Raw genomic sequence first — 72,089 nt, forward strand, 5'->3', positions numbered from 1 at the left:
TGTTTGAGATACAAGGATTATCTAACATTTTAAGAACACTTTCACCATATGGCTTCTTCAGATCCACCTGAGAAATCAATATAGCAGTGTAAATGCTTAGATGTCCACCTTTTTATCAGAACTTTTTGTAGATTTCTGGACCAGTTCCTCTTGTTAAAACAAACAAAAAGAAAAAAGACTGTGATTTAGCTTTCTTAGTATTAAAACACTTCTGATAGAAATGCAGGCATTGAGTCCTGATAGTTTGCAAACATTCAATTTGAAGATCCATTGGAACTCCATCTTCCCTAGGATGGTGTTCCTGTTGCCTCAAAGAGGCCCCATCTCCAGTTTATCAAGTACATGAAAAGTGAATCTGTCATGTCTAGGGGTGTTCAGGAGATGCTTTGCCAGTAAAGTTTTGATCTTTAGGTTTTGTCTGATAAATGGTGGGCCATTCTGACCTTTAGTTTTTTAATAGTTTTGCCCGCATAGAAACTTCTGCAAGAGTCATTGCGCCCTGTATATGACAAACCATGTGTTACAATCACACCTCTTGTGACTCCAGTAAGTCTTGCTGGAGATGGGGCAATAGAAATGATCAGAGATACTCAGGTATTCGGAAAAGGTGTAGTAGGGTGGTCCACATTTGAAAGTCAAACTATTTCCTCCATGGTTTTGCCTTTGCTCTCGACTCAGTCTCTCGCATTCTTTCTCTTCTAACCACAAAGGTTGAAGTATTTTTCCAGCTGTTTGTTCTCGGACATGATGATCCAGTTGTCTATGATTATGGATTTCTTTGTAGTAAGTGGTGAATGTTAAAGTCATGCTCCTTTTTCTCTTTTCATCATTTTTGTTAGTGCAGCATCTGTTGAAATTCCCTAGTAGTCCTACCTGTGGTCTCATTTAGTTTTGAGTCATTCTGTTGCTTCAGAGTTCTAATTGGCTCCAGGATGTTGTAAAGCATTTTTTCCTGCAGCCCCAGCAAGAATGACCCTTTGTCAGTTTATTAGATTGGTGGAAAAATCTTTTAACTCTTTTTTGAAACTCTCACAATCCTCATTCCCCGGGATTTCACATTTTGTTTTGTGATTTGAGGGTGCATGCTGCTGTTGTGTAGCAGCATGTTTACTCGAGTGGATTTCCTAAAGAGATTGTTAGAGGACCCTTCTCCAAAGCTTTGGTTATGGTAAGGTCCAGAAAGTTAACTACTGTTTTGCTGTAGTCACACATGAATTTTAGGAAGTTAGTGGATTGATTAATAAAATAAAAAAAAAATCTTTCAAGGTGGATTCGTCTGCTTCCCATATGATAGAAATGTCATCTATAAAGCATATATAACATCTGACTGAGTCAATGCACTTACTTTGGAACACTGTCTCCTCCTCCTATTTCCCAAGGGCTGCATTAGCCAAGCAGGGTGATATGGTGGCACCCATGGATATTCTGGTGTTTTCTTTGTAGAACTCTCCATGGAAAAGGAAACAGTTGTTACTGAGGAGGATGCCCAAAAACTTATCTGGGATCTCAGTCTCTCCAGGGAGGACTGCCCTGTCTTTCATATATGATTCAATGGTGGTATATATGCAGTACTGATGTGGAAACACTGTATACAGTGTTTCCACATCTATGGTTACCAAGACAGTACTGTCACTGATGGGTATGCATTTAATCTTTCTGAGGAAATCCAAAATGTCTAATGGAAATTATTTCTTTCTTCCTGTGAGTGGGTTGATCTGAACTTCAAGGAATATTGATATGGATTCTGTTATCAACCCATCACTGGCCACAACGTGTCTATATGGGAGGAGGGGTCAGCTGTATTCTGATGTGTCTTTGGGATTCAGAAAAAGGTGCAGATCTTTGGGTGGGCTAGAGTAAAAAATTCAAACAACTTTGCATTTAATAGGTCGTCCTCATGCATCCTTGTGAATTCTTCATGGATATAATTGTAAGCCATTTGCCCCGTGCCTAGGTCCTTTTTGCCATTATACTTTTCATTGCAAAGCATGCTTTTGATCTTGTTAACATAACTGACAGCATCTGTGACCATAATTCCTCACCCTTATCAGCCTTCATGACTCTTCTTGGCAGGATATAATCCATGTAGCTAAGGCTACTGCACACTGATCATTCTAACATCTACTGTTATGGTAAGTTCAACTTGCACAACTGTACTTTACTCTTCTTGCTTTGATGCATTATGCTACACAATTTGTTTTAAAATGTCTAGAAATATAATTTTAACACTTTAAAATATATCATTCTTTAATAAGTACCCTGTCATTTATTTACTTCAGTTGTTGTTCTGTAAATCTAAATTCTGCTACAGGAAACCTGATTTAGAGGTTGCTAAAGAACAAGGTAGTGTTATTTTTAATAGATGGATGGCCCCAAGTCCTCATGAAATTACCAATAACACATCATGCCAGACTTAATTTTGAGATGTTATGACTGGCTGACAGTAAAATCTGTTTTGTTGGGTATTCATACCTCTCAACAGTTCAGATTTTGGCAGAATGTTCAGATTTTTGCCTCATATGTTTGTTCTGTTCCTCATAAAAGTTGTGATTTTCTGGCAACTTGTTGAGGACTGTAGTCACTAAATAGTGGTAGACATTTGAGAGTCAGACATCATATCCTTCAGAAAATGTATGGCAAAGAAAAAAACTGTTATTCTAGCAGCTTTCTAAGTGTATATAGGAGCAACATTTAAAATATGTCCCTGATGTTGAGCCTTTGCCCCCCTTATAATTGTTGGTATTGTCCAGATGTATTGCACTTACAGGTTGAGAGGTATGGTTGTGGTGTTGTAGATTTTAGGAACTTAATTGATCGGCTGCCTTATAGGTAACTGGTCAGTATATTATGCAGGATATGACTGGTTTATTTGCATTAGTTATTACTTAAAGAGGAATGAACAGTGAGTATCAGTGAAAGGAAAGAAATACACATGGTAGATGACTTCTTGTGCTCTCCAGAAATCAGTACAGAATCCATCTTTGTTTGATGTGTTTATTATTAAAATGGAGGTGGTTGAGAGTACTGTGAGAGTTGGTCTGCATATGTTGTGTAATTAAGAGATGTAGTGAATGCTGGCATGTTTATGTTTGCAAGAGGTCCTCACATAACTGGTTGGGTTGTCTAAAGCAGAAGTTGTCTTTTAATACAAGAAAACAATGACTTATTTTTATTAACTTGCTCACAGGGTACATCCACTAGGTGTAACTGCTATTTTGTCAGGGATGGTTGTGGAGCATTCTAAGTGACTTCTTTTGAGTCACATTATCCAAGTGGAGACTAGGAGAATCATACTCATGACTACAGAATGTAGCCTAGTAGCAGCCCATAACCATAACCCTCTTTTCACTTTTGGCAACAGGAGTAGAGGTGCTGAAGATCAGGATGGAAAGAATAATCCCAGAGTTCTGTCAGTCATATGAGGAATCATTTATGGCAATGTGAGAGGGGCATTTAATAGGTCTGAAAGCACTAGGCTGTACTGTCTTGGGTCTTAGGAGAACCTGGGGTCCTATTGTTTTTGTATAGGGCTCTGGTCTGTCCTCATGTAGACCAGCATATTTGGAGAAAATCTCCATTAATTTGTAGAGTGTTTTATATCAGAAAGCTCCTTCCCTTAATCCAAGTTAGAGACCCAAAGAGCATCAGTAAAGGAGAAAACATGACTTAAGTATCAATGTTTCTCTTTTGTCATTCTGTTTCTGTAGTCTGCCTAGGCACTTATCAGACTATCTGTTACAGGTACACTTCGGTTAATGCATTCAAAATGAGTAGGCAAGGGGTACAACTAGGAATTTTTAGAGATCCCCCATGTCCTCAAATGTATTGTGGTTGCTTTAGTTTTGATCAAGCATAGTTGCCTGAGTGTCATGCTTTATCATACTATATTTCTTCCTACAGGCTGTAGTGATCTGTTTTACCCTTGATTTCAATATTTTATTCTTTCTCAGATATTACAGCATCCTGGTGAAAGAGCAATGACCATTTTATTGTTTTTGTACTATAGTGCTCTTTCTTAGAGTAGCAGTGGCCGAAGTGAGTCAATGAGGTGTCACAGTTGTCACGTTCCTGACTACTGTCAAGCTCGACAGCAACTGTGTGAAACTCGAGTCAAAGAAAATATAAAAGTGAAAAAAAATGTTTTCAGCTAAACAAGTAAAATGACTTTTTTCCTTACTTGTTTAGTTAAAATTGTTTCTCACATTCAAATTACTTGAATATGGCACTGTATACTGCAAAATCAGTTCCAACACTAATAATATGGTGGTGTTCTTGCACACCTCAGTTATGTTACACTGAAACAAAAGTCTGTTTATGGTCTGCTTTTCAATCACTATGGGCTTGTGTGTGGCAAGATTGCCCAGACAACCAGCACTGCAGGCATGAACTATAAATAATGCAACTAATGCTGTAGATGCAAAGGAGTGTAGATGAAAAATGTCTTTACTGGGATAGTTCATCTGGGTTGTGCCCCTTTTAAAGACAAGGCCCAGGTTGTTAATGCCATAAAGAAATAAAATATATCTATGGAATATTGAAATATGCAAGTAATAATGTCCAACAAGTTGAGCATTATTGGGTTAATAAAGGACCCCCTAGGATGTTGTGAGGTTGTGACGCTCAACATCACAGGTAGAGGGTCTCTCAATCCATGGAAGGTCCATTATTCCCCACTATAAAACTTTTCAGAAAATGGGCTATCTGTTAAATTTGTTTGCATTTCTTTTATTAGTAGTATATACATTTCTTTTCATATTTTTTATGTAAAATAGTTCCTCCACCTAATGTTCTATAGCTGCTGTAGGATATGTAATCCTTGATAGAGGACCTATTTTTAAATGTAAAATACACATGTACACATTGTGTAAGTATTCAATTTCTATAGACACATATGCACACATGCATGCACATGCACACACACACACACACACACACACACACACACACACACACACACACACACACACACACACACACACACACACACAGTGAGTTTCATATATACACACACTAACTGATGCAGGATCAGAGAGACAGCCTCTCACACATATTCAGAATCTGAAATGGACATCCACATATAGCTCTACACTCAGAGTGAGTTGCATATATATATATATATATATATATATATATATATATATATATATATATACTAACAGATGTAGAAGCAGAGAGAGGGAGAGAGAGACTAATGATCACACACACATGCAGAAACTCATATGTGTGCGGATGCGCGTACACACACACACACGTGCCACTTTCTTGACTGTACACCTAAGATGTCTCAATTTGATGTTGTGATCACATGAATGAAAACAAACATATAGTGCAAAGCAATACACCCCCCACCCATATGCCTCTCAATTGTACCTAAAGTTGTACAATGTAGAATGTCCATAAATCATGTGATTGTTATTTGATACTTCTTATTGTTCAAAAAGTATATTGGTGCAAACCTGTTGCTCTAGTAACATTTTAAGTGAATTTAGATATTTAAAAATAGTCCCTGATTTTAGGTTTTTGCCCATTACTGTTTGCTTTGTCGAGAATTCCTGAGCAAAAAAGTTGTGAAACTTGTCACTCATACAAACATGTGCAAACACATAAAATTGCATTGCTTATTTTATTTTCCCACTCTCACTAAATGTGTTTTTATAAGCTGCTGCTATTGAAAGGAAAATAAAGTCATTGTAACTACACAGCAGATACTTTTGTTAGCAGAGTCATCTGCTTTAGTTTTCTTTTTATTTACTTATTTTATTATTTTATGCTTGCCAAACTGATGCATTTAGTACACAATATGGTAGTGTTTTTTTAAAGTCAGTCCATGCTTCATGGCACCTTACTATCTTGCCATGAAGTCATGGATTTGATACCAAGCTCTCCTCTTACGTTAATACTCTCTTTTAAAGATTGCCTGTTCTTTAATAGGATATTGTTCTTGTAAAGAAGAGTAATAACTCGTATATTTTACAACTGAAGTATCAAACAGTAAATTGTACAACTGGCTGTAATCAAGAATATTCACAATTTAGCATAAGAGGATATGAACAATGTAGCTCTTATACGTTTACAAAAATGTACATATATATCTGGAACTTCAGCTTTTATTCATTATGGTTTCAGTAGGATTTGTGTTTCAGAGGTGGTTATAGATAGAAGAGTTGAGATGCATTGTAGATGAGCATGCACTAAGTATTATTAGCGATACATAGTAACAGGAGGTAGAATCATTAGTATTTTGTATAGTGCAGTTGCTGTGAAGCAAGAAAAAAAAAGCAGGTAAAAGGTATACCAATTTTAGGTGTAACAGTAATAATGTGCAGGATGTATTGTACAGACAGATAAGTGAAATGCAAGAAGTGAAAAAAATATATTTATACATAGTGGTGCATTAATTCCAAGCATGCAATGAGAAAAAAATCACAAGATAATTGTAAATGACAACATAAGCAAACAAAGTGAGAAGATGGGTGCCCCTGGTGCAGATACAGATCTCTGAAAATCCATCCATTGCAAAGTCAAAAGCATCACAGATGTACTGATAACCTAAGAATAATAGATGAAAAGGCATGTGAAGAATGAAGTGTTACATCATTGATAGTGAGCATTATGAGCATATAGCGAGACAGATAGTATTTTGGGATGTAAGGGTTACATTCATAATGGATTGTACATCATTGATAGTGTTGACTTAGCATTACTAGTATATAGCGAGGCAGATAGTACTTTGGGATGTAAGGGTTGTATTTGTAATTGATCATACATCATTGATAGTGTTGACTTAGCATTACTAGCATATAGCGAGGCAGATTATTTTGGGATGTAAGGGTTATATTTGCAATGGAATGTACATCATTGATAGTGTTAACTTATCATTACTAGCATATAGCAAGGCAGACAGTATTTTGGGATGTAAGGGTTATATTTGTAATGGATCGTATATCACTGATAGTGTTGACTTAGTATTACTAGCATATAGAGAGGCAGATGGTATTTTGGGATGTAAGGGTTATATTTGTAATGGAATGTACATCATTAGTAGTGCTGACTTATCATTACTAGCATATAGCGAGGCAAATAGTATTTTGGGACGTAAGGGTTATATTTGTAATGGATTGTTACATTACAGTACAAGTAGCACCAAAGTGGAGACTGAAGACTTGTATAATCTTCTGATCTGATTGTCAAATAGAATGAGGCAACTCATTACAGCTGCGTGTGCCTCCAGGCATTTCTGCAGTTATCTTTTACTGATGCCTCTAGACATCAAATATTGCTTGTTCCTATTTGCATTAACAATTAAAAAAACATGCTACATACAAGGTATCAGAAGATTTCATCTTAAAGCACACGTGATGGCAGTTGTATTGATATTTGACCTCTGTCTAATGCAGCAAAACATATATTGAATATTATTCGTATGCTGTTTATTTGTATTGTAATAATTTTCTTATTTCTTTAAATATCTCAACATTCAGGTAACACAGACAGAATGCATAGCCTCATATGAGAGGTCACAGCTGTATGAAAAAAATTCTGCTGGCAATATATGTCCTGCTTGAATGGTTACTGAGATATCATAAGATGTTTACACAATATTCCACACACACAATATGCCAACGTCTATCTTTCTCACTAGGCAAAAAATGGAATTCCCTTCCCTCCACACTAAAAACCATACCAAACTCAGAAAACTTCAAAACCCAACTATTCAAAGACCTGTCCACTAAATGGAAATGTACCTGCCTTCACCCAACCTAATCAAAGGGGGTTCGCTCTCTCTGGTTCCCAGGTTCTACAACTCTCATAGTTATCTTCCTATGAGCCTATCTAAGCTCTCAACAATTTCTATAGCTTCTCTCTAAGCTCTCAACAACTCCTACAGCTACCCTCACACAGCCCGACCTTGTAAATATTGTAAATAGCATTCTACTGTTGATGTGTGTATGTAAAGCATATTTACATTTTCTTAAAAGGTTTGTATGTAAACTGTTTCCACACCTAACACATATCTGTTTTCCGCAAATGAAACTGTATGATCCCTACCTTCAAGCTTAATGAATTTGTTAACTATGCATGATACTGAATGCATTTATGAGTAACTATTCTACATAATATTATCTTTAATATTAACTATCAGTTGTATCTAAATTGTATAATGCATCTTGGAGCTTTTCTCCCCGGGCCTCCACTGAAAATGGGACAATTTGGCCCAGTGGACTTCCCCGGTAATCACACTGCAAATAAATAAATAATAAATAAAATAAATATTACAATGAACGGCTCAGTGGTGAAGCAGTAGCATTATCACCTCACAGCAAGAAGTTCTCCAGTTCGATTCTCGGCTGGAGTGCCTTCTGTGCAGAGTCTGCATGTCCTCCCTGTGTTCGTGTGGGCTTTCTCTGGGTACTCTGGTTTCCTCCCATGTTACAAAGACATGTATCTAGAGCATTTCTCCCTGGTATTCCACTGAAAATTGGCTTCATTCCAAGTCAGACTTTCCCAGTAAACAAATATTTCCTGCCTTTATTTTGGCTTATGAAACTCAGTTTAAAGCATTAAACTAAACAAATGCCACTAATGTAAATATTAATTTATTGTGAATAGTTTGCCATTTACAGTTTTCTAGTAACACACTTTCAAAGGTATGAATATTTGTTTTAATTGTAACATGATAACTTATTTTTTTTCTAAATGCTCAAGACAAACCCACTGAGAGTTAAAAGTACACACTCCAAAGAGATGTACTGGAGGGAATGAGTTAATAGACACTCTCTGGGATTGAATAATGTCTGCACTAAGTGTACACTATTCTGAGTGAACAGACAACACAGGCATAACTCACACCTTCTTCCTCCTAATTTTAGTTTTCCTACTGATTTTCTTACTTTAAACATCAAGGGGGATTCATAAAGGTTACACAAAGTGTAGACCATACTTACACTTAATATCATTTTTCTCATCGACTAGAAAGCACAAAAATATGGTAGGGATGTTCTTGAATATGGGTCATGTACACTTAGTGTAGGCTGTGATGATGTGAGGTAGTACTAGCTATGCCAGGAGAAGTAGGGTAGCAGATGTGTAACATATGCCAGCAGAGCTAGCTAGAGTTTTGTAAAGAACTATATGTCATTGGTATATCAAACCGACTTGTACAGGTGCTTGTGTTGAAAATGTATTTGTAAAGTTGCTTGTGTTAAAAAAATGTACTAACAGTGTGTCATGCCAGACAGAAAAATAAATATCTATGTATTATTGTAACTGTTGAAATGTTTATATAATCTCAGTCTAGCTAACTTTGAAAATAGTTTGAAATTAAATTACCTGGCTTAGGCCAGAAAGATTGTATCTTACAATTCTCAATGCAACCAGAAACTAAAAGATTCTACTAGGAAGCTTTCTGTATTGTCTTTGAGGTGAACTAATTGCTAGTCTGGAAGGGTGGAGGTTTGAAATTGCTTTATGACTTCCAGAACCTGCAACAGATCTTAGCAAGTTCTATGTATGTGTTTGTATTATTGACACATATGTGCTAAATCCTGGCAGCATCTAGCCAAAGGGGTAGCATGGAAACCAGAAGTCAGATGACCAGATGTATGTAATGTCATTCTGTAATCCATCACTAAAAATGACGTTTTAATGGTAGGTGAGACTGAAGTCTCAGGGCAGTCTGTTTCTTGGGACCTGACATAGAAGGATGTCTCACCCACTAGTAATTTTTTAGATCAGTCAGGAAAATATTGTGAGATTAGTCAAGTAATGTTTTTCTGTATCTGTGTAAATCTATTCATCTGTGTTATTTTAATATTTCCTGTGATTGAAACTCTGGTCTTTATTGTAACTAGATATTTAGTATGTTCACTTATTTTATTATTTATTATTAAATATATTTAAACTTTTCATTGTGGCTTATCCTTTAGAGAATATTTAAAATTTTGAGAGCACTTATTTCTATTTGGTGACTTTGTGGCCACATCTGAAAGCCATTGGTATTAATATTAATTTCACTCAGTATAATTGGGTACCCTTATAAGAGCCTTATAGTAGCTTTGCTTTGAAGTGTCTGGCAGCATTAACTACCTTATAATCTGGGCAGAAGGGAGGATAACTAGTAAATCTGTGCCATCCTTTCCCAGGTATGTGTGTGTGTGTGTGTGTGTGTGTGTGTGTGTGTGTGTGTGTGTGTGTGTGTGTGTGTGTGTGTGTGTGTGTGAAAATCAAATCTCAAAGAGTGTGTGTGTCAGCTGCTTGGAGAAGGCACACAAAGCACTGGTTTCACAGAGAGAGTGGTGGAGGACCAGGCTCCTTGATTACTGGCCCAGAGTGAGGACATCACATATTGGTGAGCAGTGGTATGGATATTAATTGAACTTCTGTAGCCTATAGGCAGTTGTCAATGAAAGTGGGTATACTCTCAAGCAACTATAAGGTAAACATACAGAGTTTCATTTTCACAACAGTTTTTATTTATTTTTTGCTAGTTTAGTTAAATCAGGGAAAGCAGGCAAAGATGTCAGCAGTGGATTATGGCAAGCTGACAAAGAACCAGTTGGCCAGGGTGTGCAAAGCCAATGGACTGTTGCATGCCAACATGACTAAAAAGGAAATAATTTCAGCCTTAGTCGCAGCTTAGACCAGCAACCAGGAGGACAACTGATCTGGTGATGGGGATTTGCAGCCCTCAGAAACAGGACAGTTTACTTTTTCCTCAGAGGACTTAAAAATCCATCTGTAGTTAAAGAGACTTGAACTGGAGGCCACACATTTGGAATTAGAATCAGCAGAGAGACCGTGGTGTTTGGAGGCTGAAGGAAAGGAGAAACAGATGGAATTAGAATCAGCAGAGAGACTGTGGCAGTTGAAGACCGAAGAAAATGAGAACCTGTGGTGTTTGGAGACTGTAGAAAAATGAGAAGCAGCACCAACATGAGAGGGAGATGCTGACTGTTCACCAGGGTCATGGAGGTAATGGGGGAGGGAATAACTGTAACCAAGAAGCAATAAAGGTCAGTATATTTCTTTCACAATTTACAGATGGTGATAATTTTGATACTTTTATTCATATATTCGAAAGACTATGTAAACAATATAATACTGACCAATGGCTCTGGGTACTGTTCTTGACCCTTTTCTCTAGGGTAAAGCTGTAACAGCTGTTTCTAAATTGTATGATATTAATTGTTTAAAATATGATAAAGTAAAGCAATATTTACTTGAATGTTTTAATTTAATACCTGAAGCTTACAGAAAAAATGTTTTTTGAGCATAGATGCAAGGCAGATGAGTGTTCGTGCAATTATATTGTTGAGATAAGCACTTATTTCCATAGGTGGATGAGTGGGTGTCAGTCACCACTTTTGAAGGGCTGGCGCACCTTTTGGCGAGGGAACAAGCCCTTAGCACTTTGCCCGAGGACATGAGAATCTGGTTGGCAGACTGAGAATGTAACTCTGCAGATGAGCTGGGGGAAAAGGGCATCTCTACTTAGCAAGCAGGGTATCACTGCACAGGAAAGGGATACCCAGTGCTGCACATCGATATAAGGGAATCCATGGGGGGTAGCCTAAACCACTCTAACAGAGTCTACCAGTAACAGGGGAAATCACTAGTTCAGGTACATGGCCAGGATCAAGGGTTAAATGTTTTAAATGTAATCAGTGGGCCATGTATCTTAGAGATGCCAACATAGGCAAGGTGGGAACAAAAGGTGGGGATGCCAGCAAGTGGGAATAACAGTATGCCAGTGGTAAGTTGTCTGGAGGCAACAGGGGTACCAAACTATCAGTAGAGTGTATATCCTATCTTAGTGGATGGAAGACAGGCCACTGTTAAGACAGACACAGCCGATGACAAAACCATTGTGAAGCCTGCACTGGAAAAACAGGAGCAGTACTTGCTTGAACAGTCCACTCCAGTCACAGCTTTAGGAGGGACCCCATTCCAGATGGGTTCACCTTGACTGGGAGGCTAGAAAAGAAAGCAAGCAAGTAGGTGTGTTTGACGATATCCCTGCAGATGTCCTGATAGGGAATGATTTTGTTAATGCAGTACCTTAGGTGCATGCAGTTGCAAGCAATCAGGCTTGGAGATAGGCATGTGCATCTGGTAACCTGGAAGAGACCCAGACAGACCCCACACCTGAAGCCAGGGCTGGTAAGGTGGCTATTTCAGGGAGGGACCTACCATGTAGCAGTAGCCCGAATGTGAGCCACAACTGCTGGAACATACTGATGTTCCCATGGACAGAGTGACTGTAAGGGCAGTGGTGAGTGGTAGTACCCAAGCTGAGAGTGAGGCACCACTGTCAGAAGATACCAGACTTCCTGTGGGAAAGGAGCTGGTAAGGGTCACAAAGATAGAGTTGAGACAGGCTCATCTCTCGGACCCTACATTAAGGGAGGTATCTAGACAGGCACCTGATTCTCAAGGAAAAGGGGAGCTTGTATACTGGAACAAAGGGTTACTGTATAGAAAGTGGATCCCTGATGGGGGGATAGAGGGTGAGGTAATACAGCAGTTGCTAGTGCTTAGAGCCTATCATCTGGTACTTCTAGCCATAGCCCATGACATTCCTTTTGCAGGTCATATGGGCATAAAGTGTACCAAGAGACATATTATGCAGAACTTTTACTGGCCTGGGATTGCAAGGGATGTAACAGGGCACTGCAGGACCTGTGAGCAGTGCCAAAATGTAGGCAAGGCAGGCAACAAGATCAAAGTTCCTTTGATGCTTTTGCCTGTGATTGAGGAGCCATTTCAGAGGGTAGCTATGGATATTGTGGGGTCTCTGACTACCTCAAACTCCACAGGGAAGAAGTATATCCTAGTGGTAGTAAGATTATGCTACTAGATACCCTGAGGTGGTGGCTCTGTCCTCCATCGAGGCAGAGAAGGTGGAAAATGCTTTGTTAGAGATTTCTAGCAGGGTAGGTTTCCCAAGAGAAATACTGACAGGTGTTAATTTTATGTCAGACCTGCTGGCTTGTCTAAGGAAGTGCTCTGTGGTGAAGTACCTAAAGATCACTCGCTACCATCCCCAGACTAATGGTCTTGTGGAGAGGTTAAACTCTACCCTAAAGACCATGCTATGGGCATTTGCAGACCAGTTTAAGAGACAGTGGAACAAATATTTGCCCCATCTGCTGTTTGCTTGTAGAGAGGTACCCCAGAAATCCACAGGTTTTTCACCCTTTGAGTTGCTATATGGGTATAGGGTGAGGGGTCCTTTATATTTGATTCATGATGAGTAAGAGGGTGAGTGTGAATCCCACAAGGAGTCTTTTATGGCATATCTCCTAACCCTCATGACAAGGCTTAGAGAGCTCATAGGCTTGGCCCAGGAGAACCTTTCAGAAGCCCAACAGCAGAAAAAGGTCTGGTATGATAGGAATGCTTGAGCCCAAGAGTATGCTGTGGGACAGCAGGTTATGGTGCTCATTTCTGTTAGACACAGTAAGCCGAAGGCAGCTTGGGAGGGACCCTTCAAAGTGGTAGGGAAGGTCAGTATGTTAACTACATGATAGACCTGCTAGAAAGAAGGCAAGGGCACAAATTGTACCATGTTAACATGATGAAACCTTAACATGATAGGGAGGCCCTTGTGCTAAGTATTTGCAGTAGGAAGCAGGAGGAATCTGAGGGGGATCTATGGCTACATTGAGCCAGGCAGCACAATGCCAGGCATATGATATGACAGTGCAGCACCGTAGTGGGGTCAGCAAGGCCAATGCAAATGGGCTCTCAAGACAGGGTATGAGTTAATGTATTCCTAGAGAGGCTCATTTCTCTCAACCAACATTTCTCCAGGGTCACTTGAGAAACTAGCTTGAGTCTTCAAAGGGGCGAGAGATGTGACGATGGAAGGTAGTGCCAGCTATGCCAGGAGAAGTAAGGCAGTGGATGTGTAACATATGCCAGCACAGCTAGCTGGAATTTTGTAAAGAATTATATGTCATTTGTATATCAAACTGATTTGTATGGATGCTTGTGTATGTATTTGTAAAGCGGCTTGTATTAAAAATGCACCAACAGTGCACCCTGCTGGACAGAAAAATAAATATACATCTATTATTGTAACTGTTGAAATGTATATATTGTAACAAATAATCCTGGAAGAGAAGGGGTTAATTAATCTCAGTCCAGTTAAGTTTGAAAATAGTTTGAAATTAAATTATCTGACTTAGGCCATAAAGATTGTATCTTATAGTTCTCAATGCAGCCAGAGACAAAAAGTCTGTACTAGGAAGCTTTATGTATTGTCTTTGGGGTGGACTAATTGCTACTCTGGAAGGGTTGAGGTTTGAAATTGTTTTATTACTTCCAGAAGCTGCAACAGATCTTAGCAAGCTGTATGTGTGTATTATTGACACATATGTGCTTATCCTGGAAACTTCTAGCCAAGAGGGTAGCATGGGAACCAGAAGTCAGATGACCAGATGTATGTGATGTCATTCTGTAATCCATCACTAAAAATGATGTTTTAATGCTAGGTGAGACTGAAGTCTCAGGGCAGTCTGTTTCTTCAAGCCTGACATAGAAGGATGTCTCACCCACTTCATCTTGCCTTGCCCTAGTAAGTGAACCACGGAATAGTAATTCTTTAGCTCAGTCAGGAAAATATAGTGAGATTAGTTAAGTACTGTTTTTCTGTATCTGTGTAAATCTATTCATCTTTGTTATTTTGTTATTTTAATATTTCCTGTGATTGAAACTCTGGTGTTTATTGTGAATAGATATTTAGTATTTTCATGTTCCTTTATTACTTATTATTAAATATATTTAAACTTTTCATTGTGGCTGGTCCTTTAGAGAATATTTTAAACTTTGAGAGTACTTATATCTACTTGGTGACTCTGTGGCCACTCTTGAAAGCCTTACTGCCTTGGTCAAACAGTGCCATTGGTATTAATATTCATTTCACTCAGTAAAATTGGGTACCCTTGTAAGATCTTAGAGCAGCTGGCTTTGGAGTGTCTAGTGGCAGTAACTACCTTATAGTCTGGGCAGAAGGGGACATAGCTAGTAAATATGTGCCAGCCTTTCCAAGGTGTGTGTGTGTGTGTGTGTGTGTGTGTGTGTGTGTGTGTGTGTGTGTGTGTGTGTGTGTGTGTGTGTGTGTTTGTGTGTGAAAATCAAATCTCAAAAAGTGTGTGTCAGCTGCTTGGAGTAGGGACATGAAGCACTGGTTTCACAGAGAGAGTGCTGGAGAACTTGGCTTGGACACTCGGCTGAGGACTCAGCTCTACAGCTGTGCCAGTGGGGAGTCTCACTAGTGCCCTGGAGAGAGAGAGAGGGAGACCCTGGACTGAGTGAGTTCCCTGTATGCTCTTAAGGAAATTTTTGCTTGATGCAGAGAGCTACATCTGCAGAAATACTGGATGTATCCATTTTTGTTCCAAGTGAACAGTGTCAGTGGTGAGGATTCAGGCTTCTGGATTACTGGCCCATAGTGGGGATGTTGCACCTTGTAAGAGCCTTAGAGTAGCTGGCGTTGGAGTGTCTGGTGGCAGTAACTACCTTATAGTCTGGGCAAAGGGTAGCAGACCAAATAAATCTGTGTGTGTGTGTGTGTGTGTGTGTGTGTGTGTGTGTGTGTGTGTGTGTGTGTGTGTGTGTGTGTGTCTGTGTGTGTGTGCGCGCAGAAATCAAATATCAAAGAGTGCGTAGGTCAACTGCTTGGAGCAGGGACAAAGAGCACTGGTTTCACAGAGAGAGAGAGACAGAGAGAGTGAGAGAGAGAGAGAGAGAGAGAGATTGAGCAAAAGAGAAATGTGTCTGTTTATGTTTCTGTCTGCATGTGTGCATGAATGCTTGCATGAAAGCAAGGAGACTGTGTGTGTTTGTGTCTGTGTGTCTGTGTGTGTGTGTGTGTGTGTGTGTGTGTGTGTGTGTGTGAGTGAGAGAGAAAGCGAGAGTGATGTGTGAGTGAATGCATGTATGTAAGCAGAGTAGACTGTGTATGAGAGAGATCGAGAGAGAGAGTGGGAATGAATGTGTGTATGAAAGCAGCCGGAGACTATGAAAGATTGAGAAAGAGGGTGAGACTGATCTTGTGTGAATGAATGTGCGTATGAAAGCAGAGGAGACTGTGTATGTATATGTATGTGAAAGCAGAAGAGACTGTATATGTGTATATGGGGGAGAGAATGGGCTGTATGTAAAATTGTTGTGTTTCACTGTTATTTTTTAAGCACTGTATTTTTATATACATTTGATGTAAATTGCTTCCTCCAACACCATTAACATATACTGCAACAACAGAAAAGAAGATAAAACAGACGGTAACAACCATCAGCTATGTTATGAAGTTTATATTATAATGTATTAGTAAAGTATTTATGTATATATATATATATACGAGTTGCAAATAGATGATATAGATTAAGTATGTTACGTTTATATATACCTTACATTTTTTATTGTTTATTTATTTAATTGTTAAATGTTAAATATTAGCACTTGCACTTTAAATTTGTTAAGCATACTTGGCACCAAAAAGTTTTTAAATGAGCGTATTGATACAAAGTTATTTGTTCTGATGAAGTCTGCATGTTTAGCAGATGAAAGCGCTTAACGTGGAAATATCAAAGTTTTTGGAAGTGTTTTATTAAAGATTTTATTTAGTCCGAGCCGGAGTCTTATCGCTGCCATATTGAACATAGTTGACGGTTGTTACCATCTGTTTTATCTTCTTTTCTGGTGTTGTTCAGTGTTGGACGTTCGAATATACTGCAACAAGTTTGAAACAGTAGGCGGAGGAACTATTTTACATTAAAAATATATAAAAAATAATATAGTACTTAAAAAAATAAATAAGCATGTAAAACAACAATTTTACAGAGAGTCATTTTCTAGGTGCAATAATGCCGTCCAGGGTGTGTGTTAATGTGTAATTAACACCCTTCCAGGGGTGCAGAGGCCCTCCGCCTGTGGCGTTGGGCCTCATAACACCCCCTGGGCGGGTGTTAATTACACATTAACACACACTCTGTCAGGCATTATTGCTTGCATATACTAAAAGGTTAGTTTGAAATTAATTAGCAAAACCAAATAGTTCAGTGGAAGTGTTAATAATAATAATGTAACACAGAAATCAAAAGAAAATAGCACTTTAAAGGATATTGTATAGCAAACTTGGATGACTTTAGAACAGCTTTAGCTCGCTGTTGTGGTGGTAAGACATATCAAGCTGGATAGGTGGATGAACAAAATGAGTAATATATATTGTATGTGTTTACAACCTAATGTTAAGGAGAGAGAATTAATCTTCTGCAGGTGGGAGTACTTACAAAGAACTCAACCTACAAGTACTTATCTGAATTTCCATGTAAGTAAAGCTAATAAAGTAAAAGCTTGATTGCAAACTATGTAAATCCTCATATCAGCCTGAGTCATAGAGGAGGGATTGAATTCAGTAGTATTAATAAGCAGATTTTGAAATATTATGGTGTAGAAAATATAAAAACATAACGGTACTAAAGTAGCAATGGCAGACAACTGAGATTAAAGACACTGCTTTCAAGTTTTCAAAAGATGCAAAAAGTAATGCAAGCTGTGACTGTACAAACAAATCCAGTGTTTTTTGTAAACTGAATTACTGTATCACAATCAGAAGATATGCTGTCCATTAATAAAGACTGAGAGAAAAACAGATAAAAATGGAAATGTTCTACCTGTAACACTGGTTGCTTCTTTTGCTGAAAATGAAGAAATAACTGAACACGATGAAAAAAAATGAAAACACTAATGTCATGAGATACAATTTTCTATCCTCTAATTTAAAAACAATTAAAATGTGGACTGCATTAGATGAGAAAATAAGAAAAGGTTCTAAAACTAGCAATGTCATTGTGAGCACATTCATGTAGCATATGCAGACAAAGAGCCAGTTGATTAGCCAAGGGCATTTTAAATCAATGACATGCGGTTAAATACTAATAGCCAAAAAAGGAGAATTGAGTTTGCACTTTTCCCCACTATTGTGCCATTGTAGAGTTAGTATAGATAACTTTAGTATGCATAACTCTCACAAATGGGAGTGTACGTGAGCTTGCCAGTGCAAACAAAATGTCTTCGATTCACTGAAATTGTTTTTTTGGCTATTAGTATTTGATCATTCTAGAAAAATGCGATCAGCAGAGCGACGTGATTCCGTGTAGAGGTTGGATGGCAAATTTAAAATACACTAGGTTCAAGTTCAGAACCTGCAACAGATAACAAAAACATATAATCTACTGGAAGCAGAAAAAAGTTGTTGAAGAACGATTTTCCCCTAAACATTCAAAGACTAGAAGCCCAAATCATGAGAATGGATTGTTACATTATCAAAATACAGCAACTTTGCTATATTAAAAATGGAAGTTACTGACCCTAAGTGTTTCTATAGAAGAAAGAACTTGAGATTCCATAGAATTCGTAAACATCAGAACTTTATGACATAAAAAGGCTTTGTATAAAATTATAGCTCATTGAAAAGACGGCAGTTCTCTTATGATTGCATTCACAGAATGGGTACTTGTGAACTTGTCAAGGGCACTTTCATTAACACTCAAATATTCAGTGAAAAGTTGTTGATTTCATAAAACATTAACATATATATATATATATATATATATATATATATATATATATATATATATATAATATCCCTCTAAACTATAAGAAAAACAATTTGCAGGAGGGGCAAAATCCCTGTAGTACCTTACAAAATGTATTCCATACCCCCCATACTTACATATGCCAACTCTGAGTTTACTCAACCCTGGCAGTAGAGGAACATTTTTTTGTATAAAAATCTTTCCTTTACTTGTATCTTCAAGGTTTCACCAATAACAATAAAATCAGTTATCAGTGATTTTTAAACAATCTTCAATAATTGGTTTATCTTCAAAAACTCCACAGAGAACATATTATATCTTAAGTAAAATTGACAACAGTTGTATAGATGTAATCAACTTTTCTAGTCTCATATATATTATAGCATAAATAAAATTTACAATAAATGTGTGGATGTAATCGACCTTTCCAGGTCCATTCACTATGGTAATTTGGACACGGAGAAGCTCAAGTATGTTATCTTGTTTGACTAGCCTCGTTGTATATTTATTTTTAATGTAAATCAAGACATCGCCACCTTTAGTCCCTGCCTGTGCAGTAGCTGGGCTAAATGTGTGGAAGGCATTGTAGCCCTGCACTGCTGGAGTGCTCCCTGCAGCTTTAAAACATGTCTTGGTAACTGTACAAATGTCTGCATTCTCCAAGGTGTGGAGATCTTGGAGGGAGTGGAGTTTCTTGTTTAGATTCCCAGCACTGAGCAGTAACACTTTTAGATGTTTTAGGATTGGCTTTACTATGCCCGAAGTTTTGTTAATTTGGAGGTGGACAGTGTTTTAGCCAATATTTGAAAGCCTAGAGGTGACAGATGCAGACCTTCCCTGGCAAAGCACTACCATATCCTCCCATGCTGACAGATATTGTACCCGCTTGGAGTGACACCAAAAACTAAATCAATTATTAATGCCAATCATCTTCTGTTCTTATTGTAATATCATCATTATCATCATCATCAGGTAGAATGATGTTCAGTGCTAGGCTCATACCAGTCTGGGGCACATAATCTAACAGCTCCATCATCTCTTTTCAAATAGTCCAGGGAGGTACTTCTTAGATCATTTACTTACACATGGGCTATGACTGAGTCATATTGGTACCTGAAATCCAATGACCTGAGTGTATGTGTGATCTAGGGGATCTTGGCTCCTGATAGATAAATGATCATTACTTTCTCCTTATTCAGCTCGGTGAGTGGGACATATATGTGTCTTACAATGGAGTCTCCTGTGACCAAAATATTAGTTTGTGTAGTGGCTTGTCTTAAGTTGCGGCTCTGTGAGATGTAGCTGTATGTGTTGTGGTCGATGTTGTTTGGGTGAGTGATTTTGGGGTTGTTGAAAACACTTTTTGTAGGTACAATGTCTGGGAGGTCTTTGGGGTTTAGGAAGGTTATATTTAAGAGCCTCAGCTTATGGGGGTTTACATGTAGTGGGTTTAGTGTGTGCATTACTGACCCCTTGATTGGTATTATGAGAGCTTGTATGTGATAGCTTTACTTCCAATGAAATGTATAAATATATCTCTCACATTACTTAGCAGTTTAAGAATTAGTTGGTTGCTAGTAAACATGAGGCAATCGCTACATTGCCATAGGATGCCCATAAATGCCAAGGTGGCTACAGAGATAGCAAGAGAATTCATATCAGTGGTTACAAGCATTTTGTACTTGATCAGAAGGTTGTTGAAGGAGAATCGAATACAAAACTTGAGGGGCAATGTATGTCACTGAGCAAACTAGCTTTTATTTTTGCAACTGGGGAAGTTTCAAGGGTAGCTTTATAGGGGAAAATGTCAGTTCTAGGTGCTGGCTTCTATACAGGTTAGGTCACTGCTAAAACCCAGTGTATGTCAAGCAGTGTCAAACAAGCAGGCTGAATTTATAAAGGCACAGAAAACTGACTAAACACACAAAAGAGCCTTGTGGCCAATCATAGGGTCACATTCAAAACGTATTTGTCAGTGATTCTCAGCTCAGAACAGAGCAGGCTACCCTCCATTGTACTAGAGGACAGTTCTGAGACTACTTAATGTAAAACCGCAAAGACAAAGCCCAAAAGTGAGGAACTAAGCTACAAATAATTGACTAAACCAGGAAACACTCTAAAAAATACTCAACAGGACAGGAGCCACGAAAGAGGTCAGCACTTTACAATGATAAAGTACAACATAATATAAAAAAATTATACAAAAATAAAGCATCAGCACTCACAAAATATGTTATTCAAGTGCAAAAATTACCAGAAGTACTTATCTCGTGCTTGGATTGTACTAGGTTTAAGCCAAATTTCTGGAAACAGGAGCATGGGAACCAAGTGTTGGGGCTTTATCCCTACATGCGACAGTGTAGCTAATCTCAGCATTTTAACCCCTTCATTACTAATTTATTGAAAATCAACTCCAACATGACCAAAATATATGCTCCCACATTTCTAAAACACCTTCTTTACATCTCCAATATAGAAGCAACATTGGAGAATTTCTTTTAACCTCACTGCTGTAACCTTGTGCAAACATTTCATCATAAAAATCTTAAATTGTCTCAACTTAGTGGCATATATTGACATTTCACAAATCCTTTACCAAACTACATCATCTGAATCCTAATTTAAGATATCCATCCAGCCTTGCCTCATGTTGGTTACTACTTCATATTTCAATTCTTTTAATATGTGTTATGCTTAACCATTGGTTGTTGCCACCTAGCTTCCACTAAAACATTACCCCAGAACTAGTGGGATAGTAGTTAATAATTCTGTAATACATTTTAACCTTGCTATGCGTATCAGTCCTTTATACTTTATAATATTTAGACCCATACCCCCAGAGCATGGAGTCTTCTCTTCATTTACTCACTTATTCCTCTCAGAGGTCAGAACCCACAGGTCCATTCATTCCCCTGAGTGGCAAGAATCAGGTACCAACAGTGGTGCCATCATCGGCAGGGAGGGTGTGGCTTTTTGTTTATGCCTCTAACCCTATGCCTGGTAGCTTCCATGTGACACAGCTGCTATTAGCAGACACATGCATGGTACAACACAAGCTTACTCTCCCAGGTGAGCAGCACACCACTTTTGTAGCACCTGCATACTAAGCTCCATCCTGTGGACAGTTCACCTGCACTCCTGTAGGTTCCTATTACAGTGAGACAAGTTGCTGCCCTCACCCCATGATGAGTAAGCCACTTGCACCCATCTTCTCTCCCTGGTCACTGTGGTACCTGTGCTGCAGATGCCACAGGTGCCAGAGGTGCAATCAGTGCTGCAATGGGTACTTTACCCCTATATGGCTCATGACTGGGAAAACATCATGCATACTTCTTAATATATTATGTTGACCTTGTTACCAGAAACATTATTGCAAATCCAACCATAGCTGTTTCCAGTATATCATACACATTGTTTTCTTCTTCCATAACCTTTATCTAACTCTTCAAGTAATGCCATTTTACTGTCTCTAACTTGTAATAATAAATTTGTCTAAGGGAGAATCTGCTAGGCCTATAGAATGGTGACAAAGGTCAGCATAATTTCTTTCATCACACTTGGGAGTTTTAGTTTCCTACTATTAGTATAGCAAAATGGGCACTAAGTCACATTCATCATGAGAAACACTGGTAAGACATTACTTTTTTTTCCCACTTAGCCTCATATCTATGCATGGTTATCAAATGCCTAATTTTCATCTGAGCAACATTTAAAGTCCCCCTACCTCTCTGAGCAATATCAACTTGTCCTAAGCTCTTCTTACCTTACCACTTGAACATCATTTTCCAGTTTTTAAATTTCCAATTTGACCTTTTCTTAACTTCCATATGCAAATTATTTAGTGACTCTGGAAATGAATGCCCTATTCGTATTCCTAGATATTTAATATACTGGTATAAATCTCTCTGCTATTATCACTGCATCTTTATTAAAAGCTCCATTTTATTATTAAACCTAATATAATCCCTCGTACTCTCTGTTGTCACAACCTTATAGCTAGAGACTTCTGATATTCTTGCCATGACAGAAGTACCTTTCTTTAAACAATTCATATATAAATTCAGACTTTTTATATAGGGGAGTTTCTCTCTGTCGCATTATTTCCTCTAAAATATCATCCCATGGAAAGCTGTCAGACAGCCTAAGGGATCACTTATCAGTCTACACAATAAGCTTCTAAACCAATAGCTCCACCACACATCATTACAGCCTGGTAACAAAGCTTGTTTCTTTCCATGAAGAAATGTTTATTACTGCACTACATCTCCCTAAGTGGAAGTCACTAAAGATCCTCCCTATGATGCTGTCTCAGAGCTCAATAAAATCATCCTAGATGTTCCAAACATACTAGCATCCCTCAGAATAAAAAGAGTCAAAGCCAGCTGTGCCATATTGCTATCCTTGGCAACTGAATAACTCATGAAACAAATGGCATGGAGGGTCTGGACATAAAATAAACTAGCTCCAACTTTATTAGCATATAGACAGATAAGAAACTTAACAAAACAACTCAACACCAAAGATAAGAAAGCTTATTACTCAACTAATCAAAACATATACACTAATACTACACAGTGTTCTTACTTAGCTCTAAGCAGGTTCCATGGCTTCATATTGAAATGTTGGCACTTGGAACGCTGTGTCGAAAAGCCAAAAAAAAAAGACTGAAAATCCAGGAGAAGAGCAAAACTGAAAATTGTTTTCTCCTTTAAACTTCTTTTACAGAGTGTGTGTGTGTGTGTGTGTGTGTGTGTGTGTGTGTGTGTGTGTGTGTGGGGGGGGGGGTGCCGTCCCCACACTCCTGAACTTACGTATACCATATCTGATATTGCCATACCTTGTATTGTTTGTGTCTTTCGGCTTTTCCCAGTTAGGGGTCGCCACAGCGGAACTCCGGTCCGCTAATGATTGGCAGTAGATTTTTATGTACTGGCTTGCCGGGCTTAACGCACAACCTTCAACAAAGGAAGGCTCATTCATGCATGTCACCACACAGAAGACGCTCTTAACTAAGAATCGAGCAGGCAATGTCTAACTATGAGGTGACAACGCTACCGCAGCACCACCACACCTTGTATAAAAGGGAATATTCTGAGAAATGGCCATTTCAGACTTAGCATATTTAAGTCCGATCTTTTGGCCATTCAGTGTCCATATTTTGTGACTCACTCTAGTGGGTCCTGACATTTCAAATCGTTACCTTTTTCCACAGATGCCATAAAAAATGAAAGCCTAACTAAAAATTTCCTGTAGACTACTCTGTCAGAATTTCAGAAATACTGGGTGAGCAAATTGTTGTAACTAAGGAAATTATTTTTTTTAGTTGTGATGCAGAATCAGAACTGCCTAGACATAGTAAAGCCTTACTGAGTTTAATTCTGGTGGCTGCCAAAAAAAGCAATTACTAGAAAAAGGAAATCCAAGTCTAAACCAACCATTCTAGAAGTAGTGAATATAGTAACACTGATAAAGGAAATGGAGGTGGGAATTTTAGAAAAGGTTAGGAGCAAATCACATAAAAAAAAAGACAATTGTCAAAACAATACATAGAGATTAATGTTTTGGAGGAGGAATGAGGTTTAAGGGAAGGTAAGAAGTGAATGAGCTATGTAATGTTCGATTGGCAATGACTATGTAGAAGATTTATGCGTTTTATAATGTTTACAAGTGAAACTATGTAAATGTGGTTTGTTTTCTTTTATATAAATGTATGATTGCCTATGTCATAAGTGAGAATTCAAGAAAGGTATTTTTTGTTAAAAAAAATAAAGCCTACTACAAATGCCCCAGATGATCTATCAGGTGGATATATTAAAATATCACTGTGGCTGCTGTAAATCCAATTTCAAGTCTGATAAATCAATCCATATCTAAAAATAAAAAAAATAATTCATTATTCCATTGCACAAAAGTAGAATCAATGCAGATTTTTCCAACTACAGTACAATTCCCATTTTATTTTCTGTATCAAAAATATTAGAAAAATGTATTCATACGCAACTTCTCAGCTATCTAATTGATAACCAAAGTCTATCTTCAGCCCAATACACCTTCCATCCTTATCACAGCAGAACTACTGCTTTGCTGAATTTTGTTAATGCTGACAACACCCATAGAAATGCTTAAAGCCTAGTCTCCACCATCTTCCTAGACTTATCAAAAGCTTTTGATACTGACTCCCACCAGGATCTCTTAAATAAGCTCTCATCCCTAGGGCTCACCAATTCTTTACTGCAATGGTTCCATAGCTACCTCTCAAACAAGAGCACAAACAGGGAAATGGAAAAATGATTTCTTCACCTTCTGGTTAGTAAGTATTTGTGTCCCACTAGGACCTATACTAGGCCCCATACTTTTCAATATATTCAACAATAATCTCTACACTGCTACAAAAATCTTACTAGGTCAACATACTGACTCAACTGTAATCTATTCTACAAAATCTCACTCTAAACTGCAGACCTTATACAACAATCAAATGTTATTGATTGAAACATGGAAAAATAATTTCCATCTAAACACTGCCATTTACCCCAAAACACAGCTCTACCAAAACAACACTATTCAATATGCCTTTGTCAAAATACCATGATAGAACAAGTAAATCACACAAAATTACTGGGTGTCATCATAACTGATCAGTTGAAATTTGACCACCATGTGCCACACTTGGTTTCAAAAAATTCATCAAAAACTAGATACATTATACAGAGTAAAAACCTAGCTGACTGATACAGACAACAAGTTTGAGCAGCGTTATAATAAAATAGCCAAATTTACCGAAAGCTATAACAATAGAACACAGCATTGCCTAGCTCTCAGAGAATTAAACTGGTTAGAATGACCACATCACCTACATCTCTCAGCTAACTACAATACTCTATAAGCCAGAAAATTGTTCAGCCCTTAATAACTTAATACAACATTACACCCCAATAGAATTTTCTAGAGAAAAACTACTAATCACTATGAACAAATCATTTAATTCTGAAGGTTACTCTTTATATATAAATAGTGTAGCTAAACGGTGGAAACTCATCCCACTACTACTGGAATCCATTCAGAATACAAACTCATTTAAAAAAGGTACTTCTCTGCCTAACTTTAAGACTAGTCTTGATGACTAGAGAGGTAGGTAGATGCAAATTACACCCTGCTCATTTTGGGAGGTGGGCATTATGAAGTACTTGAAAAGGGTGGCATGACCTTTTAAGTGTGTCTACTTAAATATGTATATGGCAGGCTCTTATGGTCCTTGGGATTACTTACCTAATATTGTTCTTTTGTTCCATCTTTTCATTCTGAGCATCTTATAGAATATAAAATTACAGAAAATAAAAGGTACCACCAGCTGTCTACAACAGATCTTTATTAATACTAATTAAATACCCAAATCTGATGGTTTCTATATAAAGCATTTAAATAGAAAACACTGAAATCATAAAATCACATACTTAAAAAACTCCTTGCAAAAAGGGGATATCCACAAACGAATATATACTGTTTACAGACAAGAAAACTTATGAATATTAAAAGCTCCTCAGTGGGCTTTAACTACACAATATGACAATACATAATAAGCTGCATACACCCTATGCACTGCTAATGATCAAAGCAAGTCAGCACCTACCTACAGCAAGGCATGATACTGTATATTCTTTTTATATATTTATGAAATCTTATTCTTAATTTTAATTCATAATATCATTATATTAAAGAAGAAGGCATTAAATCAAACCATTCTGAGATGGTGGTGGGGGATCTTGAGCAGGGTTGTAAGTCTTCTTAGTTCGAGTGTGAATATGCATCCAGCATGTTCTCTTACAATTAGTTTAAGTCACTACCCTAAAATTTTATCATTTTCGGTGCCAGGAAATATAAACAATGATTAATTTCTCCATTTCTGTAGTGTAACATTAGCATACTTTGTGCAATGCTGCATTTAATACTGGATTTCTGTAGTGTAACATTAATATATTTTGCGCAATGCTGCATTTAATACTGAATTCATATTCCCTTATATGTACTTAATGTGTTTTCCAGCACTAAATATTCCACAATGATATATATAATAGTAGGCAATAATAAATTCCTAATACTATAAATAATGAAATCTCTGTTCTCAAGATGTACTTCAAAGAAGTAAGTGTAATAACCAAACTAGTCTTCTTTAGGGAACATCAGAGCTTTACAATTCCCTCAAGTATAGAACCCTTCTGGTAGTATGTGCAAGCTCACTTGTGTAATTGGGTTGGATGAATTTCAGGCCTCACAACTATATACTAGGTCACTCTTGAGGTCATTGCCTCGTTAATAGAGAAGCCTAAGTCTTTTCTAGTTGGATTCTGATATACCATCTGCTCCCACAATGGGCCAGTGTTTCATAATGAGGCCCTTTATAGGATTATGCTTAGCATTATATTTAGTCACTAAACAATAATTGTCTTCACTCTCATTTCACTTAGCTAGTAACAAATGTCTGTCATTAATGACAGAATGGCTGAGGATTGGATTCACAGAAACTTACAGCTGAACTAATTTACTCTACTGGAACTCTAGCAAACAAGACAGATTTATTTTCAGAATGGATGGCAGCATAAAGATGCTGTATTATATGAAAGCTGTATTTTACGCACACTGCTGCACTGCTAACCAAGTAGAACAGGAAGTCTGACATGAGCAGTTATAAAAAATGCCAAATGAAAGCCTCAGTCTGAAAAAGTACTGAATCAAAACATAACCTATTTCTTAGAAATGCTGGAGTATTTATAGGAAATGACATAAATATAAGCAACATCTGTGATAGAAGCATTAAATCTAGGCATACGGCTTCAGAAATTGTCACTGATTAAAGAATTTAATTTTTAGAACAGTAGAAAGAAGTGTAGAATTTCCGTTCCTCTGCATTCTGGCAGCTGTAATTACTGGTTATTTATACTTTACATACAAAAAAGACTGGAGCATACACATGAGGGACAGAAGTGTGCATACAGTGTGAAAAACAGTTCACAGATGGCAGTATATTGTACATGCAGCCTACATCGGTGATAGTGAACACTATAAAAACTGTTGTAATCCTTTTTCTGAATGAGGTGCTTCCCTAATTGACTTGGAAGCCTTGCCTTGTTGTTAAAACTGGCATCCTTTTGTCTTGTACTGAACTTGCTAAGAGTTAGAATTCAACCCCCTCCCCCACATGCACAAACTGCCTGATGATTCTTTCCCATCGCCCAATAAGTTACTTAGAGAGGCAATCAATCACTTATTTGGAGACTGCGAAAGACAACTTTTCCAGCTGATGCCCTCAGTAAGCCTGAAGGCAGAGAAATGAAAGAGGAGTGGCATGACCAAGGAGACACCAGAAGGGAAGTACTCCCTTGTGGTCATACAGTCGTCTGCAATGGGCTTTCACCTCATCTCATTTTAGAAGTTAAAGTGTTTTGAAGAGCAGCTTGGAATCACTGCTTTCTTTTGGGGACAGACACCCCCTTGTTCACAAATCCATGCTGGGGCTACAAGTGATCAGAACAAAAGTGTTCTGAAAAATATAGTGAGCATATTGTTTTTCTGCAATGAAAATAGACACAATGCTACTATAAGGGCAAATAGATTTGGTGTTATTAGTCTCTGGGGCTCAGACAGGGCCTTTGGTTCTACCCTTATAATTCCTGCTCACCATCATCTTGTACAAGGATTACTGGTTGTTCTTCCCTCATCAACAATACGATTATATCAGTTTTACATATTTCTGTTTGACTGGAGCAGTGTGTGGATAAATATGCCCACGGCCTAGTTTCCTTGATCCCTAGAATTTAAAAATACTAGCTATTATTTTACAAATATTATACAGATTTGTTGAAGTCTAGTTTTGAGGACATAAACATGTGTGTTACATAAAGCTTCTGAGGCTCATTGACGTTACATTATCGACTGTGTCAGGTGCACATTTGTTTGCACTTTTTTGCCTGTTCAGATACATCTGTTGTATTTTTTCCTCTTGTTGACGATGATATAACATGTAAGGACTGGAAAATTAGTAATGCATCTTTAAAATGTGTGTTACAATGTATATAGTATTGGAACATTTCTCACAAGCAAGTAGCTAGACAATAGCTTGTTGGTTAACAAGACACTATTTATCAGATGAGGCTGTGTAAATGGAAGTAGTCTTTTTTGTTCTGTGTTTTCATTGGTTAATCAGTCTTAAAGTGGGTGCATCTGTAATGTTTTTATGGTCTGAAGAAGCAGTGTTTTGTGTAAGCGCTTAATGTTGTTTGTATTTTATTTTATTAAAGTGCTCTGTCAGTATTCTGCCAGTACAGCATTGCTTACTTTTTCTGAACAATGTATATGTATTTTTTCAGTAATACACCTTCAAATGTTTTCTAATCTGGAATAATATTTAAACTAGTGCATGTTATGCCCTAGAGACAACAAGTGTGAAGCTTTGGGGTTGGCATACTAGTTAAGGTGTTTACCTCACAGATACAAGGTAGAGGGTTTGTTTCACACCTTTAAAGGGAAATTGGCTAGGCTTACAATGGTCTGCAAAGGCAGGTAGCCTAGTACTTTCATATGAACTTATCTATAAAATATTCAAGTCCATTTCGCAACTCCCTCATTTTATATCTCAGAATAGGGGTTGTGAGTACACAATAAAGCTATGTCACTAACAATATGTGCCCCATCTTATTTTTATTCAACCTTGTAAATATTAGACATTAGTTTTCTAAAATATTTGAAAATGCTATATAAGGTCCTTGGTTCCTAGGAGACTGCTAGGCTACCAGCTCAAGAGCCCTTACAACCCTAATCAGGTTTACCTCATTTTCTATCTCTAGTGGAAGGATAAGGATCAACAAGCGGGGTTTTGACTATTTTTGCAAACTGCTTCTGTCTAGAAGCAGCGTGGGTGCCACCCAGTAGTGAGTTTGTGATTTCCCATCCACTGGTCCAGATTGTGCTTGAAGAGGATGAAAGAAGGGCTCTGCTTCACGTGAATAGGAAGTCTACTCCAGAGGAGGGACAATCTCTGGAACAAATATATGTCTCTCCAGCATGATCTATTCATGTCAGAGATCAAGGTTTGGATCTTTGGAGAGGGTAAACCTTGTGCATTTTTTTTTTTGCAAATATGCAACATTTTTGTCAGGGCTAGGTCAGAGACTGCCTTGTAGGTCAGGCACATATAACTCCTAAGTAATCGCTAGGTGAAGGCCAAAATACTAGTTCTCTTGCCCTTCTTTTGGTAGAGTCAGAACCTGGGTGGCTACGATGCAAAATTTAGATATATTCATGTTGTAAGGAAGCAGGAACAACAATTTTAGGACCTTTGAAAATAATGCCATCTTCCATCAGCATCTCATCTCTATAAGGAAAATAGGTTTGCACTTCAGGTGTACACTAGATTGCTTTGATGGCCATCCAACATTAACACAGTGGTTGAGCTTTTGCAACATTGGATCAGTCTTTGTATGATCTCTCAGTTCAAGTCTCGTAGTAGAAAAATTACTCACTGCCATTAAGTCAAAGTCAAAATTCTCTGTGTCAAGCTGTTATGTTGTATTTCTGGGCGATCTGTATAAGTTATCAGCCAGATAAAGAAGTTTGCCTTTTGTATAGACCATTTGGAAGTTGTACTTTTGCAGTTTGAGCATTTTTTGTAATCTTGCTGGAGCAGAATGCATAGACTTCTTTAGAATGGTAACTAGAGGTTGGTGATCAGTTTCAATTTAAATACCTCGACCATAGATATAATCATGAAATTTTGAACATACAAATACTGTTGCCAAAAGTTCTTTCGCAATTTGAGCATACTGCATTTCAGTTTGGGGAAGTGTTCTAGATGCATAGGCTACTAGTCTGCCTTCCTGAAGAATAATTGTGCCAAGACCAAATTATGAAGCATCACAGGAAAGAGTGACTGGTTTATTGACATCATAGTATTTTAACGTAGGTGGGGTGGCAATTTTCTGCTTATGGTCTTCAAATGCTTTCTTGTGCTGTTGCAACCAAGAACATTTTTTGCACGTTAGCTCTCTTAAAGGTGCTGTCAACTCACTGATGTCTGGCATAAACTTGCCTAGATAGTTGATCATGCTGAGAAAATGCTGTAGAGCTTGAATATTATCTGGTGCTGACATTTCAAGAATAGCTGCTTAATTAGATGGGTCTGGTCTTATCCAGGGCTGGTAAATAAATGACCTACATATGTAACTTCTGGTAGTCTGAATTTGCACTTTAGAGGACTGAGCTTTAAGTTCACTTCACGTATTCTGTGTAGAACTCTCTTAAGGATTCTGTCATGCTCAGCTTCACCACTGCTTCCAACCAATAAATCATCTACTATTATAGCAGAAGGATAACCAAAAAAAATTTGCTCCATTGCACACTGAAAGACTTCATTTGCAGAATTTATTCCAAATGGCATCCTCGGGAATCTATATCTGCCAAATGGGGTACCAAAAGTGGTCAGTAATGAGGATTTGTGCTCAACCATCACTTGCCAAAATGAAAAAAACAGTGGCATTCGGTATTAGGGCTGCAACCTTTTCGACTGTACGCATTGGTTGATGTAGTCTCTTTAATGCTTTGGTCAAATCTCTTGGGCCAATAAATATTCTGATTTCATCTGAGCCTTTCTTGTGGGCTGCTATCATGGACAACACCCATTCAGTTGATTCTGTAACTGGACAAATTGCACCTTGCTGCACCATTTTATCAAATTGGGCTTTGACTTTATCTTCCATAGCTATTAGAACTTTTCTCGCTGGTCTGACTACTGGACTTATCTCTGGGTCTAACTTAATAGAATACGCAACTGGAAATTTGCCCAACTTGTCATTGAAAACATCAGCATACCCTGAGAAAATGGCTTCAGAAAAATTGTAACTAGGACATGTGCTTATATGATGAACTTCTTTGGCAAAATAAATCAGATTCTTTCTCAAACTGTCTCTGAGACCCAGTAGTGACTGCACAAGTCTTTGAACTACATAGAATAAGAAGATGTAACAATTCTTAGCTAAATAACATGAAAGTACGACCGAGCCTTTGGTTTGAATTTCTTCACCTCCATAAGCAACAAGTTTCGTACTACTAGCCACACTGAGTTGCTCGTTAGTTCTCACCTTAGCAAATGTGTCTGCCGATATAACATTACACTTTGAACCTGTGTCTACTTTGAGCTTGGTGGATTTACTATTGATCTGGACAGTACAAAATACTTTGTTCTTTGCCAACAAATTCACTGTATCAACCCTTTCACCAATTACTGATACAACATCTACATATAAAGTAGACTGCTGCAATTCCAGTTGATCATTTTGCTTTTTTGAGTGACCTGTCTTAGTAACCGTGTAAGGCTTACTTGATTTGCAAATATTTGAGAAATTGTTCAATTTTTTACACTTGTGGTATTGCTGATCAAATGTTAAGCATTTTTCTGTTTTAGACTCATGATTTATACCACAGTTGTGACAGTTAACAATAAAGCTAGATTTGGGTTTTGCTGACTTATGCTTATACTGCACTGAGCATGCTCCTTTCTTAGAACTTGCTGGAAAACTACGTGATTTCCCTGGCGAACCAGCAGGGGATGTGGCTGCCATGTGCTTAGGCCTGCTTCTTTTTTTTTCAAATATTTCTTTATTTTCCTTTTAAGACATACATATAGAAAACTACTACATGTGATACGATAGAAACATACTTCATGTTTGTTAATACAAAGCTTGAGCCAAAGCAAATTCACAATAAAATATAACAGAAAATAGCCAGGACATAACACTAAAACATAATAGCCTATATACACTATATACAATTAGTGCAATATTGAGGTTCTAAGAAAATATGTTTATATGACCTTCTCAACTACTACATGCATTTGTAATACAAAACAACTTGTCACATGGAGAATAAAGATTACACAGATAATTGAAATGTGCTGAGAAACTGCATTCTGCCTAACTTACAATAAAACAATATTGAGGAGGGCCTTCCAATATTATAGAAAATATAGTCATTTATTAAGGTTGGTTGGATTCAACTTATGTGTTAGAATGTATTTGGATGCCATTTGTCTGAAGCTTGACCATGAACACTGACTCTTGTCCAACCAATTCTTAGTGATGTATAATTTTAACAATGAGAAGATGGTAATTAAAACATGAAGTTTTAATTTTGGGAGTTTTTTTTTTGAAGTGATGAGCAATAGTGCGAATTCCCTTGAAAGGGTGGATTTTTCATAATCTATTTTCTCAAGCATGGCTCTCAGTGGACACCAGAGTTTATGTGTACATTTACAGCTCCAGAAAACATGAAATAAATCTGCTTTCTGGAACCAGCAATGTGGACAATCAAGGGAAATTTTTGCAATGAACTTATTTTATTTACTGGAGTTAAATAGGCATTATTATAAACCATTAATTGGGTATAAGCAAGTTTTTTTATAGGGGATTAATTTCAGAGTAGCTTTAATGGCTTGAAGTTTCTGACTATCAGTGATCTCAGCAAGCTGTTTCATCCAGTAATCTGACATTATAATGGAAGATTGGTACCTGAGTTGGGTAATCAATTTATAAGAGTTTGTTAACATTTTATTAGATAGTAGTAGCATTCATAAAAGTTTGCATGTATTTAGGTTATTTTCCTGAATTTCAAGATCTTTTGTCAGTGAAGTTGTTAATTCTCTAACTTGTCTTAAAATTATTATGTAGCTCCTTGGAAGGTTAAAAGCCTTTGTTGCCTCTACCAGAGACATATTCTTAAAAGCGTGAATGTCCCATAGGAGTTTCTCTCTAATAAGAGGGAACATGTTTAAGTTTAACATTTCATTGTTCGGTCTAATGTTGGGGTTTAAACAAAATGGTTGCAACATCCAGAATGCTTTGTATAAGTCCAGGAAATCCAGCATTTTGTTTAATCTTAAGATAGAGACTTTTAACAAAGTGTGAATTTTATAAGTTTTAAGACTCTTTATTGAGGAATGGTAGGGCCTTACAGTAAAATTTACATGCTTTTGTATAATTATACCATAAATGTAGCCAAGATAGTGCCCACTCTTTCTTTTTTTGGATTGAAATGTGATTTTTTTTATAATTCTGCACGTATATTATCACAATATAGACTAAAATCAGGTAATCTTAACCCTCCATTTACCTTAGGATGAATTAGTTTCTGGTAACTTATTCTAATTGATTTAGGATGCCAAATAAATTTTATTAAAAACACATTAACTTTCTTATTATGTTAGAGGCCCTGAGATGAAATAATACCCTTGAGAGTATATTAATTTTGATAATTGTTACTTTTGAAAGGAAGGGTAATTTTAGAACACTCCATCTCTGAATGTCTTGTTCTAAATTTGAAATTAGTTTCAAAATATTATTGAAAAGAAATTCCAAGGTATTTTAAGAGTGATTTAGTTTTATTTCCAAATCCAGAAAAAATTGGTTTGTATTGCAAAATAAATTTAATGGGAATATGGAAGACTTATCCAGATTAATTTTATAGTTAGAATTTTTTGAAAAACTGTTAATTGAGTTTAATAACTTATTAAGGTCAGTGTTTGGTAGAAAAAAAGTAGATATTCAGGTCATCTGTGAAGGCTGAAAAAGCGATTTTATTGTTAAATAAATTTGGAACCAGATGACATGTTTTTGTTTTATGAGGAGGAAAAGGGGTTCTATGTATAAGTTGAAAAAGTATGGTGATAATGGACAACCCTGTCAAGCCCCATTATAAATGTTTTTTTTTTTTGGAATTTGTTATTTATTTATTTATTCATTTTATTTTACATTTGTTGACCGGGTTTGTCTGACTGAGCTGAGAGGCCCATTTTCAGCAGAGACCCGGGGAGAAAAGCTCCACAGTAGAAAACAGTTTTGACAATAAGCAGTAGTTAATATACAATAGTTAATATACAATATATACATACAAAGTGAGTATAGTTGTACACCAGAAATTTGGCATATATGCTGTGAGAAGAGGAGATATAATACCAAAATATAACAATACATTAAAGTTAATTAGTAAATGTAAATAAAAAAGAATCTGTTATCATTTAGGCATATATAGAATTGTGTAGGGGACAGAAAAAGTATAAGAGAAATTGAGAGGAGGTGTGATATCAAGGGGGTTAAAGACTTAGATAAGATTGTGAGTTTAGATAATAGCTGAAAGGAACTGAAATTTGTTTTATTAATAAATAAAGTTGTGCTCGGATTAAGGTAAAGGGTTTTAATTGAATTTATAAGGCTTTTTGGCAAGTTAAAATAAGGTAAGACTGCAAACAGAAAACTATGATTCATTATATCAAATGCTTTAGATGCATCTATCGCAAGCATGTATAGTGGATGTTTCTGGGTACTGGAAAGCTTTAACATTGTGCCCAAAGTTAGAGTATTATCACAGGTTTGTCCTTCTTGTATGAAGCCTTGACTGCTCAGATGAAATAAGGCTAGGAATTATCTTTTTTAATCTGTTAGCTAAGATTGTTGCTAGGATTTTAATATCAATATTAATAAGAGATAGGGGTCTATAGTTAAGGGGGTTTCCTATCTTTTTTATCTTTAGGGATAAGAAGAGTTTTAGAGTTGTTTAAATAAAGTTCTGAGATGCCCTTGTCTATTATATAATTAAAAACTAGTGATAAAAGGTTTGCTGTCCTTTCACTAAATGTTTTATAGAATTCAGCCATAAAGCCATCTAGTCCAGGGGCCTTATTTGGCTTGAGAGTATTTATTATCAACAAGACTTCTTGTTTTGATAGAGGAGATGAAAGAAAATCATGTTGAGATTGGTGTATTTTTGGGAATTCTAAACTGTCTAGGAAAAGGTCTCTTTCTTGATTAGTGAAAAGGTATGCTTGCTATCCATATAGTTGGGAATAAATGACTTTGAATAGTCCCACAATTTCTGAGTTGGTAATATATAGTTTACCAAGATACTGTTTGATATGAGCCTTATTATTTCCATTTATTATTCTTGCTAAGATTTTTTAAGGAGTTTGGGCCCATTCTGCAAAACTAACTAAAGATTTCATTGGAATGAGCACTGTTCAGCAAGCAGCAAAAATAGATCTTTCTGGAGATTATTCATTTGTTTTTCTAACGTTGGACAATATTTCTGTTGTGGTTTCTCATCAGTCATTTTAATATTAATATTAAGTTGTGTTTCCTGTTCACTAAAGAGTTTGTTATAGTAGGATGCTTTTTGTATAAGTAAATCTCTAATTTGGGTTTTCATAGCCGCCCATTGCACATCATAAGGAGTTGTGGGAGAGGCTATTGTTTTCCCCAAGTCATCTAATAAGCAGTTAATATCTTGTTTGACATCACTTTCTTGAAGCAAATTTGGATTCAATGTCCATTTGCACCCCTTTAATACTCTTTTAGAAATATTTGTCCAGGATAACTTGAGTAATTTTTGAGTGGTCTGAGAAAAATCTAGGTTCTGTAAAAAAATTGATTTCTGCTTTCAGAAAAAGATCAGAGATCGAGAAAAAGTCCAACCTGGACCATGTTTTGTTGCATGGAGAAAAGAAAGTATACTTAGACATGTGTGTATCCTTGTCTTACTGTTAGTAAGGATCAATCAGATTGTAATCAGTTATCAGGTCCAATAACGCCATAGAAGCATGAAAGTAGTAGGATTTACTTTTACTGGTTTTATCATGAACAGGGTCTGCTAAAGAATTCCAATCTCCTCCTATTACATAATAATAATTTGGGAATAAAGATAAAATGTTGTGCAAGGACATAATAAAATTCTATTGTTTCATACAGGGACTGTAACCGTACATATTCAGAAAACAAAATTAGTTTATCAAAATTAGAGTTTATTGTTGTAAAGCAACACCATCTGCCATTACTGTCTGAATCAGAATGTACAATCTGTTCTTTAAATGAGTTTTCAATTATAACTGGCACCCTTCCACTGTTGATTTTATAACCTGAAGCAATAATTACTTTTATCCATTTTCCCTTCTTGACTGGATCTCAGTTATCAGGTATCATATGAGTTTCCTGAATAAAAATTATTCCTGCTAATGATTTGTATAGTAAATGCAATAGTAGTTTTCTGTTTTTAATGTCCTGAATACCCCTAACATTTCATGAATCAATAATCCACATTGATATATCGCTTTTACTAGATGGCTTTAATACTGGCAGACACCCAACCTTCTGATTTGCTTTATGCCTCTCCTTTTATAAGGATGATAATAGCTTTTTTTTAAATGTAAACATGCATTAGATTAAGTAGGCAGAACAGTAAGTAGGTACTCTTATGGCACTTAAAACTCCCAGCCCTAGACCTGTGCCTAACCACAAAACCACTACTACCGGGAGAGTCTCCTTGGTTAGGATAGAGAGGTTTTTAAATATACAAATAAATAAAAACAAGTTGAAATCTCTTGCCTCTTGAGTTAACATAGTAAATAAAATTTAAAACATTAAAAAGCCTAACTATGCAAGCCAAAATGTGCATTCTCAGTTCTACACTCCTAAACTATCACAGCTCACTTGCAAGAACAGAAGTAGCCTATTAGCTAAATCGATGTTTTGAAACTGAACTCTCGGGCATATGGTTGTTACTTAATTCTGTCAACCTCTGAGAGATCAATAAGTTAATAAAGTAAGTTAACATGACATATGTGCAACGTATAAAACCACATATGTCTCACTTCTAGAAAAGCGTTAAGCTAGGGGAAAAATGCTATGAACATACAGAGGGTATAACAGACTATACAACAAGGCAATAGTTTAAGATAGCCACAAAAGTCTAACTCTATTACTTGAAATGAATGACGAGATCAATATACAGTTTCAGAATGACATCACTTTTCCTACACTAATACATTTTAGTGAACCATCTTGTTGGTCATCAAAGAGTGTCAATATCTAGCTGTTGAAAAGCTTCAGCCAACGAAATTGATAGCACATTTCCATTTAACCTATTGCCTCAACCTTTGGTATGTTATAATCAACTATGGCAGCATCACCCAAGCTGATATATATACATATATATATATATATATATATATATATATATATATACATATATATATATATATATATATATATATATATATATATATATATATATATAAAGAAAGAAAAAAGACACACTGCCACTTTATTTTACTGACATCAGATAAGGTAACAATTTTCTTAATTAACCCTAATTTAGGTATTCAACAAATCTAAGGAGGTTATACATCCATATATTAAGGCAAATGCCAAGGATCAAAAGAAAAAAAAAATCTTAATATTTATGCTCAATAACACTCAATAACCTCATAATGAAAAATCAGAAAGAGTTTTAAGAAAGAGCACAAGACAGATTCCGAACCAGAAATGTGGCTACAGCACCTCAGTTTTTATTATGTTTGTTATATTTCCTTTCTCATTCATGCTCTTAACTTGGATTTAGTTATTTAACTCCTGAATTTAGCCAACTTCTTCAGCCCTAACTACATTTCAGGTATGCTATGACTGTCAGAACTACTCAGGGAAGAATATTTAGACACAGCAAAGACATAATAGATTACCATATAAATGATTAGCATTTTATAGCACAGTAAAAAGCATATTTCCAGGGTTCCACCTCAGTCTGAAAGGAGTCCCCAATGAAGAAATCCAACTTTGGTAGTGTTGAGGCAGATCTGTTACATCCACAAGTTTAACTGCACAGGAACAATGATTAGATCACTTTCAATCGGGACTGGAAAACAAGGAACTAAGTGTAGACAGAATCCTAGTTCAAAGTTCACGGATTTGCCACTGTTACCTGAGTTGCAACAACTCTTTGACTTAAAGGCTCCTTTCCAGCATCAGGAAATTAAAATGGCGACCAGGGTTTATTTATTATTTATATCAGAGGATTTTGATATCTGACTGTTGTATTTATTTATTTATTGTTTGTTAACTGGGTTAGTCTAGCTGGACTTGTGGCCCTTTTTCAGTGGAGACCCGAGGAGAAAAGCTCCAGTACATAGTATAAAAATACAGAAATTCACAACATTACAATATACAGAAAGTGACTGCATTACAATAGACATGATAAAATACATAGTACAAACCATACAGAAATCACAGTTTTACAATAAAATATATGTTGCATTACATTTAAGAGGCTGTCAGTTTGAGAATATGTGTAAGATAAGCCAGAGGCTTATACGCATAAAATTGTTAAGAAAGATTGTACAGAGAAAAACGTATGACATTTTGTTAGTTTTGGCAATGAAAGTTGATATAGGTGAGGAGTTTGGCAAGGATATTTAGCAGTTACTGCTTTAATTTCAGTACTTTGTTAAATGCCTTTAAGAAAGCTGGTTTTGCTTCTTTGGCAGAGTTGATCACATATTTTTTATGTTTGTTCTGGAACGACAAGATGCTTGGGTACCTTATCTGGAATTTCACTTTTTTCAAAATTAGGTAAGAGCAAAAGGGTGATAATTGTTATTGTTTTTATTTAATAGGTTAGGGTAAATCTTGTGAAAAAGTTATGTTGCTGCCACTCCAGTGTATACTTTTCTTTTTCTTTGCCATTGATAGGATGATAGTTACATTTTGATGGTTTAATAACTTGACATAAATTTGCCTGGGCTTATTAGGAATTTGTGATGAACAGGCAGCTCGGTGCGCTCTTTCAATTACTATATTATTGGCTTCAGTTGAGTAATCTAGTAGACATCCCAGTATTTGTTTGGTGACTTCTTTTAGTTGTGGATGTTCGCAGCTCTCTGGGACTCCTCTTATCAGAATGTTATAGTGTCTACTACGGGCTTCTAAATCCAGTACTTTCTGATGAAGCTCCTGTATGAAATTTGTGTTTATTGATCAATTTTCATTTCATTCTCAGCAACCTTAGTTTCCGTTAATTCCAGTCGAGATTGCTAGTGTTACCAAATATTGATAGCTAATCAGAAAAGTTTTGCATTGCCATTTGTAGAGGTTGTAATGCCGATTTTAATTCTTCCAGGCCAGGAAATTGTTCTGACTTCATTTTTGAAGTACATTTGAGAGTTTCTTGCTGTTTCCCCATACGTGGTCTTTTAATTGTCAAATCCTTTTCAGGTGATGTAATAGCTGAGGATTTTGTTTTAGTTGTTTGTACATCCATGCCTTCTGGTTCAGAAGACATCTCAGGCAGGAGATAAAAATTGGGTTTAGGAGTAAGGCCTCTTACTTCCATGTATTTGATCTTTTAGGAGATGAGCTGAGGAGTTAAATTAATCTTCTAATGAGCAGGCAGCATATCTTTATACTTTTGGCAGAAAACTGCATTGTACTAGAGTATAGGAAGCTCCTTGAAAGACAGGTCATTGAGATAAAGGCTGATTGTCTAAGAATTATTTGGAGAAAGTTAGGATCTGTGATCTTATGTTGCTCATTGGATACCCACCATCTTGGAATTGCTTAGGCCTGCTTTTGTTTGCCATGTGTTGCATGCTATCTACATTTGCTCTGGAGCCTGCTGAAACTATACTCTTGTCACTTGCAAGCTTACTTTTGAGTCTCTCTGTAACTTCATGAATTTGACAAATCTCAACGGCTTTACTCACAGTTAGATCACTGTCATAAAGCAAAATCTTTCTCACAGCAGCACTGTTAATACCACACACAAGCCTGTCCTTTATCAACTCATCTTTTAAGTCACCAAACTGGCACATTTTAGCTTTGTTTCCCAGGTCAGTAATATAAGCTGCAAAGGTTTCCCATCTTTTCTGATCTCTTGTGTAAAACAAACGCCTCTCTAATGTAATATTTGTCTAGGGGTTGCACATTTCTGTAATGTGTTCTTCAAACACTCAGGGTCTTTCCTTGATTCAGCCTGTACAACAATATGATGATTTTCACCTTCTCCCTTATATACTGCTGGTGCATACACAAATGAACGCTCTCTTTCAATGGTCTCTGACCCAGCTAGGTTTAACAAAATGAATGCCCTGGTGTATGCATCTTTGTCAGAATAAGCTGCTTGTATAAAAATATCATAGTCTTGCTCAAATATTCTTCAATTCTTTGTAATACTCTGATCAAATACAAGTGGTGAGGGCTTTCAAAATCCATCTGCCATATTAACACATGCCAGTGAAGGGTTTTTCAAATATGCACAAATACACACACATACACATATGCTAGAAATTTATGCCAATATTTGTAACTTTGCAACAACAAGCCTCTGAATGACTGAATTTTGTGAAATGAGTTTCTCAGGCACTGTAACACTCTCAAAATTGGCGTACAGCAAGAGTAATTTATCATCAATATCATTATCAAATAACTGAACTGTGTGAATGAATTGGACAGAAGAAGCTCGGAGTAAGAAACATTTCAAAGTAACTGCACTTTACGAACAGACAGTACATGGCACACTGAAACTTCCCCCAAATGGTGGTACTTTGCTAGATAATTCTTTACAGTGCAAGAAACACTCTGTAATGGCAGTACTTTGTGAATCGACACACCCAGCGCAAGAAACGTTTTGAAATGGCCGTACTTTGACTGCACTTTACAAAATAGTTGCACTTTGTACACAAATGAACTCTTTGGAATAAACGCCCGGTAATAGGCACACTCTGTAAGCACTTTTACACATTTTGAGATACTTTGAATAACTCTAGTTATGCCCTTGATACAATACGAAGTGATAGTTATGCCAAAACATAATAGCACTTTACCAAAAAACATGTAGTCACCTTGCTTTATTTATGCTTAATGTGCCCTTTTTTTACCCTTATTACATTCATTTTGTTTGTTTAATTTCTTTTCATGCCCATTGTACTTTTCTTGTGCTCATTTTACTCTAAATATGCCCATTTTGCTTTAAACACATTTGTTTCATTTTACACATAGTTGTTTTGATTTAAACATACTCAGTTTGCTTTAAACATAATCATATTCATTTTGTCTAATATCTTAATCTTAAACATTTTGCTTAATTAATAAACCTTTTGTGCCTCTTGCTCATTTAATAATGCAGTTTGTGCCCTTGTAATGCTCCATTTTACCTGTTTTATAAAGTAAACTGTTCATGCAAGTTTTCATTACCTTTGGTTCTTTTCTGTATTTTTTTTGTGCTTGTTTCTCTTAGTTTATTTTCACTGTTATCTCTGCACCTCATGGCTCCAAATATCAATCTCTAAATCCCGGTTCTGACACCATGTCACTTGTCTTGTCTCAATATAATAGATGAGTCTTCATGGGTTCTGTTCAAGCAGCTTTGTTATGTACAAACACATAACAGTTATAGCTGTTAACTTTAACTTAGGTAACTTGTATACAAACTAACTACAGTCATTCTCACATGCTTACTCTCTGACTGCACTTGCAAAATGGCACTAAGTACAAGTGCCTATTTTTTATATGTGCACGTTCATCATTTGTTAAGCTTCTTAAAGACACATACACACTGTGCTCCTCACTTCCTTCTGTTGTATTGTCTATTTACACCAGGCGTCCACCAGGATGGCTTATTTTTCTGGCTAGACTTGCGTTTAGCTTGGTCAGGTACTGCTGTTTCTATGTAGTTGCTTAAGTGGCTGTACAGGAAATCTTATATACTTCTGCATACACCTCAGTGTTTTCAGGGATGGGGTGAGCTTTAAAGTTACTTATGCTATCATGTAATAGAAGGGAATTTGACTTGGAAAAATTCTTTAGGGTTTTAGGGTTTAATGGGGGTTCTACCATTTTATTTCTTTCAAAGGAGACTGATTTATGATTTGATCTTACCAATGAGGATATTACTCTGGGGGGAGTGCAATACTCCCCCCCCCATGTTTGTGAGTACTATGTCAAGGATATTTGAGTCCCTAGTCAGAGTGCAGACCAGCTGTTCCAGAGCATTTGCATTTATAAAGTCTAGGAATCTCTGAGCCTGCATGTTAGTGGCCATGTATGTTTCCCAGTTTATGAAGGGGTAGTTAAAATTGCCCAAGAGTAGTGTGTTGGGCTGAATGGTAAGGGATTCTATTAACTTCAGGTATGTGAAATGGTTTCATGGTTCATAGTTTGAGACATGTAGCTAGCTGGGGGATTTTCCCTATTGTCAGCTGGATATGGAGTAGCACAAGCGAGCCATCCTACTTGACTAGTCTAGAGGTGTGATTGTTTTTTATGTAAATGGAAACATCTCCTCCTATAGTTTTTTTCCCTTTCAGAGGGTGGTCTGAATGTGTGATAGGCATTGTAGTCTTGCACTGTTGGGGTACTTTCCACAACCTTGAACCACATCTCTGTAACTGCATAGATGTCATCATTCTCCAGGGTGAGGAGAGCTTCCACGGAAATCATTTTCTTCCTAGCACTGAACAGTAGTACTCTCCACTTGGCATTAGAAGGATTTGTTATGTTGGTAGGTCTGTTGGTTTTCCACTGCCTAAAAAAGATACTTTGAGAGTGGCTAATACCTTGGTCAGCATTCAAAAGCCTAGCATCGACAGGTGTAGACCATGTCTGGCAAAGCAGTGTGGTCTGTCGATCATGTCATCCCAGGTTGACAAATATTGGATCCCATTGGAATGACACCAGTAGCTAAGCCAATTATTGAAGTCAATCATCTTTTATTTGTACTGTGGTATTATTCTTGGTGAGGGTAGAATGCTGCTCAGTGTGAGGTTTATACCAGCTGGCGACATGTATTCTGAAAGGTCCATCATGTCTCTCTTCATATAGTCTAGGAAGGTATGTCTCAGGTTATTCACACCCACACCCACACTAACTATGGTTGAGTCATACTGGTACTTGTGGTCAAGAGACCTGAGTATCTGCATGATCTGATGAATCCTGGCAAATGACAGGCAACTGACTGTAACCCTCTCCTTATCCAACCTGGTGGGGCTTCCATGTGTCTCATGATGGACTCTTCTATGACCAAGATATTTGATTGTATGGTATTTCATCTTAGGGGCTTGCTTGCTTGTGGAAACACTGTGATGTGTATTTTTATGTATAGTTGTTGGTGCTGACTTGGTTTTGTTTGCATGTGGTATCTGAGGGCAGCCTACAGGAGGCCTCTGAGGCTTTGGTAAGTTACTTGTGAATACTTCCGCATATGTGGATTTGTGTGCCGAGACCATATTTAGTGAGGGAAATGATGTGCATGTGCTGACAACCGGTTTGCCATTTGATTTGTCAGTATGTGAAAGTCAGGACTCAATCCTCATACTGTAACTATATCTCTCACATACTGTGTTTGTTTATTTGTTTCAGTATTATATGTGTCAGGATGCCAATGTCCACCAGACTGGCCACAGAGATAGCAAAGGAGAATAATAATGCTGGAAATGAATTCATCCTCAAGTCTTGGTGAGTACCTTCATAAGGTGGACCCTGTTTTCCCAATATCTCACCAAGATGACACAGATATCTAGACTGTATTTTATATAACATTATATCATGGGCAGAAGCATGTTAAAAAAATAAAAAAAGAAGCTGGATGCACAAGACCCAAGATAAAAAAGGTGTCCAGTCCTGTAGGTGGACTGGTGCCAGGACTGGAAAAAATGACAGTGTAGCATCCTTAAGACACAGAAACATTCCTACAATAGGGCTAGGCCAGACCCAGGGGGAAGATGGCCCTCCCCTGTTGCAGAAGAAAGTAACAGTCCACAAAAATCACAAAAAACTGGTAGGACAAAAAAAGAGCCATATAGATGATAGGGTGGACTATTTAGGATAAGAAAGAAATTATGTATTGTTATTTTTTTTATTTAGCATTTGTTTACTGGGAAATTTTGACTTGGAATAAAGCCAATTTTCAGCAGAGGCCTGGGGAGAAATGTTCCAGACACATGTCTTTGAAATGTTGGAGGAAAATGAGAAATCCCACATGAACACAGGGAGGATATGCAGACCCCACAGTGAAGACAGTCCAGCCGAGAATCGAACCGAAGAACCTCTTGCTGTGAGGCGACAATGATACCGCTGCACTACTGCACCGTATTGTTAGTATTATGCAAGAAGCCCAAAATTTTCAGACAGAAGATATACAAAAAAAGATTAAGATAAAAATTAGAGGAAGGAAAAATACTTCCACAAGAAAAACTGTCAGAAGCTTCAAATAAAAATTTGTGTTCATTAATGCAACAGATTTATGGAAAACATTATATAGACCAAGAAACCTTGGGCTGTTTGGAAAAAGAAGTGACTGAGAAAGTGTGAAAATATAAAGAACAAAATCTAGAGACTTTTGAAAGGCATAAAAAAGAAATAAGGACATGGGAAAGAAAGAGAGATCTGATATTGTACACTATTTATGCAAAGGACAAAGCCAAACTGATCAGCACAAAAAAGGCATCCCCAAAGATATTTGAAGAGAAATACAGGCAAAGGCATCCAGATATGGAAAAATTCACAATAAAAAATAAGATCAAAAAGAGGGAACATAGATCAGAAGATTAGTAAAGTCTAAGTTAAAAAAATAAAAGATGAAGTAATGGAATACTTGTGAAGTGAAGGATTTAGTGCAGGAAGTCTAACACAGGCTGCATCACAGCATGATGGAACAATGAGTCCTCAAAGTAAGGAAAAACAGGAGGAGCAGAAGACATCTGAAGAAGAAATATGGACATTGGAAAGAAAAAGAGATCTGATATAGTGCAATATCTATGCAAAGGAGAAAGCAAAACTAATCAATACAAAAAGAGCATTACCAAAGATATTTGAAGAGAACTACAGACAAAGGCATCTGGACATAGAAAATTTTACAATACAAAAAATAAGAAAACAGAGTAAAAGTAGAAAAAAGGATTAGTAACGGAGAAGTTAAAGAAATAGAAACTGAAGTTATGGATTATCTGTGAAGTAAAGGATTTAGTGTTGAAAATCTAACTCAGATAACATCACAGCAGGATAGAGCATTGGACCCCCAAATTAAGGAGAAACCAGTGGAGCAGGAAACATCTGATCAGTTGCTATATGAAGATACTTTGGAGCCTTTCATAGGAAACCAGTACAAGCGTTCAGCTAAAGTTGCCCAGCAAGAGAAGTAACAGGAAACAGTAACAAATTTGATGCAGTCGGTATTGTGGAATGATAGGCCAGTAAGTTCTCATATGAAAGAGCAATGGATGACAGAAGATGAAACTGAAGAAAATGCCTGTAGTAAATGAAGAACAAAGAATGTGCTCTCAGTTTAGAAGAAAATGATCTAAGAGAAGAGTTGATTGATGTAATATAAATGGACCGATATATTAAGATCAATGAAAGAAATAGACTACAGAAAGTCAATAAAATCCAAAAAGTTAGAAGTCTGATAAAACAAATGAACACAGTAATTAGGACTGTCCATAGAGATTCATGTTATATAAAAGAAGTAAATAAGATATATTACTGTGCAGCTAAATTAATAACAGATAAGGTCTTACCACAAAAACATGGGGTAGTAAGGGAAAGGAAGGGGAGAAACTATATGCCATCATGGAAGTATCGAATAGAGAAAATTATAAAGCAATTAAGACAAGAAGTGCCACTGTTAGAAGAGTATAGAAGAGGAAACACATCAACAAAAATACTCAGAAAAATAGACATGATAATAGCAATATGCTGTATCAGAACAGATCAGGATCAATTGTGCACTATCACAAATAATAAATTAAAAATATCAGCCCAGGCAGAAAAACGTAAAAGATATGCAGATAAATATAAAGGAAAAGTGCAAAATAAGCAATTTATTGATGACCCAAAAAAGTTTTATAGAGAATTGGGAAACCAGGTAAAAGGAATTGAACACCACCAAAAAAAAGAAGAAATAGATACATTTTAGAGAAATATCTATGAAGATCCTGTGGAGCATAACAAAGATGCTAAATGGATAGAAGAAGTAAAAGAAAGAATAAGAAGTTCAAATGTACAGGATATGAAATGGGATGAAGTAATAGTGAGAGAGATTGAAACAGAGCTAAGAAAAGCTCCTAACTGGAAAACCCCAAGCTCAGATGCAGTACCTAACTTCTGTCTAAAAGTATTAACATCTTTATATGAAGACTTAGCCATGAGTAAGAACTAGCTATATGCGCACCCCAAACAGACACCAGCCTAGTTAACAAAAGGAAAAACAATACTCCTACTTAAGAGTGAACCTGCAAGGTTTCCTAAAAACTATAGACCAATAACTTGCCTTCCGATGATATATAAACTATACACGGGAATTGATGCTAACACAGTTCACAGTCATTTAGAAGAAAACTCAATCATGGCAATAGAACAAAAGGATAATAAAAGAAATTCATATGGAACAAAGGATTATTTGCTGTAAATAAAGTCATAATGGAGAACTGTAAAAAGGGGAAGAATCTAAGTATGGCATGGATAGACTACAAAAAAGCATTTGATAGTATCCCACATTCCTGGATAAAAGAGTGATTAAAATGTATAAGATACACCCTATACTGACCGATTACATTACAGCAACCATGAATTGTGGGACTGCATACACATCTGCTGACCTCACTAGACCCAAACATAGTAGTTTTGAAACATGAGGAGAATAAGTCTAAGATGACTTCCCTGCTTAATTTAGCAGAAGCATATCGGCGTCAAGCAGGAATGGAAACCAAACCAGAAGTAGATAAAAATCAGGCAGCGACTGAATGTGCCAAAGAACAAAAGCAAGAATATGAAGTGAAGGATCAGATGAGAAGGCAAGAAATGTGGAAAATGCATAAATATAATTGTAGGTTTAGAAAACTCTTGTAACAACCTCACGTTGATCAAGATTGAATGTAGGAATGGTTAAGTTAAGTTGAATTTAAACCAAAAAACAAAAGGTTAATACTGGTGGCCCAAGAGAGTGGACTACATACACATTGGTTTACAAAGTCCATGGAACATATGGGAGAAACAGACACATGAAGGTTTTGTAAAACAGAATTGGAAACAGTCAACATCTTGTTGCTGACTGTGATATACTAATGTCAGAAGGACTGTATACTGAAAGGCATAATAATGTGGCAAGCCTGTTGCACTGGGGATTGTGCAAACATTATAATATTGAAGTAGCTGGAAAACACTGGAAACATGAGCCACAAAGCATCACAGAAAATGATGATGTTTGTATCACATGGGATCATCCATTACAAAAAAAAATAGATGCAAGAAAACCAGATACAGTAGTCCATGAAAAGAAGATAAAATTAGCATTGATAATTGAAATTGCTACACTCAGTGACTATAGTGTTTTATTTACAGAGAGACACAAAGTCATAAAATACTAGGATTTGCAGGCAGAAATGAGGGCAATGTGGAAGAAAGATACCCAGACATTTCTAGTAGTAGTAGGAGCAAAGGGTCTTATAAAACAGAATTTCCAGTCATACTTAACTTTCGTTGAAGGTTGTGTGTCAGGGCTGGCAACTCAGCACATAAAAATCAACTGCCAATCATTAGCGGACCGGAGTTCCGCTGTGGTGACCCCTAACTGGGAAAAGCCGAAAGACACAACAACAACAACTTAAATATGTTACTGATAGACGTTAACTCTGTATGAGTTGCAGAAGGTGTCATTACTAGGCACATTGTGGGTGCTGTGAAGAGCACTTCTGGCTAACATTAAAGACTGAAGCAATGCTAATTTCATGAACTTTAATTGTATTTTGACTTGGGAATTGGGCCATTTCCCTTCATGGTATTAGAAACCCAAAAACCTTGGAGAAATTAAAAAAATAAATAACAGGAAAGTGCGTTTCCATGGTTTCAGGTTTCAGCAGTGAGAAGAGTGGAGAGATTTAACTGGACTGGTTTGATAGCACATGGATGAAGAATGTGTGCTATATTCAGTGTAAACTGTAGCTATTCAACAATGTGATGCTGCTCAGCATGCAACACAGATTCTCCCAGAGAAGCAGAGGGACTGGGGAAGGATGCAGGGATAGTTATTTTAGGGGAAATTTTAACTGGAAAGCATTTGCATCTACACAGGGCGCTGCTAACCACCACTGCATGAACAGCAGAATACTGCAAACACTGGGCTTATATAGAATCAGAAAACAGGTTTTACAATAGCAAGGTCTACAGACCAAGCAGAAAAACACACAATAAGTTTTCAGCCAGCAGGACCCAACTCAGAGAGGCTTGTTACATCACACGTCTGCCACAAGAGTGCAGTCAGGAAACCCTTTTAATATAAACATTCTGGTTTTAGAGTGAAATTTACTGGGAAACCACACAATCTGGATACTGCTATCCTGTAAAACTAGCAGACACAATGTAATTAATACTACAGCAGCAGTGGAAAACAGTTCCGCTCTGAAACTGTATTAAACTGTGAGGAAATGTAATGAATATAGGATTCTTATGGAACGCAGTAAAAATCAGCAGAAGCACAAAATGATACTTATTTTCATTCTTTTAGCAGTGGATGGTTTAGATGCACCAGCAAAAGAAGCAGTCAAAAGGTGAGATGAAGAGAAATAACTTTAATCCATATTATACATTCGTCCTGGTACCTCGGCAATTCGCCTTCAATGGAACAAGTATTCAAATGCACACATTCTCTTTTATATACTCATCAATTAAACAATCAGTCAATTCATTAACTTATTAACCCTATAGGCACTTTACAATTTCATCTAACATTCATTTAATATTGTATGTAGAGATTCAATTTATACAAATCCTACTTATAGAAAAACTAACTGAAAAAAACACATTAATAATATAATATAATAATTCATGTTACTTTTTAAAACTTACAAATGTTATAAATTTTTTCCTAGGAAATACTGCTTATTACTAAACAAATTTAAATAAATATGTATAAATATATATAACATTGAAATGCAAATTTAGAAATAAATAATTAAATACACTCGAATTTCATTATGATTCAAAGATTCCAGCACAACCATATGTCATGTTCATCCACTATCTAAATTCATCCCAACGGGAAATAATGTATGGTACCCCATAATCATTCTATGCTCTAACCTATTTAATGCAGTCTTAAAATTTCCTGTACAAAAATGTGGTCTAGCTAATACACTAAATACAAAACCTTCAGTACTACCATTATGCATATTAATGAAATGAGTGGCTACTGGACTATCCATATTTCTCCTCCTAATATCCCCCAAATGCTCCAAAATATGCACCTTAACCTTCCTGGTAGTCTGGCCGATGTACCATAGCGGCGTGATGCAATCCCACCCCAAAATGTACACCACCCCTGATGACATACAATCAAACCTTTCAAATGCCAAATATTTCCTCCCATTTATTTTCATCCCATGCATGTTTTTTATCTTGTCACAAACCAAACAGCGGCCACAGCAATGCATGCCAACATTTATGTTGGTCAAAAACTCTAGTTTCCTGTTTAACAGCTCTTTTAAATTGTAATACCTATTATAGGAGAAGGTAATGTGCTTCGGAAAAAGATAACCAACAGTTAAGTCTTCGCACACAACATGCCACAATTCTCTAATGATTTTTTCAATCTATTAGAAAAACCTGAGAACCTGGATACAAAAAATATCTTTTCTTGTGTAGACGTAGTCACAGAATGACTACGATTGTTGTAATATATACTCCTCCTTGATGTACGAATTCTACACAATCTCTTCTTTATATCTAAAAGTTTAGTATTCTCATATCCCCTGGATAAGAGTCTGTTGAAAGTTTCATCACATGCTTCTTCCCATAAACCTGTGTCCGATGTATTTCTCAAAATCCTCTTAAATTCCCCTTCAGGCAATGCCTTAATCAAATGGGGAGGATGCATGCCACTTGCATGCAAAAAATTATTTACCGCTGTTGGTTTCCTAAAGGGTTTATATTGTATCAAATTAACTTTCCCTACATAAAATTCTACATCCAAAAAGGATGTACTATATAATGAACTTTGTGCGACGAACTTTAATCCATGTGTATTCTGATTCAAGTTTTCCATAAACTGTGTAAATAGGGACATCTCACCCTTACAAATAAAAATTAAATCATCAATGTAACGTCTGTAAAAAACGACGTTGTTCACAAAAAAAGAACTCTGAAACATGAATTCTTTTTCAAACTCTCCCATGTATATTACTGCATCAGTGGGTGCAAAAGCTGCACCCATAGCAATCCCCTTTACCTGTAAAAAGAAATCATTCTTCCACATGAAATAGTTATACGTCAAACTAAACTCCAACAAACATAACAAAAACATGGTACGTGGTCCCTCACCCATCATCCTCTGCATGGCCTCCAAACCCCATCTTATGTTAATGTTAGTATATAAAGATGAAACGTCAACTATTGCCCAATAGTATTCCTTCTTCCACTCTACCCCACATAATGCTAAACACACATCTTGAGTATTCCTTACATGGGAACAAACTTTGGGAAGATATTTTTTGAAATGGAAATCCAGAAATATGTTAACCCTTTCTACACAGGAGCCAATACCAGAAATGATGGGCCTTCCTGGTGGATTAATCATGTTTTTATGAATTTTTGGGATGATATAAATGTATGGGTGACGAGGTTCCTTAACTATTAGTTTTTTCACGTCCCTATTAGTAAAAAAACCCAACCTTTCTCCTTTTTCTAATAGTTCACTTAACTCTTCAGAATACTGTTTCAAAGGGTTATTATTTAGCTTGACATAAGTGTCTTCTCCTATCAAGGTGTTTACTATGCGTTCATATTTTTCGGTATCCATCACAACCCAGTTATCCCCTTTATCAGCTGGTTTAATGGTAACTTTATCCAATTTTGTTCTTAACTCTTTTAAGGCCAACCATTCATGTTTGTTTAAATTAAATACCTTGTCTTGTCTACAAAAGTCTTTATGTACTTGTTCAAGTTTAGAACAAACAACATACTCAAATATTTTTGAATGTTTTTGGTGGATTCGTGGTCATTGTGTTTTTTTGTGATGGTTTAGATGCAACAGATTATCTCTAACTCTCTGTTGAAGTAGCCAAACTAAGAGTAGCCCTGACGAACTGAGCACAAACCCACTCAAACACTGAGCTTTCATAGAATCAGAAAAACAAGTTTTGCAACAGCAAGGCCTACAGACCAATAAGGAAAACACACAATAAGCTTTCAGCCAGCAGCCCCCAACTCAGATAGGTTTGCTACAACACGTCTGCCACAAGACTGTAGTCAGAAAACCTCTTAATATAACAATGCTTGTTTTAGAGCTCACATGCAGGGAAACTACACAATCTGGATACTACTGCCCTGTAAAACTATTTTTTGGCCATCATAATAACATGCAAAACAAATTGTCCCAGTTCATTAGCATGAATAGTGCTTATTGATAACAGCATGTGTTTCATCCGATAAATTGCAAAGCAGAGTGTCTCACCTCGAGTCAACAAAAGTACCACAATGCAAAATGCTGATTTTTGGAATTATTTTAAAACCATGCATAGTTTCTTTTCGTCATTTCAATAAAATGCAATACAAAATGTTACAGATACCCCCATCTGATATCACAGTAAAGGGCCTGTTGGTTTGCAGTGATACTAATCGGCAAACAATGTGGTCCCATTTTTATTCAAAACTAGTGTCAACTGTTGGTTTCTGTAGGCATTTTAAAATACAATATCTTGCTTTTTCATCATGATGACATGCAAAGTAAAATGTCACAGTTCTATTTGGAAAGGTGTGTTTCCCCATGCAGTGTTCTTTAATATGTAATACACAAAACCCTACAGCTTTAAATGCCTATTGAGCAAAATAGAACCATTGAAACACACCATGTTCCTTACAATCTCTGTTGTAGAAAATTGTAATAATGTTACTGTGTACTGTAAGGGTGGCCACAGTGGTGCAGAAGTTAGCATTGTTGCCTCACAGCAAGAGGTTCTCTGGTTCGATCCTCGGCTGGGGTGCCTTCTGTGTGGAGTCTGCATGTCCTCCCTGTGTTTGTGTGGGTTTCCTCTGGGTACTTCTGTTTCCTCTCACATCCCAGAGACATGTTGTAGGTGGATTGGATACTCTAAATTGGCCCTGGGCGTGAGTTTGTGCATGTGTGTGCCTTCTGTGGAAAGTTGGGTGTCGGGCTGGTAACTCAACACCGTAAAACTCCACTGCCAATCATGAGCAGACAGGTGATCCACTGTGGTGACCCCTAACTGGGAAAAGGAGAAGAAGTTACTCTGTACTGCAAAAAAGTAATTAGGTAGATAAACATTACAGCACAACTTTAGAAAAGTATTTTGCATTTGCTTTAAGAGTTGTCACCACATTACCACCATATGATACTAACAATGTGTATTCCTTTTTAATAACTGTACACTCTCAGTGTTACTTTTTTTACTATAAAGTACAATGTTAAATGTTGCGACTCCATTCAGCCCCCCCATATTTGACGTATCAGAATTTATCACTTCACAATAGTGCTATGTTGCTTACCATGTTGTCTTGTTTTTTTTTTTCAACAATACAGTGCCAAATGTTGCATTATACAGTATAATGTGCTGAGTAAAGAAAACTGTGGAAGCTACCATGAAAAGTATGCAAAATTACCTGTACATGGGAAATTCTCATAGCACTTCAGTGAGAAATTATTAGCTAATTGATCTCAAGTTACTGCTTAAGGCTAAAAAGTCAGAAATTGAAAATGTAATTTTCTCAGGCAGATGTTATGTATCAATTAGGCCAGTTCTTGTCTAAAAATCCAGAAGTTGTGAGGTTTGTGCATTCATTTGGTGTCTTTTGTGGACTAAGACTAGTGGAATAAGCTTCAGCACATAGCTGAAACAAAGACCCGTTTGAAGCCTGCAGCTGTCGACTGTTACCTACAGCTTTTTTGTAAATTGGCAGTGAGAGAAAGAGGTCATGTAGTACAATGTTGGTGGAGACATTTCTAAGGACGAAAGACTTGCTTACAAGGCATTATAAGCATTATGATAAATATTGCAAATAATTTTTGGAGCCAAAATGGGCTAGGTTTGATTCTTTCTGGAGTAATAAACCTGTGTTTTTATAAACCTGCTTCTTTTCAGGCTTACAGTGATAGTATGTGCATGGGGTCTTTTGTCAGGGACCTACTAATTTACCGTTCCTCATAATGTCTCTACTGCCAAGAGCATAACCTCTTTGGTTTTAACATTTCTCTGAAAGCGGCTACCATTTTCTCTAGAGAAGTTATTCTTTCCCTGAGGTGATTTGCTGGTTGTTCTTGTGCAATTACTAACAAGACTTTTGTTTTTGCTGCTCTTACTGGCATGCTTCCTGGTAATCTCAACCATGCAGGTACTGCTAAAAATACTTGTCGAATCTAAGATGTAGACCAGCTAGAAGTTGGAAAAGACCAGCTTATGTAATTGCTACCTCATAAAGAAACTGTACAAGGAGTATGACTTGAAATACTGCCCAGTGGCTTCAAATGACATACCACCCAAGAAAACTGGAATAGATCAGAATGGATGAAAATTCTGCCACCCCAGCTGACAGATAATGCTTTAAAACATATATGGACACTGCGGGGACTGATTACACAGACTATTACATATGTAGAAAGAACTTTGGCTATGTTTGGGATAACCTCTGTAGTGCAAGCCATAAAGTTATTTATCTGGACTTTTAATGCTGACATACTGATAACAGCCCAGATGTAAGACTTACAACATATTTTAAAGATATAGTTTGAACCTGATCTCAGAATTAAAGTGAAAATGTTAGAAATTCTATCAGATGACAGATTTAAAAGAGCTTTGTATGGTAATATAAAAAAATGGGTAGTACAAAGTAATCCCAAGAACACTAACAAGCTAGTAACTTTATCAAAATGCTTATTAGTTAATTACAACAATGTTTAAAACTGGATTGGCTGCTTCAGATTCTAAAGTTGCAATAAGAAATGCCCCACATTCTGTGAAACAAAAAGTAGCAAGTAATAGGTTAACTTTTTGAAATTGTGTGTGTGTGGGGGGTGTCACATTGCAAAATTCTGTTCACTAATAATTAAGAGATTGGTTGTAGTAATACTATTGCACTGACTGAAATGCATGCTACAAATGAAGTTGGCTAGTATGGAATGTGACAAAAATACAGTTTGAATAACTCAGTAAGTATTATGCCACTGTGTTACAACTAAGTGAATGAAATATACTGTATTTCTATAAGGGAGAGAGGTTCAAGCTCTGCATAATTCTATCAGCATGAGTTATTTTTATTTGATTTTAAATTATTCATAAGTTTGTACTACTAGGCTAACTGCTCTTGTGGGCCATTTTAAGCCTAGCTAGGGAGAGATGTTCAAGCTCTGCATAATTCTATCAGCATGAGTTATTTTTATTTTATTTTAAATTATTCATAGGTTTGTACTAGGCTAACTGCTTTAGTGGGCCATTTTAAGCCTAGCTAATTACCCCATGTGAGTATCAGACCCAGCACTTTGTGCCTATAAGGTAAACACCTTAACTATTATGCTAACCTCCTACAAATCTATTGAAATTCCCTAACAGGGAATTGAACCCAGGCTGTGGCAGCGAGAGTGCCAAATCCTAACCACTAGACCACCAGAAATCCCCTAAAAGGCTCTCTGTAATGTCAAGCAAGAGCACAAACACACACACATATACATACCCAGTTGACTGCAGTGAGAACAAAATCCCTTAATGTAGTACATTTATCAAAATGGAACAGTTTCTGGTTCAACTTGGAGATAAAATAATGATAACAAAAACAGATTTCTAAACAATTCCGTAGTGAAAGAAGAGCAATAGACAATATATACTGACAACAGCAGGATATTACTACTAAAAGGATACAAAGCCCAAACAATATGTCTTGCTCAAAGCCCTGTCATTTTATATTTGCCTTCCTACAGACTGCTAAGAGGTGACCTATGTCTGGCATTCAAGGCATCCTTTGACCCAATACTGATGGACATACTACACATCTGCATGCCAATTGGCATCAGAAACAATTGGCTAAAGATCTTCTAGAACATCTGATTACCCTTTCCAGAGGTCTGTAGTATGCCAACATAAGACTAGTAACTGCTGGCTGTAAGACAGGTGCCACAAGGGTCGATGGGTTTACCCCATTTGAATGCCTGTATGGCAGCATCTCAGAGCGCTGCTTGACGTGGTTAAGAAAACTTGAGACAAAGAGTATACACCATTTAAAGGTATTATAGAAATCATATTAGTTTGTAGGACAGACTAAATTAATCATAATTAGGCCCATAGTAAAAGAGCACATGCAGAAAGACCAACAAATATAACAATGAGTTTGAAATAAGAATGCCCTACTTCAAGCGCTGCTTGACGTGGCTAAGAAAACTTGAGACAAAGAGAATACACAGAGGGTTGGGAGGGTGGCCTAATGGTTAAGGTATTTGCCTTACAAACACAAGGTGCAGGGTTTGAGTCTCACAAAGGATGATTGGCTAGGCTTAAAATGGCTCGCAAGGGCAGTTAGCTAAGTACTAATCTATGAATCTATGAATCTAAGAGTTTAACTCAGAAAACCAGATATTAATATTACTCCCCTCCATGGAGAAAATGTCTGGCTAAATGGCCCATTTGAAGTGATTAAAAAAGTTAGACCACCAGGAAAAGTAAAGATCAGCAAATCAACCATGTTACTCTGTTCCTGATATTTTGTAGTTAGCCTGTAAGCTGAAGTTCATAGAGGAGGGTCTAAAGAATATCTGCTTGAATTACAGACAGAGGAAGCCTTGTCATTAGTACAAAAGTAGGAAGCAAGATCATTTCTACTAAAAAATAAAGACACTCCTGGAAATGCCCAGGAGGACTAATCTGACTGAACATGGCACAGAGACAATACTTGGAGAGAAGGATAGCCTGAGACCTTACAGAATAACACAATCATAGAAACAGAAAGAAAATATTTATTTACTTATTTGTTTTTGTTGACCGGGAAAAGTCTGACTGGGTAAAGCCCATTTTTGGCAGAAGCCTGGGGAGAAAAACTCCACATTTAAGTTACGCATGATGCGTATTTATAATTTCAGGGTAAAACATCTGTACATGAGCCTATTTACATTCAAAATAAATTCAATGGATGCCCAAACCAGAAGTGACACAAGAGTTATAGATGACTGCATCAGTCCAACAGTGCTCGTTCATAAAGCTGCATTAGATTTTGTAGTGAGTTTTTGGGAATAGAATAACATTTAAAAGTTTGTCAACCATCATAGAGAGACTAGGAAAGTTAAGATACTCTATTACACTACTCTTGATGAATGGATATTAGCAGATACTATTTACCCCCCCCACCAAAAAAAAAAAAAAAAAAAAGAAAAAGTGCAACATTTGATGCTGTTTCAGCACACAGTATTATCACCTGACCCGCACAGAGCTCTAGCTACTTTGCAGTGGCTCATGGATGAAATACTAAAACCACAGTCCTGATATGCTGCTGTATCCAAGATGACACAGTGATTCATTCCGAGTACTGTGGGTTTCACTTACTGCAGGGAGTACTAGAATGAATAAAACAGGCAAGGTTAACAGTGAATGATAAGTAATGTAAACTGGACATGCTGAAACACATATATTTTGAATAACTCATAGGACTCATACGACTAGCTTAGAAGGTTTGTAAATCTGGAAGTAGACAAGTAAAACCAGTTTCATATATATTTTTTTCACTGTCCCACACCTATATATTTAAACCTTGGTAAAACCCACACATATTTTGAATGCCTCATAAGAAAAGGAGTGATAAAATCACGTCAGCTAATAAGATGCCATAAGGAACTGGCCTATATATGCCACTAAATGTCAGCCAGAGGCTTTTCTTTGACTAGCTTGGTAAGTTTGTAAATACATAAGTAAAACCAGTTTTGCATATTTTTTCACTGTTCCGTAGCTATACATTTAAACCTTTGCATTTATTTCTGTTTATTTGTATTTGTTGGAGATCATCTCCCAGAGTCACTGTTAAACTGTATGATGACAAATTCATTAAATAAATAAATAAATAAATAAATATTTTATACACCCAAAAAGAAACATCAGAAAATAAAACAAGAACTATTTTTGCCTGCACAGAATATTTCTCTCTCTCTCGCCCTCTGATAAGTTTCTTTTATGGCATAATAATTGAAGAAACCTGTGTTTGAGGATTTGTACTGTAACAAAACAATGATGTAGAGTTTGTGTGTGTGTGTGTGTGTGTGTGTGTGTGTGTGTGTGTGTGTGTGTGTGTGTGTGTGTGTGTGTGTGTGTTGTGGTGTGCATGTGTGTGCTGAGTGGCACATGTTTGCATGTGTTGGACAAAAGCTGTTAGCTAAATCTGCACTAATTTTCAGATTATCCTTTTTTGGTTTGAACTTACATGCTTTGTATCTCCTGCACTAGGCCTCTTCTTTGTGCATACCAAATCCCTTTACTAGCTCCATGCCCTTCTCGGGGCTCAATGGCAGCATCTTCATATTAAAAACATACCCTTACTGATGCCTATTTAGTGACTGCTCCCCACAAGCATCTCCTTCCAAGGAATGTGGCCACACCAGTCATTGCATGCACCCCATGTCCTTCCAAGGAATACAGCTCACCAGTCATTGTATGTTGGCTTGGGTAATTAGTTGAGTAAAGGTGGAGGGACTGATGTTCCCTGAGATGTTTAATGAAAAGCTGAGTCCTGAGCACTTTCAAGGAAACATCTACCGACACTGTATGAATCAAGGCATCGCCATACTCTCTGTCCTCCCCTAAATAACAAACTACACTGCAGATACTTCCAGCTATACAAGGAGTCAATAAGTCAATAACAGTGCTACTGATTCTGCAGGCATCCCACTAGGGAAGAATGAATACCAGAGATCCTCTGTCCTTGCCCACTATGACTGTCCTTTCAGAAAGCCAGAGTCATCACCAAATCTCAGCCTCTGCACCAGCAGATTTATCTGACTGAAATTACTACTAATGACTAATCTTAGTTTGTCATTTTGTACAATTCACTTGGTGAACTTGCTGCCTATTTTGTACTGTTGCAGGCTAGCAGTTGTCAGTATCTGTGATGCCATTAGATTAACTTGCTGCTCTGTCATATTCATTTTGTATATTATTTGTCAAGATTAAGCTAAATGCCATTTTATGTAAAGCATGTATGTTCCTTGTAATAGTGGAACATTTTTTCCCTTGTCTCTGCTGAAAATGGGCTTATAGCTAAACTGCGTAGCATGATCCTAAAGTCTAAATAAACAAACACATAGATAGATAGGTATATACATATATCGATATGGATAACCAGACAAATGCATACATAAATAATCAGTTAAACAAATACAAAGGAAATTCTTTTTCTAGGCATAAATAAATTCCAAATGAAGAAAATGTGGTAAAAATCTGAATAAAGAAATCTGAACAAGACGGTGGGTTTCCTCTGCTTAGAGAATAGTATAGCAAAAACATGGATAAAGATAAGTGCCTTATTCCACAAAGCTCAAGGCTTACTACTTTTGTTTATGTAGGCCCAAAAGACTAGGTGACACTTCAGTATTTATTTGGGATTACTTTAGAGATAGTTCATAGGTTCATAGGTTCATAGGTTGGTACTAGGCTATCAGCCCTAGGGCCTATACAAGCCTAGCCATAACAATTCCCTGGCTATTTCTTCCCACACTATTTACTTCCCTGGACCCCTGTCTAGCAGGGCGACTGACGTGATCCCCGGGGTGAATTTCCTTTCTCCCATCCAATCGTCAAGGTTCCTTTTGAAGAGGACCAAAGAGGCACTCTGCTTGACATGTATGGGCAATCTATTCCAGAGTCTGGGGAGTCTCTGGGTCAGGAACCTATCCCTCCAGCATATTTTGTTTATTGTGATGACAAGGTTTAGATCCCTGGAGCGTGTGGCTCTGAGGGATTGGGATTTCTTTAAGTGTAGCATGTCCAACAGCTCTGGGTTTGACATGGCCTTGTATGTTAAGCAAAGATCGCCTCTGAGTAGACGATATGTGGCAGAGTATAGCTGGAGTTTTTTAAGGCGGTCAGCATAAGGCATCTGCTTTAGGCCTGTGGTTCTTTTAGTGAGGTATTTCTGTGGCCTTTCCAGTTGTTGCAGATGTCTTGAGAGGTACATACCAAACGGGGCATTGTATTCTATAATGGGTCTAATGAGGGATGAGTACAGTGGGACAATGACCTCCTTTTTTCTGGATGAAAAGCCCTTAGTGATAAGGTGTGCCACATAGAAGGATTTCCTGACTGTTGTGGCAATGTGGTTATCGAAGGTGAGACCACTGTCCACCTGTGTCCCTAAGTCTCTTATCAAACTTTCGGTGTTTAGTGTACTGCCACCTATATGGTAATTCACGGATACATGTTTTTTCCCAAAGGGGATAACTATACATTTCTTGGCATTGAGCTTGAGCCCATGGCTCTGGCACCAAGCATCTGTTTCTGTAAGGCCCTTTTGTAGAGTATCCACATCATTTGGGGATTCAATAATGGCTCCCAGTTTGCAGTCATCTGCAAACTTTGTTATCCAGAGTCCCTTAGTGTTGGCCTGTACTTCAGAGAAGTAGAAGCCAAACAAGAGCGGTCCCAGGACTGAACCCTGAGGTACTCCACTTGTCACTTGTCTGGAGCTGGATTTGGAGTCGGCTACTTTTACAGTGTGGGTTCTATCAGTAAGCCAGTTAGCAACCCATTGGGTGACGTAGGGATTAATGCCCAGCTTAGTAAGTTTATCTATGATTCCAGAGTGTGGGATGGTGTCAAAGGCCTTGTCAAGGTCTAGATAGGCTGTGTGGACCACCTTACCCTTGTCCATGGCTCTGGAGACTGATTCGAAGAAGTCAATCAAGTTCAGGAGACAAGATCGGCCCTTCACGAACCCAAACTGGGTGGGGTCCAGTGTTTGAAGGTTGCCAATGTCTTTGTTTATAAGTTCCATGATAATACGCTCCATGGCCTTGCAGATAAGGCTTGTCAGATTGATGGGACGCTAGTTTCCGGGATCCAAGGTGGATCCCCCCTTGTGGAGTGGGATAACTGTAGCTGTGTGCCACTCAGTGGGCACAAAACCTGAGGTGAGGCTATGATTAAACATGACACTTAGGTGAGGTGCCAGTTCATATTGTAGTTCATGCAGTACACAGCCCGGGATGTCATCTGGTCCCATGGATGCTGTATTCTTAGCTTTGGAGAGTGGGTTTTTTTACCTGTGTGGCCGTTATTACCGGAATTTGGCAATCTTCCGGTATTGAGATGGGCCATTTAGGGGGTGAGAGGGGGGTGAAGTTGGCACTGAATCGATCTGCCAGGATATTGGCAATATCCTTGGGATCAGTATATTTAATGCCATTCTGTTTTAGTTCAGAGCAGATCTGAAGCATTGCCATTTAGATTCTTGACATAGTTATAGAATGCCTTGTTGTTGTCTTTGGAATCTTTGGCAATTTTATTTTCGTAACTAGCTTTGGAGGATTTTATGAGGGATCTCAGTTTCTTACTGAGGCTGGTAAGGACGTTTTTTGCATCCTGGGATTTTCCTCTTTTCTGCAACAGTTTCTTCCTTTTGTTGTAAAGTTTGTTTATGGCAGGGGACCACCAGATGGGCTTCTTTTTTTTTTTGGATGAGAGCATCTTGGTTCTATTTGGGATGGCACGATTTATGCATGACTGGATGTGCGCGTACAGTGCCTTAGTGTAGGATTCAGCAGTTGAACTTTCAGCTCCCGTCTGCATGGGTGTCATGAAGTTTGTCACTTCTGACTTGAGTAGCATGAAGTTGGCTTTGGAGAAGTTTTTTATGGAGGTTTCTTTACTGGGGGGTGGGGGTGGGATGTGGATGTTAAGGGTGATTAGCTTATGGCCAGACGTGACTAACGAGGGGGTGACCATAGGTGTGGAGCATCGACTTCCCATGTTGGTAATGACCAGGTCTAGGATATTGGAGCCCCTGGTGGGACTATGGATTAGTTGATCCAGGGTGCTGGAATTTATGAATTCCAAGAACCGTTGGGCAAAGGTGTTGGTACATGAGTAGCTTTCCCAGTTAATGGCAGGGTAGTTAAAATCACCCAGTATTAGGGTGTTTGGTTCTATCTTAATATTTTCCAGTATGTTTAGAAAGGTGTAGTGAGAATCTTGGGGTATGGTGGGGGATCTGTAGCAAGCTACAATTTGGATTGCAGTCTTACCTAGTGTTAGTTGCACCTGGAGAATTTCAGACGCATTGTGTTGGGCAACTAGCCTGGTGGTGTGAATATCCTTGGTGAATATTGACACTCCTCCACCTTTAGTGTTTCGGTCCTGCTTTGGTGGCCGAAAAGTGTGGTAAGAGTTGTAGCCTGGTATTGCAGGGGTGCTCTCTGGAGCCTTGAACCAGGTCTCAGTTACTGCACAGATATCGATGTTCTCCATTTTTAGGAGTGCCTCGAGAGAGTGCATTTTGAGGTTTAGACTAGTCTTATGGAAAACTACCTGGAACTGGAATATTATTGCAAACAAGTCTAATTATAAAATCCTAAGGTGTTAAAAACACCACTGTCAATAAATGCACATGAAAACTTCTATACAAACTTTCCTGAGCTAGGAACTGAAGATACTATCTTACCTATTAGAAATTTAAATTACCAGACACTGCCTGGATAAACTGATACATGACAAATAAGGGGTGACTATTGAAATTCATGGTATCACAAACCTGGATATATGCTATGTCTGAGTTTGTGGTACCATGAAGTACTATCCCTAGCCTAAGTTGCGTCAGTCTTAGTATGTACAAGTAGCAGAGGATAGGGGCAAAGTCTCTCATACATGTTTTTGTAGGGGACAAATCTTTCACAAAATCTCTTTAATACTGGAACAGTAAGTTTTAAAATTTTTTGACATCATAGTTTATATTTTGCTCCTTCAAAGCTTGCAATTTGAAATCTTGTAATTCTGATAGGGTGACCAGGTAAATACTGCCAGATGTTAGGTTTCATAAATCAAAATAATTTGGAACGGATAGTAGAAAACCCTATCAGGAAAAAAAAACATCTTAGATATTACAAAAACAAAGATGACTAAATAATGATTGATCACCTCCTGTGGTCATTCCCTCATTAATGGACATAGAAAATTGCCTGTTTTTGTTTAATCGAACTAATATAAAGAAATTACATGCAGACATATCCTTTGCAGACAATATTAACCTGAACTATACTAAAGCAAAAGCATCCCTTTCAAATATAGAATAAGGATCTATCATTAATCATTCAAATGAAACTGTATAGCAGACAATAAAAATAGACATATATGATGTTTTTAACAACTGCATTAATAGCTGTAAACCAGTATGCCATAATTATGCCCCAAATCTTAATGACCTCCTATGGTAGAATTATAAATGAAGTCAATTATATCATAGAAAAAAAGAGGGTACTACATATCTTCCAAAAACAACCTGAACCCTAGTAACAAATCAAATCTAAATGGAACTCAGAAATCACTTAAACATAATGCATTAAATCTAACTAATCAAGCGAAGCTGTTGTGTAAAGGTAATAAGAACAGCAAGGTTTCTTTTAAGTAAGTGAGATAACAAAAGGCAAGAGTAGTGAATGTTGTCCACTATCTATAAATAATGAAGGGATTTCTTTTCTGTAAGCAAATTATTGGCAAACTCATTCAGTGATGAAGAAATCCAACCAACCAGCAGTTGTTACAGCTCTCGGATCCTCCATGGCCAAAACAAACAGACTACATTAAATGACTGGTGTGCAAAACTAGATACATGTGCATATACTACAGCTTGACACGTTACCGGACATGGAAGTGACTGCTGGTCTGGGTTAAATGCAAACTGTAGCTTCCCTACAGGTTGTTGACTGAAACTGGATGAGGATCCATCTATTTGAGTTCAATTAATCAGTGTTAAATTCCTTGGTCATTGTTTGCCATAACAAATCACAGCCACTGTGGTTTTCAAGCGTTCACTGGCATTGATTCATTTTTTTTCACAAATTCCACCTTTCTTTAAGTTTGTGCACTGTGAAGTTCAGATGCTGTGCCTTCTTGCAAAAAATGCTTTCATTTCTTCCTGAGGCTGAATTGCAACTGGTTGTACTCAATTAGTTGGTTCAGTTGTAACTTAATGAGTCATAGCTGAACCATTAAATACTTAACAGTACTGCACAATTCACATTTGCATTTTCTTATATTTAATAACTATACTTTATTTTTCCACTCATTTTTCTCTTACAGCTATGTTAGGTCTCTGAAAATAAGCTGCCAACGGTTATAATCTGAATGTTGGACATCCAGTTTATGGGTTCATAGGTGTGGTGAATCATCTCAAAGCTTAGTGGTCATGATGGAACTTGGAGACCCTGTTCTCATGTTGGAACTTAGGGCTGCCCATGTAGTTAACCAGTTACTTCTTGAAGGTGAGGGTTGTTATGATGTTTAACTGAGATGGGAAAATGGCTCCATAGGCAAGCCAGTATTTGAGGTATGAAGCTGTCTAGCGCACATTTCTCACTTGCAGGTTACTGCTGTGTATAACTGCACTTTATTTCGCTACTTATCTCTCTCCCTCTCTCTCTTACTGTTTTATGTACTTAAATAAATTAAATAAAAAGAACAAGCTAACTAGATGCATGGTTAGACAGACCTGGAGTAAACAGAAAGACAGATAGAAACTATTTATTTCTAAGAGCAACATTCCTGAAGGTGTGTTGAATTTGAAGAACAACATTCTAGAAAGTGTGTAGAATTTTAAGAACAACATTCCAGAAGGTATGTAGAATTTTTAAAATATGGACTCACCTACAAAAGCTTGAATTGCTGAATAATTGTAATTTAGTGAACTGCATTTCTACAGCGTACATTGCACCTCCTACAAATACTGTCTGCTGTTTACTTGATAAAATAATATTCATTTAGGCAGGAATTTGCACTTCTTTATAATTAAAACATAAGGTACATATCTCATTTTTTTTCTTTATTCATATAAATGTGATGAAAGAGCTACAAAGTATTATTCTTGAATCCTAAGCATGTTTCTCCTGTTTCACTGTTTACAGCTGTAAGAAGGTTGCTGAACCTGTCATAGATTACATATAAATTTAGTATTTTACAAAAACTGCAGCCGGAATCCTTGGTCTGAAGACATGCTGTGTAGTCATGAATCTAAGCTGCTTAATTGTTTACAAGAGTAAGGCCACAGAGATAGGAGCACAATACAAATTTATTTGCTGCAATACAATTAGTCACTTGTAACATTTCTCCATATTCTTTGTAATTTAATATCTTACTGTAAATGTGTACAAAATGTATTTATGCTGATTATTAAAAAGTTCACAACAATATTGCAAATCTGACTGGCTTTATACCTGAAATACAAAAGCTGTTGAAAATGAACTACTTTTTCCCCCATTAAAAATAAGCAACAAAAACATCTGAATACAATTTGCACCATTCAGCATAAACGGACAAGCACTAGGCACTAGTAACATAAATGTATATATTTACTGCAATAGCTTGAGGTTCCCATCATGCATTGTATCTCCCATGCTAAAATTGACTCAGTGTTAAGAATCAGATTAAGGGTAAGTTTAATTCACTTATTGCCTTACACAGCTCGGGGCACTTTGAAGTATACATTTTCCTGTGTATAATTCAAGAATGTCATATACACACCCCACCAGTTTCCAAATCAGTTCATGCTTATAATAACACTCTGTACCTAGTTGTAAGCATTCTGTGAATGCTTGTGAACTTGCCACAGCTTCTTCCCAAAGCGCAAGTTATTTCAAAATCGTAAGTCTGGAATGGCACGTTTGTTTATGAACCAGCATTCTTAAACTGTTAGTAAATGATCTATCAGTTCTTCATCTCAGTCAAAGCTCTTAACTGTTCAGGGCTGTAGCTATGAAATTATCTGGCATAGTCTAGTAAAATGTTCTGGGCAAAATATTTGGTTAATCATCTGCAGACATCACCTGTTGCATGCTTTTAGTTTTATAAAGTTAAAACAACCACTGTACCGTGATACTTTTATATGCACGTTAAAAAAGTTTGCAGTAGCATTTGTCATTTCAGTTAAAATTGATGAAAACTTCTCTTTTAAGGATAAATAAAAAAAAAAAAAACAGCTGTAGTTCTGATGCCACAATCAAATAATTATGATTTAGATGTGTATACTGTATTCCCCCCAAGGGGAAAAACTGTTTCATGAAGATAGATTAAACAATATTTGTGTGATGGACAAACATTCAAAAAATATTGTTGAAGACCATTTTCAGTGAATGATAGAACAAGCTTTTTTTTTGTGTATGAGTAAGCCCCTCCTGTACCACCCACATGGGGGGAGACCGCCTATCCCTAAACTTATATATCAACTGCAGAGTCACAAAACAGTGGAGAAAATATACACATTCTTGTTGTCAGATTCTAATGAAAGAAAAACTGCTAGAGGTGAAACTATAAAGCGTCGTCTCTCTATTTCATTCATAAATAACTCACAAGATTACTTTTAAACTCTAAAATGAATGTGAGATACAAGTTCTTAGGACAAAAGTAACTTCCTTCATATTATTTTATTTGCAAAAGAGTTAGAAAAAGAAGAAAATGCCCTGACTGTAAAGACCATTTATTATAAGGTACACTAAGGATATTCACTGTAACTGAATATTTTTAAATAATTATTGAAATATTAATGAAAATTCACTTTATTGCAGAGGCCCACATTGTGCAAGCAAAATAAGGACTTAATGGTGCTGTTGACAAACGTAAGATGAGATGTGCATGAGGCTGGATGGAAAAGCAGCTGATTCTTGATAAGAGGCTGCATTATATCAAGCAAATTCACCAGAGAAAGAAGATGGTAGGCTGAGAAGCAGGATTCACCTATGAGTGAGGAGGAAAAAAACATAATAAGTACCATTAAACAGAAATCTGCCTTTGAGACCCACATAGTTTAAAAAAAAACACACACAAAGTGATGTTGCCAAACCACAGAATTTTTTGGTAATTTGCACTCTTATTTTCGGGGTCCTGGAGTGTAATTGTTGCTTCTAGAAGGAAGGATGGAAATCACAATCATGGAAGGTGTTCATCGTCTAGCGATGAAATGGAAGGTGTTTACTCTAGGAAAAGCAGTGTAAAGAATCTGGTGAAAATTTTGGTGGAAGGTGGATTTGAGTAAGGAGTGAGGACCCAGAAGTGATCCCTGGATGTTAACCTAAACACAGAAAACACTAAGAAAAAATATCCCACTACTATTATGGGCCAAAATAATCTCCCCCTTCTTTCCAAGTACGCTGGAATAGCAGTAGACAAAGTTATTCAGCTAGTTCAAGTAGAATATGGACTCCCACAAATAGTATACAGCTCAAAAAGAATTATTCACAGACAGAATCTGCAAGCTCATCACACACTCCCCAATGCACAACATGACAAAAACAAAGTGATTCCCAGTCAAGCCATGATCTGGTTATCTTTCTGGCAGGATTTGGAGAACAAAGAATGCACCCTCAGTTTAGAAGAAAATAATCTAGGGGATGAGTTGCTTGATTTAATAGAGATGGATAGACATTTTAAGTTAAATGAAAGAAAGAGATTGCAGAAGTCAATAAAATCCAAAATGTAAAAAGTGTGATGAAACAAATGAACGCAGTAATCAAGACTATTAACAGAGATTCATGCGATATAACAGGAGTAAAATAGGATATATTACTGTGGAACTAAATCCATAACAGATGATGTTTTACCACAAAAACAGCAGAGCAATAAGGGAAGAAATCAAATGCCAACATGAAATTATTAAATAGAGAAAATGATAAAGTAAGTAAGCAAAAAAGTTTCACAGTTAGAAGAGTATAGAAAAGGGATCAGATAAACACAAATATTGTACCACAGCAGACCAGGATCTATCATACACTATTGCAAATATTAAAACTAAGGATATTAGCACATGCAGAAAGATCTAGAAGCTATGCAATAAAAATATAAAGGAAAAGTACAAAAGAGCACCTCATTGATGACCCCAAAAAGTTTTATAGAGAAATGGGAAGCAAGGCAAATGGAATAAAACACCACAAAAAAGAAGAAATAAATACATTTTGGAGACACATCTATGAAGACCCTGTGGAACATAACAAAAATACTGAATGGATAACAGTAAGTATTTCAAATGTAAATGATATGAAGTGGGATGAAGTAATGGCCAAAGAAACTGGAATAAAATTTAAATTAAGAAAAGCTCCTTAGTGGAAATCTCCAGGCCCAGATGGGGTAACTAACTTCTGACTAAAAGTATTAACATCTTTACATGAAGATTTAGCCCTGAGTAAGAACTATTTATATGTGCATTCCAAATAAACACTAACCTGGTTAACAGCAGGAAAAATGATACTCCTCCTTAAGAGTGAACCTGCAAGTTATCTTAAAAAACTATAGACCAATAACTTGCCTTCCAATATTGTATAAACTATATATTAGAATTGATGCCAACACAGTTTATAGTAATTTAGAAGAAAACTCAGTCATGGTGACAGAACAAATGGGTCACAAAAGAAAGTCATATGGAACAGAGGATCATTTATTAAAGTCATAATGAAGAACTGTAAAAAGGCACAGATAGATTACAAAAGAGTATTTGACAGCATCCTACATTCATTGATAAAGGAGTGCTTACAGATGTATAAGATACACCCTACAATTTTATAAGGCCAAAATTAGGACTGAAAGCAGCTCTGACATCTAGGAACAAAGTCCAAGCTATAAACCAATTTGCTCTTCCTGTTCTAACTTGCAGTTTTGTGATGACTGACTGGCCCTAAATATATTGGATCATTTGGACAGGGAACCAAGAAAAATGCTCCACACTTATCAAATGATATATAAAAAATCAATGTATACCAAGATTATATATTCCTCATTTTGAAGAAGCATAGGCCTTCTCGAAATTGATTACTTGTATATATCTGCAGTCATAGCTCTGCATACAGATCCGTTGACTTCACCAGATCCAAAGATAGTGAAACATTTAAAACATGAGGAGAACATGTCTAAGATTACTTCCTTGCTTAATCTAGCCGATGTATATCAGTGTCAAACAGGAATGGAAATCAAACCAGAAGTAGATAAAAATCAGGCAACTGAATGTGCTAAAACACAAAAGAAAGAATATGAGGAGAGGGATCAGACAAAAAGTCAGGAAATGTGGAAAAGGCATAAATATAATTGCAAGTACAGAAAACTCCTGGAATAACCTCACATCAAGCAGGATGTGACACAGGAATGGCTATGGAGAGGTCAATTTAAACCAACAGATGAAAGGTTAATATTGTCAGCCCAGGATAGTGGGCTACATACACATTAGTTTACAAAGTCCATTGAAGATATTGGAGAAATAGACAAATGCAGGTTCTGTACAACAGAACTGGAAACAGTCACACATCTTGTTGTTGTTGTGTGATACACTAATGGTTGAGGGCCTGTATACTGAAAGGTATAATAATGTGGCAAGACTGTTGCATTGGGTATTGTGCAAACATTATAACACTGAAGTATCTGAAAAACACTGGAAACATGAGCCGCAAAGCATTATAGAAAATGATGAAGTTTGTATCACATGGGATTACTCATTGCCAGCAGTTCAAAAAATAGACGCGAGAAAACCAAATATAGTAGTCCATGAAAAGAAGACAAATGTAGAATTGATCATTAAAACTGCTACACCCAGTGATTACAGTTCCAATAGTAGTAGGAGCAATGGGTCTCATAAAAAAGTATTCACAATCGTTGTTTAGATATGCAGTCAATACACATTACTCTGTACGAATTATAGAAGTAGTCAGTTCTGGGCACATTGCCAGTGCTGTGAAGAGTACTTTTGGCCAACAAGTAACAACAAAGATTAAAAGAATACTTTAATTATACTTTGATTTAGGAATCGGGTTATACCTCTCAACTGTCCAGATTTTCACAGAATGTCCAGATTTTTGGTCTATTCCTCTTAAAATTTGTGGTTTTCTAGCAAATCACTGGGATGATCTGAAGATCGAAGTCACTAAATAATGACAATCAATTGAGTTTCAGACTTCAAATCCTTCAGAAAATGTATGTTAACAACAACCGTGTTACTCTAGCAACTTTCTAAGTTTATAAGAGCAACATTTAAAATCTGTCCCTGTTTTTGGACCTCCTCCATTTTGTCAGGCTTTTTTGTCCGGATTTCCTGCACTAAGAGGTTGAGAAGTATGAATGAACTTGGAGAAGTTAAGCCATGAATGCCACTTCACAACACCACAAAAACAAACTGGCTCCAGTCAAATAAAGATCTGACCTGCTCATATGCTGTCAAATTTTCAAACCCCTATACAATCACACAATTTCCTCTCTGGCAGCCAAACTAATAAAGGAATCCTCTTCCTACCTTAGAAATGAAAACCAGCCAAGTCCTTCCTTACAGGCTCTCAAACTAAACTACAGTGCACAGATCTTTGCTTCTCCCTATTCGGCCTTTAAGTATGGGAATCTATCCCTGCAAATCTCAAAGAAATATCATCTTACCCCAGATAGTGTACTGCACACAACTAAAACATTATCTTCATGGTAATGTGTCATGCAAACACAACCACTCTGGACACAATCGTTAAACATGTCTTGATCTGCTGCATCAGTCTATCTCCTTAGAGGTTTGTATGAGATCACTTGCAAATGCAGCTAACCCCGGGTGTTGGTCTGACTGTACTGCACAAAACTATATATAACATTTGTATGTAGTGCATTGTGTGGGCTGATTACTCCCCAATATTTGGAAAAAGACAAGGTGATCATAACCCCTTATTATGTATTCTCGACATGGCTGCCAATATCCACCTCTTCTTGGCATCCGTGTTATGAACACATAATAAGGGGTTAATTACGATCAGTGACCCAATCAAAATCTTCTATATTCCTACACTTGGCATAATGTAGAGGGAGGTTGGCATAATTGTTAAGATATTTACCTTACAAACAAAAGGTGCAGGGTTTGATTCTTACATGGGGTAACTGGGTAGGCTTAAAATGGCCCACAAGGGCAGTTTGCCTAGTACTGATTTATGAACCTATGAACTTGTGTGACTGGTCCATTGCATATTGTGTACAGCAATTATTTTTGTCTTTATGTATTGTATACTTATCAATGTGATCTATGCCAGTAAACAAATTTAAATAAATAAACAAAAAAACAGACAAATAAATAAAATGCATTAGGGAATATAGGAAGAACTAACTGGACATGGGCTGACACAGGAGGACACAATGATTACTGGAGACACATATTTAGCAGTTTCTTTATGCTTATACTTACAATATGGTGAAGACCCAAGGTGCCGACAAGGAAAAAGAAGAGAAATTAAAGGTTAAGAGAATGGACACAGTGGGGAAAGAGGTACTGAAGGACTTCATCAGATAATGGGAAGATAAGTCATGGGTTCTGCATGATTTGTCTCTCAGGGTGCAAACACAGCTACCAATCATACTTGGGGGATCTTTGATGGAACTGTATAGTCTCTGCTCCAGAACCAGAATATCCCACAAAGCTGGAAGGAGGTGACGATTAGCTTTCTTGCATAAAAATGGATTCTGGAAGTACCCAGACAACTGAAGGCCTGTTAGTCTCACTTCTATCCCATGGAAGGTTATGAAGTATATCTTGTGAGGACAGGCTGGTGATGTTTCTATATTCAGATTCTCTTACAAGGTACCAACAGCACACCTTCTTGCAGCAGAAGTCCTGCTGGTGTATCATGATCTATTTTTATAATTAGGTCTGTATAAAAATGGACAATGGAAAGCATTATGGATGCAGTATATTTGGGATTATGTGAGGCCTTTGATACCTCACAGGAGGTTAGTGGGATAATAGTGGTGTCTGGGTTATGGGGTTTATGGGCCAAATTTCAAACATACACAAGCCAGTTCCAAACACAGACACACACACACACACACACTCACACACACACACACACACACACACACACACACACACACACACACACACACAAAAACACACACACGCGTGCTCGCGAGCACACACACACAAACACAGAGAAGGCTCTCTATTCTGGCATTATTAAAATCAGAGAACTGAAAGGATAACATTGGCTTTCATTTTGGATTTAAATCCGAGACCTTTAGCATATTGTGCAGGTGCCACTGCAATATACTATAATGGATGTGAAGATTCTTAGTAACTATTTGATGTCCAAAGTGGAAGAAAAAGGTGTCATTAAAATAAAGTTGATAGTCTGAAGCATTGAGTTTTACTATAAATACAAATAAAAGCAGTCTGGTAGGGGCAAACACCCTTGAATAGCACATAGGGGCTTTCCCCCCATGCATACTTCGCCATATTAATTATGAGAATGCTCAGCCTTGAAGGAAAGGGGGAAAACTTCCTCATCCCCAAAGTTTCCCTCTTGAAAACTAAAACAAATAAAACAGTATGTGACTAACATGAATTAATTTAATAAAATTTGTCAAATCCTATTACACTAAAATCAGTAGTGATTAAGTCCGTGTGTTCTAGAGATCAAACTAGTTGATTGTCTCAAAGGAGGTGACAGTAATGGGAGATC

This window comes from Protopterus annectens, chromosome 7.part0, assembly GCF_019279795.1.
Source record: "Protopterus annectens isolate FY-2018-M chromosome 7.part0, PAN1.0, whole genome shotgun sequence".
Taxonomy (NCBI): Eukaryota; Metazoa; Chordata; order Ceratodontiformes; family Protopteridae; genus Protopterus; species Protopterus annectens.